At 41.6% G+C, this 72,089-nt stretch overlaps 7 protein-coding genes across 7 annotated transcripts in view; 6 read left to right on the top strand and 1 right to left on the bottom strand.

Moving 5' to 3' along the window:
• Positions 1-4,924, top strand: part of LOC307085256 (sodium-dependent neutral amino acid transporter B(0)AT1-like) — a gene marked incomplete at both ends in the record, with an annotated part of 6,158 nt that extends 1,234 nt beyond the window's left edge. Inside the window, 10 exons of the mRNA XM_079749957.1 lie at positions 1-32; positions 256-437; positions 1,523-1,633; positions 2,027-2,139; positions 2,501-2,629; positions 2,942-3,098; positions 3,792-3,996; positions 4,142-4,301; positions 4,474-4,636; positions 4,745-4,924. The exon at positions 1-32 is cut by the window's left edge and continues 106 nt beyond it. Coding sequence (XP_079606083.1) covers positions 1-32; positions 256-437; positions 1,523-1,633; positions 2,027-2,139; positions 2,501-2,629; positions 2,942-3,098; positions 3,792-3,996; positions 4,142-4,301; positions 4,474-4,636; positions 4,745-4,924 — 1,432 coding nt within the window. The remainder of the gene's footprint in view (positions 33-255; positions 438-1,522; positions 1,634-2,026; positions 2,140-2,500; positions 2,630-2,941; positions 3,099-3,791; positions 3,997-4,141; positions 4,302-4,473; positions 4,637-4,744) is intronic.
• A 6,876-nt stretch (positions 4,925-11,800) lies between these two features.
• On the top strand, positions 11,801-17,975 carry LOC307084508 (sodium-dependent neutral amino acid transporter B(0)AT1-like; the record flags this gene model as incomplete). Its single annotated transcript, XM_079748921.1, has 12 exons — positions 11,801-12,014; positions 13,233-13,373; positions 13,476-13,613; positions 13,837-14,018; positions 15,104-15,214; positions 15,608-15,720; positions 15,946-16,074; positions 16,369-16,525; positions 16,808-17,012; positions 17,147-17,306; positions 17,486-17,648; positions 17,787-17,975. The coding sequence occupies 12 exons, from the start codon at positions 11,801-11,803 to the stop codon at positions 17,973-17,975; spliced, it is 1,902 nt and encodes a 633-aa protein (XP_079605047.1).
• Positions 17,976-23,919: 5,944 nt separating this feature from the next.
• Positions 23,920-29,725, top strand: LOC307084509 (sodium-dependent neutral amino acid transporter B(0)AT1-like; the record flags this gene model as incomplete). Its single annotated transcript, XM_079748922.1, has 12 exons — positions 23,920-24,118; positions 24,781-24,921; positions 25,277-25,414; positions 25,726-25,907; positions 26,621-26,731; positions 27,225-27,337; positions 27,599-27,727; positions 28,159-28,315; positions 28,396-28,600; positions 28,729-28,888; positions 29,042-29,204; positions 29,540-29,725. The coding sequence occupies 12 exons, from the start codon at positions 23,920-23,922 to the stop codon at positions 29,723-29,725; spliced, it is 1,884 nt and encodes a 627-aa protein (XP_079605048.1).
• A 590-nt stretch (positions 29,726-30,315) lies between these two features.
• On the top strand, positions 30,316-38,378 carry LOC307084510 (inactive sodium-dependent neutral amino acid transporter B(0)AT3-like; the record flags this gene model as incomplete). The annotated part of the gene is made up of 13 exons (XM_079748923.1): positions 30,316-30,442; positions 30,876-31,016; positions 32,558-32,695; positions 33,000-33,181; positions 33,661-33,771; positions 34,174-34,286; positions 34,953-35,081; positions 36,474-36,630; positions 36,922-37,126; positions 37,395-37,554; positions 37,636-37,798; positions 37,891-38,072; positions 38,336-38,378. 13 exons carry the CDS (start codon positions 30,316-30,318, stop codon positions 38,376-38,378), a joined length of 1,851 nt encoding a protein of 616 aa, XP_079605049.1.
• Positions 38,379-39,575: 1,197 nt separating this feature from the next.
• On the top strand, positions 39,576-45,923 carry LOC307084686 (sodium-dependent neutral amino acid transporter B(0)AT3-like; the record flags this gene model as incomplete). Its single annotated transcript, XM_079749158.1, has 12 exons — positions 39,576-39,720; positions 40,623-40,763; positions 41,103-41,240; positions 41,395-41,580; positions 41,738-41,844; positions 41,938-42,050; positions 42,157-42,285; positions 42,360-42,516; positions 42,605-42,809; positions 45,041-45,200; positions 45,374-45,536; positions 45,729-45,923. 12 exons carry the CDS (start codon positions 39,576-39,578, stop codon positions 45,921-45,923), a joined length of 1,839 nt encoding a protein of 612 aa, XP_079605284.1.
• A 7,761-nt stretch (positions 45,924-53,684) lies between these two features.
• On the top strand, positions 53,685-59,048 carry LOC307084562 (inactive sodium-dependent neutral amino acid transporter B(0)AT3-like; the record flags this gene model as incomplete). Its single annotated transcript, XM_079748992.1, has 12 exons — positions 53,685-53,829; positions 54,752-54,892; positions 55,232-55,369; positions 55,558-55,743; positions 55,901-56,007; positions 56,108-56,220; positions 56,374-56,502; positions 56,577-56,733; positions 56,822-57,026; positions 58,210-58,369; positions 58,552-58,714; positions 58,902-59,048. 12 exons carry the CDS (start codon positions 53,685-53,687, stop codon positions 59,046-59,048), a joined length of 1,791 nt encoding a protein of 596 aa, XP_079605118.1.
• A 12,696-nt stretch (positions 59,049-71,744) lies between these two features.
• Positions 71,745-72,089, bottom strand: part of tert (telomerase reverse transcriptase) — a gene marked incomplete at both ends in the record, with an annotated part of 10,381 nt that continues 10,036 nt past the window's right edge. Inside the window, one exon of the mRNA XM_079749939.1 lies at positions 71,745-71,848. Within this exon, the coding sequence (XP_079606065.1) occupies positions 71,745-71,848 (104 nt within the window). The remainder of the gene's footprint in view (positions 71,849-72,089) is intronic.

Below are 72,089 nucleotides of genomic sequence, written 5' to 3'. Positions count from 1 at the left end.
GAGTCAGTGCCCCCTCACTGCCAACGGAACAAGTAGGTGCTCCTCTATGATGACGGTCAACAAGAAGTCTGATCAGGGCTGCAGCATGATCATCGCTCACAGCCACATCCACTCGTACCCCATGTCCCTCATTTCAATGTAGATGAAAAGATAAAAGGTAACATGGTAGTATATTTATTTTTATTTCTGAAACACATAAAATCAAACTTCTAGATGAAGCTGTAAAACCTCTGTCTCCCTCCATATCTGATGCAGGCGTGGTGTCAGAGTGCGCCCGCAGCAGCACAGTGGACTACTTCTGGTACCGGGAGACTCTGAACACCTCCACAGCCATCGAAGAGTCCGGAGGTCTGCAGTGGTGGATGGTTCTGTCACTGGTGGCTGCCTGGACCCTACTCTACGTCTGCTGCATCCGGGGCATTGAGACCACTGGCAAGGTTAGCATTTAAACAGCACAGTTTACATTAAAATAAGGCTGTCCTCATTCGCTCCGTTCCATTTCGATTGGTAAGCTACCCCAGAATGCTTTGAATGCATGAGTACACAGTATTGCAAGATAAGACAATAAAGTGTTGAATGAATTGACTGATAGGGCCTATTATATTATGACTGATTATAAACTCGTCATGGAGCATTGTTTTTTATTAAATTTAGGAGCTGATAGGAAAAAGTAGTCTTTGATTTAATTGGATTTCATTTGGTTTAATTATTTTATGGTCCAGTTATTCTGCTGATGTGACATGTTGTGTTTGCGTGTGTGTGTGTGTGGGGGGGATGAGTAAGTGAGTGAGGGAGTGTCTCTCTCTCCTTCTTTGTCTCTTTCTTATGAATCTGTGTGAGCTTAAGCAGTGAGGATTTACCTTAGGATTTTGGTCGGTGTGTACCTACCTAGAGGAGCTCATTTCAGGCTATCTCATAAATGGCTGGGAACAGTAATAGATATTCCGGGAAATATGCCCGGGAATTTGCATCCTGAAGAAGTAGTAACATTTGAAGATCAATGCCCATGGCCTGTGTTGTGAAAGAATGGAGTAATATTGTCAAGAGAGAAACATTAAGTATAACGTCCATCTGATGCGAACCAATCAATACCATGACTCCACTGAGGACTAATTTGAATCTGTTACTTATCTTAAAGCGGCAATACTTTTCAGGTGATTCAATAAGAATATCAATACAGCTTATATTGTTTGCAAACAAGCTCCTTTATTTAGAAATGGCTGGAAACTAGACAGATTCCGAAATAAGAGAGCACCCCTCAGTCCTCCAGTTGTATGGCGGTTGGCATTCATAAGTGTTGCATTACCGCCATCTGCTGGACTGTCTCTTGGTGCATCTATTCCAGCATTGCTATGCCATGTGTGAAAGGGCTAAAGACGGAAATGTTCCAGAACGGACCTGTATTTGTGGATAGCGAAAATATCTTGCATTGCCTGAACGGTTATCCCGGTAATTTACCGGGAAAAGAAGAATTCCTAAGCATTGCTGTATCCCTACATGTTTATCTCTTGCTTATTCGCAGGCCGTCTATATCACCTCCACTCTGCCGTACGTGGTACTTACTATCTTCCTCATTAGAGGACTGACTCTCAAAGGCTCGGTGGATGGGATCAAGTTCCTCTTCACCCCTGATGTAAGCACCGCTTTCTAAACTCAAATCACAAGGGTTTGCAAGATCAGGCCTTGGATCCAATAGTTAACCTATGCTTTAGCAGAACTACTGGGGTGAGATGGCACAGAGCATAGGCCTGAGTTACACCTTGTTTCCTGTTTTTCCATGATTGATCGACACAAATAAAAAGCAAAAGAAAGTGAAATGCTGTTCAATTAGATTTTAGCTCGTCTGCCATCAGACTTTAGAGAATAAATCAAAAGTTTGATTTGTGAGAACACCCAAGACAAATATTAAGACTAGAACTATCCCTACACTCATCACAGTACCTGCTGTAACATAAAAACAGAGATGGTTATCTGACGTCATTCAGAGAGGAATATTACATACTTTTATACGACTACTCTCTGTAAGGTGAACGAGCTGATGAACCCCACTACATGGCTGGATGCAGGTGCCCAGGTCTTTTACTCCTTCTCCCTGGCCTTTGGAGGCCTCATCTCCTTCTCGAGCTACAACTCTGTGCAGTAAGTACGTCAGAATACAACTCCCTTTCACTAAGTTCCTGCAGCAAGCTACAATATAGTCGTAATATAGCTACAGTAAGTCACCACATCAAACAAAAATCTCATTAAGTAATGTCCCTCCTCAAACTGCAACTCCCATTCAGTAATTTACAATATCTTACTAAAACATTGTGGTACATCAAACTACAACTCCCATTCACTAAGTTCCACAATTAACCTACAACTCCCATGCAGTTAATAATTAACAAATAAACTAGAGCTCCCATTCTGCTAATCACCACATTATACAACCAGAGGAAAAGCCTGTCTGGTAATCGCTCCCCTAACAAGCGTTGTTTTTTATGTTTATCTCTGCCGATAGTAACAATTGTGAACAGGATGCCGTTATCATCTCAATTATCAACGGCTGCACCTCTGTATTTTCTGCGACGGTCATCTACTCCATCATTGGCTTCAGAGCCACAGAGAAGTTTGACGACTGTATAGAGCGGTGAGTTGAGGATGCACTGCGTTAAGACATGGAGCAAAATATTTGATGACGTCCTCCAGCTTAGGAATTGTTGTAAATGTAGTACATTTATTTGGTCTTGTTTTTAAAATTTTACATTCATATTTTAGAATGTGTGGTTTTGCAGGCTATTGAATGGTCTTCTCCGACATGATATTTATCCCACAATCATATCATATTGATTTTGTGTGTTTTATTTGTTATTATGTTTAATTATTATTGTCAATGCAATTTCCCCCGATGATCAATACAATTACTACCGATCTGACCAGCATGGCCTGTTTTGTATTTCAGCAACATCTTGGAGCTGACAAATGCCTTTAATTACCCTGAGAACTCTATCACTGACACCAACTACAAAGAAGTGCTGGACCTCTTAAACAGCACCAATCCCAGCATCATTCAAGGCCTGCCTCTTCAAACCTGTGACTTGCAAAGATTACTTAGCGAGGTCAGTAAAATATAATACAGAACAAACATTCAACGTTAATGTAGTTACGAGAAGGGCAGGGTTCTATTTTATATATCTGTATGAAAACAAAACCGTTCTTTTTTTTTCTGTTTAAATGTGATTGAAGCTAGGGTAGGTCATTTGGGGAAACCAGCCAGAGTAAGCTTGATTTTAAAAGTAACAAACCTAAAACATCCCATCCCTCCCTTCAGGCATCACTCCAAAGCCACTCCCTCAAAACCCTTGACTAGCTTGCTAGCTTTGGCCTAGCAGTGTGGAAGACTAATGTAATGTGCAATGAGTGAATGGACAGAATGCGCACAGGTAGCCAGGTAAATTGCCTACCCAAGCTTTAAAATAAGTTGCAGTGTTGCCATGGCATAATCTGTCCTAAAAATAGATTACTTTCTTTATTTAATCATAGCACTGCGCTGAACCTTAGCTTTAGGACAACATGAAATGTGCTGCAATTGAAGTATTTCATGACAAAGACAAAAGATTATATCATCCTTCTCTAGTCTACTATTGATTGTCTTGACCTTGGGTTGACCTTGGAATCCAATTAAAGCATTTATAAACAATCTAGGTCACACTAATCAACAATGATTCACCACACAGTAGCAAAGGATAGCCTGAACTAACAGATATGATGGTAAATGACTTGAGGCGGATGGTGCTGTGTTCACTCTCCAGGGGGTCGAAGGAACCGGATTGGCCTTCATCGTGTTCACCGAGGCCATCATAAAGATGCCCTTTTCCCCCCTGTGGGCGGTGCTCTTCTTCGTCATGCTCTTCTGCCTGGGGCTCTCCACCATGTTCGGAAACATCGAAGGGGTCGTGGTGCCGCTGCAGGACCTGAACATCCTGCCCAAGAAATGGCCCAAAGAAATTTTCACAGGTGTTACTCATGTCTAGGGAGGACAATAGCTGTCAGTTACGAGCAATTAACTCTCGATGACAGAGAACTCTAGAAACCTTTTACGAACGAAGTGACGACTTCTCATCATGTTATGTTGTTGTTGCCGTTTGTTTTTTTCTCTCAGGTATAACCTGTTCTGTATCCCTTGGCCTTGGACTCATATTTGCAATGCGCTCTGGGAGCTACTGGCTGGCTCTTTTTGACAGTTTTGCAGGATCCATCCCCCTCCTGGTCATTGCCTTCTGCGAGATGTTTTCCGTCATGTATATCTATGGTGTAGACAGGTAGGAATCAAATATCCAGCTGTGTTGTAAAAAACAGTAATGATCTTTGTTTTGTGTTTTACAAGCTACAGACTGCATGTGTCAAAGCTGTCTCCAACAAGCAAGGTGTTCCACACTGATCTGATATCTCTTCGTCTCCCCTCCTCCACCTCCCCTCTACCATCACCGGCAGGTTTAACGATGACATTGAATTTATGATCGGCCACAAGCCCAACCTCTTTTGGCAGATCACGTGGCGCTATGTCAGTCCACTGATCATGGCCTTCATCTTTGTTTTTTACTTTGTGACGCAAGTGACCAAAAACCTCACCTACCTGGTGTGGGACGAAGCTACGGTCAGTATTCTCTAATACCTGAATTTCTCTTTTTCTGAGGTTAGTTTATTTATGGGACATTATTGAGGTATACAATGATGCATAGCTGACTTTCATTTGAATCCACAGCCGGACTTCCCGACACTGGCTGCACGTCAGTTTCCTGACTGGATATATAGCATAATCTTCATCTTGGCTGGAATACCCTGTTTAGTTATCCCAGTGTTCGCCATCTGCAAACTCATCAGGAACAAGTGCTGCAAGGGGAAGGATCGGGACTCAGTTCCAACAATTTCGGGCAAAATATAAATGAGTGAGAAATGAGGAAAATTTAGAATCCAAACTATTTTTTGGGATTCTTTTAAGCATGGATCGATGGGCCATGGACTTATTATTGCTCATCTTTTATATATATTATTATTTAATATGTTAATCGAAAGAAAACATGAATCCTATTTAATATTCACCACACAGCATTCAGCGGTTATTATGTACATGTGCTATGAGAAGCTTATGACAAAGTCAGTATCGTAACGTAAAAAATTGAAATTATTACAAATATTTGTATTGCAATTGTTTTGTATCTATCAGAATATCCCGAAATAAAAGCACACATATTTTTAGCTCTTTCAAAATAAATGAAATCTGTCTATTTTTTTGTATGCAATTTGTTGTATTGTTACATTAACAATTAGTCTAATCATAAAATAGAAATTATTCTGAAATGAGTAAGATGAATTGTGACAGCAATTGGACGTGGCATCATCTTGCAACAGGACTATGTCATTCACTTTAGCATTTCTCCTGTCCTTGTTCCATTTACTTCTCTGTTGCAGACTCAGCAGATACTCCTTTCTCCACCTGTTCCAGAACTCATTTGACAAGAACTGAACTCTCTTCCACCTCTTCTGCAGATAGAGATCTTCTCTTATGAACTCTCCAGGTGGCGGTTCAATGATTGACGATTTCATTGTCAGAATATGATTTGGCGTCAAAGGTTCTGGTCCTGATGGATCATTGAGATGCTCTGTGGTCAACGGTCGACTATTCACTATAGCCATTACTTCATATAGGAAGGTTCTCAGTGAAAAACTGTCTAGTCCTCTTGCAGACTGTTCTAGGATGGATGTAAGGACACTTTGGAACGTTCGTATCTGCCTCTCCCAGACAGCACCCATTTGACTAGAAGCAGGTGGGTTCATGACAAAGTGTCACGACTCAGAGCGGGAATCAATTGCAGATCAAAAAGGATTTATTCCCAAACAGTCCAGCAGGCAAATCAGATTCCAGGTACAAGCAGGGTTCGTAAACAGGCAGGCAGGCAGACAGATACAGACGGACAGGTATGGGCAAGAGATCCAAAACCGATAGGCAGAAGACTTAGTCCAAAACAGGCAGGGTTCAAAACCGGGAAGAACTGTAAACTATAACTTCTCTTTAAAGAGCTTCACGCTAGTCTCACTCACGTGGCAGTCAGGTAGCAAACAGTACATACTGTGACGATCTGACAAAGTGAACAGAAAGGGCAGTGTTTAAATACTCCACCAATCAATACCCAATGAGAGAAAGGTCAACAGAGAAAATGGAGGGAAACAAACAAAGGCAGGAAGTTGCCCAAATAAGGACATGGGTGTTACTCCGGGCACATGACCAACACATGGCTACAAACATAGGCAAAGTCCAGAATTATCACACTCCAACATATAGGGGGAGACAAAAACAACAGTCCATATGAGAATCCTGACAGTACCCCCTCCTCTACCAACGCCTCCTGGCGTTGACCATGGAAGGAGCAGGGTGCTGACGGTGAAAGTCTTTGATGAGCGAGGGGTCAACAATGTTCCGGGCAGGGACCCAGCTCCTCTCATCGGGGCCGTAGCCCTCCCAGTCCACCAGGTACTGGTGGCCCCGACCCCGACGGCGGACGTCGAGCAGGCGGCGAACTGTGTAAACCTCAGACCCGTCAACGAGTCTGGGGGGTGGGGGGGGTTTGGGGTCGGGGTTGGGACCCAGATACCTACCACGGAAGAGCTTGACATGGGACACATGGAAGGTGGGGTGGATGCGGCGGAGGGCAGGAGGGAGGTTCAAGCGAACCGCAGAGGGATTGACCACCTTGGAGATGGTGTAGGGGCCGATGAAGCGTGGGTTCAATTTTGGGGAAGTCACCTTCAGAGGAAGGTCACGCGTGGAAAGCCACACCCGCTGCCCCTGGGTGTAGTGGGGAGCCCTGCTGCGGCGACGGTCTGCCTGACTCTTCGTCTTGGTCTGTGTGCGAAGAATGGCGGCCCGGGTCCGCCTCCACGTTCTGCGACAGCGTCTGATGAACGTCTGTGCTGAGGGAACCCCAACCTCCTCCTCCTGGGCCGGGAACAATGAAGGCTGGTAGCCGAGGCAGCACTGGAACGTGACAGACCAGTTGAAGCAGATGGCAAGGAGTTTATGGAGTACTCCACCCATGGCAGCTGAAGGCTCCAGACTGTAGGGTCCTGTGACGTCAGGCACCGCAATGCTGTCTCCATCTGCTGGTTGGCTCGCTCCGTCTGGCCATTTGACTGGGGATGAAAACCTGAGGACAGACTGACTTTAGCACCGAGAAGGTTGCAAAAAGCACGCCAAAAATTAGAGGTGAACTGGGGACCGCTGTCTGAGACCACATCCACTGGAAGCCCGTGTAGCCTGAAGACATGCTGCACAAGTCAGTCCGCTGTCTCTTTGGCAGAGGGTAACTTGGGTAAGGGGACCAAGTGCACGGATTTGGAAAAGCGGTCAACAATAGCGAGGATTGTTGTGTTACCGTGAGAAGGTGGCAAACCAGTGACAAAGTCCAGGGCAATGTGGGACCAGGGTCTCCTGGGTACTGGTAGGGGTTGCAGTAAGCTGGCAGGTGGTTGGAGTGATGGTTTATTCCGGGCACATACAGAACAGGCCTCCACAAACTCACGCACACTCCCCTCCATAGCAAGCCACCAGAAGCGTTGCTTGATTAACGCAGTGGTACGTCTTACACCCGGGTGGCAGGCCAGCTTGGATGAGTGACCCCATTGCAGGACCTGGGGGCGGACGGATTGTGGTACAAAAAGACGGTTAGGAGGGCAAGCCCTGGGGCCGGACTCACCAGACAGGGCTGTGCGGACAATGGTCTCAATATCCCATCTAGCAGCTCCTATGAGGCACTGTGGAGACAGGACGGTGCTAGGTGCAGGAGAAGGATCCAAATCTGGGAACTGACGAGACAGAGCATCCGGTTTACCATTCTTGGAGCCAGGTCGGTAGGACAGACAAAAGTTAAAACGGGAGAAAAACAGAGACCAACGAGATTGCCTGGGGTTTAAACGTTTAGCCGAACGCAGATACTCCAGATTCTTATGATCCGTCCAAATTAAAAATGGCTCCTTAGCTCCCTCCAGCCAGTGACGCCACTCTTCTAGGGCCAATTTTTCTGCCAATAGCTCTCTGTCCCCAATGTCGTAATTGCGTTCAGTGGGAGTGAGTTTGTGGGAGTAGAATGCACAGGGGTGGATCTTCTGATCTGCCCCAGACTTCTGAGAGAGAATAGCACCCACCCCAACATCTGAGGCATCCACCTCAACGATAAATTGATGGTCAGGGTCAGGTTGGCTCAAGATCGGGGCCGATGTGAAACGACTCTTCAGGTCGTTGAACGCTGCTTCGGCAGCTGGTGTCCAAGAGAATTTCCCCCTGGGGGAGGTTAGAGCGGTTAGGGGAGCAGTCACTGAACCATAGTTACGGATGAACCGTGGGTCGGCTTAGCTCAGGAGGTAGAGCAGTTGTCTTGTAACCGAAAGGTTGCTAGTTCGATCTCCAGCTCCTCCTAGCTGAGTGTTGATGTGTCCCTGAGCAAGACACAACTGCTCCTGATGAGCTGGCTGTCGCCTTGCATGGTTGACTCTGCTGTCAATGTGTGTATTAACCGATGTAAGTTGCTTTGGATAAAAGCGTCTGCCAAATGCCCTAATTGTAATTGAACTGCCGGTAGAAGTTAGCAAATCCCAAGAATCTTTGTAGCTCCTGCCTAGACGTTGGACGCTCCCAGTCGGTGACTGCTTTTACCTTCGGACCATCCATCTTGGACCCCTCCTGCTGTGATGACATACACCATGAAGGAAACAGTCTCTTTGTGAAATTCACATTTCTCCGCTTTAACGAACAGTTGGTTCTCCAAAAGGCGCTGCAGGACACTACGAACGTGCTGGGAGTGCTGGGAAACCGACAGAGAAAAAATTAAAATGTCATCTAGGTAAACAAAAATAAACTTGTTAAACATATCCCTCAGGACATCATTAATCAGACCCTGGAACACAGCTGGGCAGTTGGTGAGACCAAAAGGCATGACTAAATACTCATAGTGACCTGAAGGAGTATTAAATGCAGTCTTCCATTCATCCCCCTCCTTTACTCGGACCAGATGGTAAGCACTGCGGAGATCCAACTTGCTGAAAATCTTGGCCCCCTGCAACAGCTCTAAAGCTGAGGACATCAAAGGCAGAGGGTAGCGGTTCTTCACCGTGATGTCGTTTAGACCCCTATAGTCTATACAAGGACGCAGGGCGCCGTCCTTCTTCCCTACGAAGAAAAACCCAGCACAAGCAGGCGAGGAAGAGGGGCGGATGATACCGGCAGCTAGTGATTCACCGATGTATTTGTTCATAGCTGCGGTTTCGGGGGGAGACAAGGAATAGAGACGGCCCCTAGGAGGTGACGTACCAGGTAGAAGATCGATGGCCAGGTCATAGGGTCGGTGTGGTGGCAGGGAGGTTGCACGGGCTTTACTGAACACGGCCTTGAGATCCAGATACTCAGGTGGTACATCAGACAGATCCATGGAATCAGGGGCGTAGGAATGAGTTAAACATTGGGGGGGACACATATCGGAAACCTGACAGATCCGTTAATGGTTTGAAATACAGAAATATGTCATAAATTAACTACACTGAAAAAATTCACAAATATATTTCATTCAACTAAAAAGATACATTTGTAAATGTAAAGGAAAACATATTTTGAATGGCAGTAATGAACTGATAAATATCAAATCAATTCTTTAATTGCACGCTCAATCATCCAGTTTTTTAGAATAAGAAGCGGTGACAAGACGCTGTGTTGCGCTTTCAAAATAAGATAAAATATTTTTCTCCCCCTGGTATAATTTTTAGGTGGGACAAATGCGCCTGTCTCCAATATTGGAGGGGACATGTCCCCTCCGTCCCCCCCCCGGTTCCTACGCCCTTGATCGCCATTACCCTTACTGTTACAATTATATATTACAGATTTCAACATAACTTATACAGAAACTTATGCTGCTACTCTTCGATTTTATTTTATTTTCCATCTCTTTTAAAGGTCCCATGGCATGCTACTTTATGGATGTTTTAATATAGATATGAGTAGGCCCAAAACACAGTATTTGAAGACGTTCCCGAAATTCAGCCTTGGTGCAGAATTACAGCCACTACGAGCCAGTCGCATATTGAGCTTTCCCCAAATGCGCATTTTCGGTGTCTGTAGCTTTAATGCAAATGAGGAGGAGAGAGGCGGGTAGAGAAGGAGGGTGGGGGTGTGGCCCTGAGCAGCTTGCAGCCACGGTACCATGCGCTCTGTTTACAGTGGATGTATCGCAATGTCGAGGTGCACACAGCCTTTAGCCGTGTTCTGTAAATATTCTAGAACACACGGGAGTCCTGGAGCTCTATATCTAAATAATATCATATAATACATAGATATCTATATCATATAATACATATGATCACAGCCAAAAGCTGTGTGCGCCTCCAGACGATATTATGAATCACAAACGAAAATTCTCTGGGCGGGAATTTAATATAAGTAATGTCTTTATCTCTTAGCACTTCAATGTCTACTTTTAGTGTTGTCTTATCTGATGTCGACTTTTAGGGTTAACTGTTAAATGTTGTCTAATCTGTTGTGCGTGTGCACTTTATCTGTTCACCGTGGGATAGTGAGTAACATCTTCACGATTGCTTAGATAGATGGATAGATAATTTATTGTCCCCTTGGGGAAATTGTTCTCAGTGAATAGACAGATACACATGACCGTTAACCACAACAACAACATAAAAACAAACAAACAATAAAAAATAAACAACCACTGACAAGACAAGACCCCAAAATCATATTTCCCAAGTAGTACAAGGACACATCTAAGGTTGTTGGCATTTTAAACCAACAATTAAAACCTTATTTTTAGATGTTTGTTCTAAAAGCTGATGGATTGTGGAATGGATGACTGTTTTGTCTGAATTGCTTTGACTTTGACTTTGCTGAGCTCCACTATGTTGTGTATATATTTTTTCAGTTTCGTCAATATTCCGTTTTTACATCTTTATTTATTTTTTATTCATATTACTAAAAAATACTTCTGCTTTTATAAGTTTATTTCTTCTGGGATTGATATAGTACATAATATCTTATCTTGATACAACCTCCATGGCTATTTTAGATTCAGGTTCCAAATGACAGCTGCAAAAACAAGTTTGCTTTACCTTTCCTTTTCTTTTAGCAACAACTGTGAACAAGACGCTGTGCTGTCTATCGACACCGGCTGTACATCGTCTACGCCGCCACGGTCATCTACTCTATCATCGGCTTCCGGGCGACCAGAAAGTTTGATGAGTGTGTCATTGGGTGAGCTAATTACTGAGCTACACTGTTTAAATCCCAAAACACACTACTACTAACTAAATTAAAATATACTTCAGTCCAATAGGAAGCAATTAATGAATGCAGTCTTCTTACATTAGTTTAAGAAATATGATAGTTTCATTTTTAGCCTAAATTTGCGTGTGTGAGCAAGTAGGCTCATAAGTCAAGCCAAGTCAAGCCAAGTCAACTAATGCATAAGCCATTATAAGAACTGCAGTCACCCCTTTCCCTGAAAACGTGCTGACACATAATGACCTGCGATGTGGAAACAGATAACAGCCACAGTATGCCAGAGCTTACAATTAATGTTTCATTGCACATGGAGAGAACACCCTCCAAGGTTAATTACGCCTTTTGAAGACACCCACTTCCTTTATCTGATATTTATCCGTAACACTGATCACACGGACCAGTGTATCCCAAAAGAAAACGACTGGTTGAAGACCCGAGGACCAAACAGACGCAAAAAGGATAACGAGAGCGTAGGATCGAATTTCCGCCATGAGATTCAAGTGGCCCAAGATGAAGCTACCAAACCCTGGTCTGGACGACCGAATCCCCTCTCATCAGGAGCTGGAGCGGATGGAGAAGGAGGAGGCTGCAGACAGGCCCAAATGGGACAACAAAGCCCAGTATCTGCTCACCTGCGTGGGCTTCTGCGTGGGGCTCGGCAACGTCTGGAGGTTCCCTTATCTCTGTCAGAGCCACGGTGGAGGTAGGCTGGGCTGGACCGAATTGTTGGCTGCTTTCTGCCTCCCAATCCCTCCGTTCGCTTTAAGCCTTTTATGCAATCTTAGAGTGAATGTTGATTTGTATATTCTGATGTTTTCATTGATGTAAGATATCAAGACATCGTTTATTTATAGTCATTGTATCCGATTTCATTCAGATGTACTTAACTTGGAACCGTTATTCCATTTGGACTCACTTGACCTGACATTCTTGGATGTTTGATTAACTTGATTTTTTTGGCAACCAGCCACATCATACAATTAAATGCAGCTTCCGTTTTTTTACAAAGAAAAAATAACACACAAGATAGCTGAGAAGTTACTTGGTAATCATTTGCATCTTGTAGTTAAAAAAGAGTTGGTATAGCTGGACCCTGTCATTATATTGATCTTTATAGTCTTTCCTGAGGATAAAAACTATGCAAACTAAAACAACAATAAGACTACAGTTACCACAGTCATATATAGAATAAATGTGTGGACAATTTAATGAGGATTAATGTGATCACTAATTATTTTTTTTAATGAAGACAATGTCACCTTTTCCATTGTCTTGCCCCCCTTTAATTGTTTTTCTTAAATATCCAACGTGGTTTTTAATAGTCCTAATAAAATTGATTTATAAACACCTATCAATCGATTAAAAATACAACAAATTAATCGCACAATTTGCTGTGATTAATCACGGTTAATAATTTCACCTTTTAAATTAAAATACTATAGTTTCATCCTGCAGATGTTCATCCTGCTGCCCTCTCACCTTCATACAAAGTGTGTATTCTTGACACGATGGTTCCTCATCAGGGTAGATCATAACAGGTGTCTCCCGATCTCTCAGTCCATTGTCTTCTGCAGTAGTGTTTAGGCGGCAGTTTCAAGCTATCCAATTAGCCAAAGCATAAGTTACCTTCTTACTGAAAGGTTTCGATATTTGGCGAGCATCATACTCTTCTGATTCAGATTTGTGAAGCCCTGTAGTTTCGGAAGGGTGTTTTGCTTTGAGGTGATTTTTGAGTGATATTTGAGAGAAGACAAATGAGTGATATGGTAATTTAATTGGGCATTGCAAACTATGCAGATTACTTTGGTATCATTTTGACAGCCCTAATTAACAAGTATAGCTGTATAACAACCCCAGTTAAAAGTTTAATTAAAAAACAAAATTAAGTCTACATGCCCTTGACCCTACGTGGTGCTTACAGGAGCCTTCGTGATCCCCTTCCTCATCCTCTTGGTTCTGGAGGGGATCCCACTGCTACACCTGGAGTTTGCCATCGGCCAGCGCATGCGGAAGGGCAGTGTCGGGGTCTGGAGGTCCATCAACCCTTACCTCACCGGCATCGGTGGGTAGAACAACACAACAACAGAGGACACCCGAGAACAAGATCAAGGACATTGGTTGGAATATAACCGTCCCTTTTGCGTTTGTGTCTGTGACATATCAGGTATCGCATCAGGGTTGGCGTCGTTCTTGGTGGGCATGTACTACAACACCATCATGGCCTGGATCATGTGGTACCTCTTCAACTCCTTCCAGGACCCCCTGCCGTGGAGTCAGTGCCCCCTCACTGCCAACGGAACAAGTAGGTGCTCCTCTATGATGACGGTCAACAAGAAGTCTGATCAGGGCTGCAGCATGATCATCGCTCACAGCCACATCCACTCGTACCCCATGTCCCTCATTTCAATGTAGATGAAAAGATAAAAGGTAACATGGTAGTATATTTATTTTTATTTCTGAAACACATAAAATCAAACTTCTAGATGAAGCTGTAAAACCTCTGTCTCCCTCCATATCTGATGCAGGCGTGGTGTCAGAGTGCGCCCGCAGCAGCACAGTGGACTACTTCTGGTACCGGGAGACTCTGAACACCTCCACAGCCATCGAAGAGTCCGGAGGTCTGCAGTGGTGGATGGTTCTGTCACTGGTGGCTGCCTGGACCCTACTCTACGTCTGCTGCATCCGGGGCATTGAGACCACTGGCAAGGTTAGCATTTAAACAGCACAGTTTACATTAAAATAAGGCTGTCCTCATTCGCTCCGTTCCATTTCGATTGGTAAGCTACCCCAGAATGCTTTGAATGCATGAGTACACAGTATTGCAAGATAAGACAATAAAGTGTTGAATGAATTGACTGATAGGGCCTATTATATTATGACTGATTATAAACTCGTCATGGAGCATTGCTTTTTATTAAATTTAGGAGCTGATAGGAAAAAGTAGTCTTTGATTTAATTGGATTTCATTTGGTTTAATTATTTTATGGTCCAGTTATTCTGCTGATGTGACATGTTGTGTTTGCGTGTGTGTGTGTGTGGGGGGGATGAGTAAGTGAGTGAGGGAGTGTCTCTCTCTCCTTCTTTGTCTCTTTCTTATGAATCTGTGTGAGCTTAAGCAGTGAGGATTTACCTTAGGATTTTGGTCGGTGTGTACCTACCTAGAGGAGCTCATTTCAGGCTATCTCATAAATGGCTGGGAACAGTAATAGATATTCCGGGAAATATGCCCGGGAATTTGCATCCTGAAGAAGTAGTAACATTTGAAGATCAATGCCCATGGCCTGTGTTGTGAAAGAATGGAGTAATATTGTCAAGAGAGAAACATTAAGTATAACGTCCATCTGATGCGAACCAATCAATACCATGACTCCACTGAGGACTAATTTGAATCTGTTACTTATCTTAAAGCGGCAATACTTTTCAGGTGATTCAATAAGAATATCAATACAGCTTATATTGTTTGCAAACAAGCTCCTTTATTTAGAAATGGCTGGAAACTAGACAGATTCCGAAATAAGAGAGCACCCCTCAGTCCTCCAGTTGTATGGCGGTTGGCATTCATAAGTGTTGCATTACCGCCATCTGCTGGACTGTCTCTTGGTGCATCTATTCCAGCATTGCTATGCCATGTGTGAAAGGGCTAAAGACGGAAATGTTCCAGAACGGACCTGTATTTGTGGATAGCGAAAATATCTTGCATTGCCTGAACGGTTATCCCGGTAATTTACCGGGAAAAGAAGAATTCCTAAGCATTGCTGTATCCCTACATGTTTATCTCTTGCTTATTCGCAGGCCGTCTATATCACCTCCACTCTGCCGTACGTGGTACTTACTATCTTCCTCATTAGAGGACTGACTCTCAAAGGCTCGGTGGATGGGATCAAGTTCCTCTTCACCCCTGATGTAAGCACCGCTTTCTAAACTCAAATCACAAGGGTTTGCAAGATCAGGCCTTGGATCCAATAGTTAACCTATGCTTTAGCAGAACTACTGGGGTGAGATGGCACAGAGCATAGGCCTGAGTTACACCTTGTTTCCTGTTTTTCCATGATTGATCGACACAAATAAAAAGCAAAAGAAAGTGAAATGCTGTTCAATTAGATTTTAGCTCGTCTGCCATCAGACTTTAGAGAATAAATCAAAAGTTTGATTTGTGAGAACACCCAAGACAAATATTAAGACTAGAACTATCCCTACACTCATCACAGTACCTGCTGTAACATAAAAACAGAGATGGTTATCTGACGTCATTCAGAGAGGAATATTACATACTTTTATACGACTACTCTCTGTAAGGTGAACGAGCTGATGAACCCCACTACATGGTTGGATGCAGGTGCCCAGGTCTTTTACTCCTTCTCCCTGGCCTTTGGAGGCCTCATCTCCTTCTCGAGCTACAACTCTGTGCAGTAAGTACACAGAATACAACTCCTTTTCAGTTTGCCACTGCACAAAACTACAAATCCAATTCACTAAGTTCCAAAATTAAACTAAAACTCCCATGCAGTCAATTACCACATAAAACTAGAGCTCCCATTCTGCTGATCACCACATTGAACAAACACAGAGGAAAAGCCTGTCTGGTAATCGCTCCCCTAACGAGCGTTGTTTCTTATGTTTATCTCTGCCGATAGTAACAATTGTGAACAGGATGCCGTTATCATCTCCATTATCAACGGCTGCACCTCTGTATTCTCTGCGACGGTCATCTACTCCATCATTGGCTTCAGAGCCACAGAGAAGTTTGACGACTGTGTGGACCGGTGAGTTGAGGATATGCTCTGGGATCAGACGTGCAGCAAAATATTTCCACCACCTTAGAAATTGTATATATTGTGAGTAAATTAATTTAGTTGTTATTCAATTTTACAATCATATTTTAGAATGGGTGCTTTTGCAGGGTATTGGAAGGTGGCTTCTGTTACGACCCTCTAGTCTAAGGGATATAGGGGGTAACATAAAGCTAACCCAAATAGTACATACACTGGATTTCACAAGCAAACAAAAAGCAGACTACTACTGGCAATCTGACCGGCATGGCCTGTTTTGTATTTCAGCAACATCTTGGAGCTGACAAATGCCTTCAATTACCCTGAGAACTCTATCACTGACACCAACTACAAAGAAGTGCTGGACCTCTTAAACAGCACCAATCCCAACATCATTCAAGGCCTGCCTCTTCAAACCTGTGACTTGCAAAGATTACTTAGCGAGGTCAGTAATATACAATACAGAACGTCAATATAGTTAGGAGAAGGTCAGGATCTGTCAGGATCTAAAAATAACTTAAACAAATTTGACAAAATAATGCCTCTAAAATAAAATGCCTCGCTGGATTTGAAATAAGTCACAGTGTCGCCCTGTTGGAATTATCTGTCCCAAGAATAATTTAAATTCTACATTTCTTTCAACGATTCACTTCGGCAAAGAATAGCCAGAACTACGAGATTTGATTGTAAATGACTTGAGGCGGATGGTGCTGTGTTCAATCTCCAGGGGGTCGAAGGAACCGGATTGGCCTTCATCGTGTTCACCGAGGCCATCATAAAGATGCCCTTTTCCCCCCTGTGGGCGGTGCTCTTCTTCGTCATGCTCTTCTGCCTGGGGCTCTCCACCATGTTCGGATGTATCGAAGGGATTGTGGTGCCACTGCAGGACCTCAACATCCTGCCAAAGAAATGGCCCAAAGAAATATTTACAGGTGTTACTCATGTCTATGGAGGACACTAGCAGTGGGTTGCGAGAAATTAACTCTTGCTCACTGTTTAGTCTTGAAATGTATTTTCGCAATATGCAGCGACTTCTCATCATGTTATGTTGTGCTTTTTCTCTCAGGTATAACCTGTTTTGTATCCCTTGGCCTTGGACTCATATTTACAATGCGCTCTGGGAGCTACTGGTTGGCACTTTTCGACAGTTTTGCAGGATCCATCCCCCTCCTGGTCATTGCCTTCTGCGAGATGTTTTCCGTCATGTATATCTACGGCATCGACAGGTCGGAATCTGGCTATTGAAATATTCAGCCTTGTTCTAAAATAAAGTAACAATCTTTGTTGTTTTTTTTGCAAGCTAAAGGCTGCATATGTCATAAAGCTGTCTCCAACAAGCACGGTGTGCCACATTGATCTGATAGCCTATCTCTTTCACTCTCCTCCACCTCCCCTCTACCCTCAGGTTTAACGAAGACATTGAGTTTATGATCGGCCACAAGCCCAACCTCTTTTGGCAGATCACCTGGCGTTATGTCAGCCCACTGATCATGGCCTTCATCTTTGTTTTTTACTTTGTGACGCAAGTGACCAAAAACCTAACCTACCTGGTGTGGGACGAAGATGCGGTCAGTATTCCCTCAATAAAAGGAAGTGTTGATGTTAGTGTATTTATTCGACATTGAGATAGATAAAACGGGATGATGTTTTCATACACCTGTGGCAGATTTATTTTTCTACTTCCTAACTTTCCTTTGAATCCACAGCCCGACTTCCCGACACTGGCTGAGCGTCAGTTTCCTGACTGGGTATATAGCATAATCTTCATCTTGGCTGGAATACCATGTTTAGTTATCCCAGGGTACGCCATCTGCAAACTCATCAGGAACAAGTGCTGTAAGGGATCGGGACGCAGACAAAATTCAAACAATTTCGAGCAAAATACAAATGAGTGACAAATGAGTGAAACTCAGAATCCAAATTTTTCCCTGGGATTCTTTTAAGCATGGATTGATGGGGAAAATCTGTGGACTGTTTTTATTATTGTTAATCTTTTATACATATTATCTTTCATATTTTCATTGAAAGAAAACATGAATAACCCTTTTCCTATTATAATCCCAATGTTACAAGTTTTAAATGTTGTATACAGCATTCAAAGTGTCTAACATACATGTGCTATAAGAAGCTTATTATATGCAATAGACTTGTTTACTTAAATTATTTGTATTGCTATTTGTTTTGTATCTATTATCAGAACATTCTCAAAAAAATGTACACACAAATTTTGAATTATTGGGTTTGAGGAGTGCAAGGTTCAGCAAAATCGATCACGACTGACCTTATGGGTCCAAAAGGCAAGAGATTCAGGACGTCAAATAAGGCCCAGATTTCAGATTATTTTCGAAATTGGGTCACGGTACATGACTGTAAAGGATTTCAATATAGCGCCCCCTGTTGTCACAGCCGGACAGAATCTTTTGAAGACCTCCGTACTTCCGGTTTCCATATGATAATTTAATTTGACAACTCTCAGTTGTTCAGATTTGGAGTGATTCGATAAGAATATCAATACAGCTTATACAGTGATCTTAACTTTTTTTTCCCTATTCACTTCCCATGCTAAATAATAATATAATAAATATGAATTTAAAAAATATATGATTTTTTTTTAATCATAGGAATAGCGCACGGTATGTGTGCAATTATTTTGAATGGCCATGGTTTTTATACCTGCAACAGTGTAGGAGGAGGAGATACCGAAAATTAGGGGGAAAAATAATAAGACAGGTCATAACAATAGTGTGGCTTGCTTTGCAACTACACTAATTATTATTTGAATAATTAGCCTAATCATGAAATACTAGTTATTCATTAATGAGTTTGCTGACATGTCATGGGTCTGTTTAAATTATTAAGCTCTTCTGAGGCTGATAACCGCTTATCCATGATAAACCGCGCTGTTCGCCCGGTTCCTCATAGGTTACTATTTAAAATCTGCGGACTGTTTTTATTATTGTCAATCTTTTATACATATTATCTTTCATATTTTCATTGAAAGAAAACATGAATAACCCTTTTCCTATTATAATCCCAATGTTACAAGTTTTAAATGTTATATACAGCATTCAAAGTGTCTAACATACATGTGCTATAAGAAGCTTATTATATGCAATAGACTTGTTTGCTTAAATTATTTGTATTGCTATTTGTTTTGTATCTATTATCAGAACATTCTCAAAAAATTGTACACACAAATTTTGAATTATTGGGTTTGAGGCGTGCAAGGTTCAGCAAAATCGATCACGACTGACCTTATGGGTCCACAAGGCAAGAGATTCAGGACGTCAAATAAGGCCCAGATTTCAGATTATTTTCGAAATTGGGTCACGGTACATGACTGTAAAGGATTTCAATATAGCGCCCCCTGTTGTCACAGCGGGACAGAATCTTTTGAAGACCTCCGTACTTCCGGTTTCCATATGATAATTTAATTTGACAGGTCTCAGTTGTTCAGATTTGGAGTGATTCGATAAGAATATCAATACAGCTTATACAGTGATTTTAACTTTTTTTTCCCCATTCACTTCCCATGCTAAATAATAATATAATAAATATGAATTTAAAAAAAATGATTTTTTTTTAATCATAGGAATAGCGCACGGTATGTGTGCAATTATTTTGAATGGCCATGGTTTTTATACCTGCAACAGTGTAGGAGGAGGAGATACCGAAAATTAGGGGGAAAAATAATAAGACAGGTCATAACAATAGTGTGGCTTGCTTTGCAACTACACTAATTATTATTTGAATAATTAGCCTAATCATGAAATACTAGTTATTCATTAATGAGTTTGCTGACATGTCATGGGTCTGTTTAAATTATTAAGCTCTTCTGAGGCTGATAACCGCTTATCAATGATAAACCGCGCTGTTCGCCCGGTTCCTCATAGGTTACTATTTAAAATCTGCGGACTGTTTTTATTATTGTTAATCTTTTATACATATTATCTTTCATATTTCATTGAAAGAGAACATGAATAACCCTTTTCCTATTGTAATCCCAATGTTACAAGTTTTAAATGTTATATACAGCGTTCAAAGTGTCTAACATACATGTGCTATAAGAAGCTTATTATATGCAATAGACTTGTTTACTTAAATTATTTGTATTGCTATTTGTTTTGTATCTATTATCAGAACATTCTCAAAAAAATGTACATACAAATTTTGAATTATTGGGTTCAAGGCGTGCAAGGTTCAGCAAAATCGATCACGACTAGGGTGACCAGATGTCCCGCTTTGTGCGGGACAGTCCCGCATTTCCATGACTTTGAACGCGTCCCGCAAATTGAGACGTTGTCCCGCTGTGAGTACCAAATGTGTTCGGCTGCGAGATCGGTTCGGGGTCCTGCGCTTACAGATGACGTATCGACACTTGACGTATCGACACAAGCCAACGGACAAAACCCGGAAGGGTTGTTTATGAACGGTGCTCAATCAGTTTTGGTTTTGAATTCATTGAACGGAGCCCGTTCTCTCACAAAGCCATTGGAAATAAGTCTATAAGCGCTGATGAATGCATATTTTCATTTTCACATATGTTAAAGTAAGGATTGCCATTGTTAAAGTTAGATATTAAGACAGTATTTTCTGTAATGACAAAAGTACAGAATTAATATTTTCTATATACATTTTCTAGTTTCTATTTACTGAAAATGAAGAGCTTGGACAGTCATATGATTGATGAGATTTTATTTGCTCATACAAAACAGAATAAATAAGACATTACATACAACTGAGGAACAGCTAAATGTAAATCCATAATAAAACGGCATGCTTAGATCCCATGTTGAATTGAGGATGAATTCATGAATGTGTTCATATTAGATATTCATCCTAGTCCTTGAATATTGATTTTTTTTTAATGATTTTCCAGATGTTCACTGACTTGTGTCCTTGCCTATACAACTAATAACAATATAAAATGTAACATTTTCCTCGTTTCCACTAGGGGTATCTTTGCTCTACAATTTAACAAACATCTGTAAAATAGTAAAAAATTCAAGGTAGGCCTATAAGAATGTATATAATTCATGAATATATCCTCAATTGGCCGTGGGATCAAAACATGCAGTTTTTTATGGATTTACATTGAGCTGTATGTGTGTATGTGAATTGCAGTGTATGTGTTTGGATACACACACGGGCACACACACTGACATATTTGTATATTATTATATATTTTTTTATTCATGTGGCCTGCAGTGGCGATATCGCACAGGTGTATTCCCACAGGCTCTGAAAACAACAGTCATCAAGCCATATCTCCATTCCTCTCGACGGGAAGGGGGGGGGGTTCGAAATGCCATCTGAAAGAAGCAGAGGTGTGCAGATGTATTTATCTTGAGACCTTCAACTTCATACAATTAGTCTCGTCAGGGATTTGTATCCATATTTACAATTTAAATGTACCTATGATCTTGGACGGCAGATGTCATCACAGTACCCCCCGTCGTAGCTGTTGGAATATATTCCTTCCAGTTTGCCTCTTTTCCCAGTACCAATATATCCTAAAACAGAAAAAAAGAACAACTTCTGGCATTCTGGAATTTATGTTATCACCTCCCGTTCCAGTAGTCCGTCTGTTTATAAGGAGGAATGGGTGTTTTGTCAAGCAAGTAGAGAGTGGCTAAGTGATACTTGAGTTATATTACGGCAACCCGATGCCGTTGCCATAAAACGTTGCTGCTTAAAGTCCCTATTATCGAAGGTAAGAACCTCTGCAGACTTTGTAGAAGAAATATATTATCTTGGTGGCAAAAAAACAATTAGCTTTTTTTTTTAGCACAGTTTAAAGTATCTGTTCGATGTGAAATTCCAACTCGCAACAATGCGCAAGTCTAATATGGTTTCATAAAACAAAATAAAATGCAAATGTTTTGGGCAGTACTTGGAAGAAAAAAGCAAAGGAATAGTGCCAATACAGAATACTTCCGATAAACTGGCTCATATGTGCATTTGTGTTTGACACACTGTGACTTACCTTTCAGAAAGTAGGTCTTTGAGACCCTCCTAATGTTGGACTTCCTACTCTCTGGGTTTGGGGCGGTTGTTGTTAAGCTGTGGTATGTTTTTAGATTGAGGTAATGCTTGACTTCAGTATAAAACCCTTCCATTTCTGTGAAAATAAATGAAATAAACAAAGACAAAGGCAGTTTTCAGAATTAAGGCCAGAAAACAATTAATTCAATGGTATTAGGTTAAGGGTAATTATCACCTACAAAAGCCCCCCCCCACACACACACAACCTCATACAAATTTAGTTCATTTTTAAAATTTCTATCTTTTATTTATATTGTTTTTGCTTTATTATAAGTTGGCTGTAGTTATTTTGTTTTATTTCTCAAGTATGCTGCTTCAAATAGTTTGTGGCGTGTTTAGTCACATAAAAACGCCTCTTTTATTCATAGATTAGAAAAGAAAAGGAGATCGTTAATACAGTACTTACCTAAAGAGCGGAAAAACATGTCAGCGTTTTAGTATGTGCATGCGCATTTAATGACATCGTTTACAGGAAGTGCGTCATTATTGGGCATCTAGGACCCCCGAACCGATCTGGCAGCCGAACACATTTGGTACTCACACCGCATTGTTATTGACAGTCAGACTCGATTTTTTTTTTTTTGGAAATGCGTGATTTATCATCTAGCATTCATCAAATAGCTGCGTGCGGAGACAGCAGGGCTGTCATCAGGGAGCGGGCGGGGTGTTTGATCATGTCAATGAAACTTGGTCTCGGACGCAGGTTAAGGGCACGCCCACCACCAAGAAGCAATGCAAGGGCGATCCTAGTCAATCGCCTAGGGCGGCAAATGCGTTGAAGGCGCCCTCTGGTGGCGGCCTTAATTAATTATGAAATATAACTAAATAAGCGAAATAAACCACGTTTATCAAATATGTTTCTAAATAGAACGGACAAGGGGGGAACGGGGTCCCAGGTCGCCTCCTCCCCCCCCCCCCCCCCCCCCCCCCCCCCCCACTTTGTCCCGCACAAACGTAGTCTTTGTCCCACTTCTGCCGAATTGGGATCTGGTCACCCTAATCACGACTGACCTTATGGGTCCACAAGGCAAGAGATTCAGGACGTCAAATAAGGCCCAGAGAGCAAGTTTCAGATTATTTTCGAAACTGGGTCACGGTACATGGCTGTAAAGGATTTCTTTATAGCGCCCCCTGTTGTAACAGCGGGACAGAATCTTTTGAAGACCTCCGTACTTCCGGTCTCCATATGATAATTTAATTTGACAACTCTTAGGTGTTCAGATTTGGAGTGATTCAATAAGAATATCAATACAGCTTATGCAGTGAATTTAACTTTTTTTTCCCCATTCACTTTCCATGTTAAATAATAATATAATAAATATGAATTAAAAAAAAAGTATGATTTTTTTTTAATCATAGGAATAGCGCACGGTATGTGTGCAATTATTTTGAATGGCCATGGTTTTATACCTTTTATACCTTTTTATACCTGCAACAGTGTAGGAGGAGGAGATACCGAAAAATAGGGGGAATAATAATAAGACAGGTCATAACAATAGTGTGGCTTGCTTTGCAACTACACAAATTATTATTTGAATAATTAGTTTAATCATGAATACTAGTTATTCATTAATGAGTTTGCTGACTTGTCATGGGGTCTGTTTAAATTATTAAGCTCTTCTGAGGCTGATAACCGCTTATCCATGATAAACCGCGCTGTTCGCCCGGTTCCTCATAGGTTACTATTCAAGGGGGCTGGGATAGTGCTACTGATCAATGTGCAACTTGGTTTAACTGCATATTTACTATAATTTATAACTGCACAGAGGTGACTTCCTGACAGAACCACTAGCCATGAAACTGGTACTCCCAAATCCTGGCCTGGATGATCGGATTCTCTCGTATGAGGAGCTGGAGCAGCTGGAGAAGAAGGAGGTCGGGGACAGACCCAAATGGGACAACAAGGCGCAGTATATTCTCACCTGTGTAGGATTCTGCATTGGTCTCGGCAACGTGTGGCGCTTCCCGTACTTGTGTCAAAGTCATGGAGGAGGTAAGCTTGGACATGACATGTCTGAGATCCAAACATAGAGATCCAAGTGCTGAACTTTTTTAACCTCTGAGGTATCCGATGGTTTTATGTGAGCGTTTGGGCGTTTTTCTTTAATGATTTGGCCCACATATTTATCTGAGGTGGGAGAAAAGCCTATAATTAGGGTAATCATTTATTTTGTTCAAGAGATTTCTGGTAATGCCTAACCCATTGCATCCCTCTTTGTAGAAGTTTGAATTAATCAGATACCACAACCAAGGACGTCTTTCGATGTCCTACACCTGACGATTGAGTTAGCCTACGTTATGTAGTACATTAGTTTACCGTATGCACCTATGCCTAAACCTTTGGCCAAATTTAGCACCATATTTCAATTCCAAGGCCTGAACACGTGTGCTCTCTTGTGGCCAAAAAATGTATTACAGAACAATTCAGTTGAGAAGATTAGCTGATTTTATTATTCCACTTATTCCACCAAAGTTCATTAAAGTAAATTAAAGTAAACTAGCAGAAATATGGAGTTAATATGGAAGATGGTATTATTATCAGGGGGCGAAATTTCAACAAGCACACAATAAATTTGGTTTTTCAAGTTTGTGATTTGTTGGACAGTGTAGGCTTACTGCATTAAAAAAACACTCACATACCCTGTGGTGTTTTAGGGGCTTTCATGATTCCCTTCCTCATCCTCCTGGTGCTGGAGGGAACGCCGCTCCTGCTGTTGGAGTTCGCCATCGGCCAGCGCCTCCGGAAGGGCCCTATCGGCGTCTGGACCTCCATCAACCCTTACCTCACTGGAATCGGTACGGGACCGGCCAGCGCTCCCATGTATAATGTACCCATATTGTCATTAGGAAGCCTTGCTAGCCGCTTTCCAGTACCCCGCTTTCCTGTCTGTCTTCACTGTCCGGTCCATTAAGGTCTGAAATATGGGTAGAATCTCTCTTCTAGGGTTAACAAAGAAAAACTCCAGATGCCTTAAACCTGCATTACGGACGTTTTCTACTTTATTCAACCACATCTGAACTGGAAAGTTCAGATTGGCGTCAGCAATAAAACGTGCCGATCCATGCGTCAACCCATCCAGGGAATAGGGGATCTTTTTCGATACCGGTCTATCATTTTATTGTGGTCCTCTCCCCCCCACCCGACGTACAGGTATTGCGTCTATGCTGGTGTCCTTCATGATTGGACTGTACTACAACACCATCATGGCCTGGATCATCTGGTACTTCTGCAACTCCTTCCAGGACCCCTTGCCGTGGAATGACTGCCCCCTGAATGAGAACGGCACAGGTGGGCCTACTGCAAACTACACACACACACACACACACACACACACACACACACACACACACACACACACACACACACACACACACACACACACGTGTGCATATGGACACAAACATGTACATTTTAATTCAGATTTCTTTTTTAAATGGATTTTAATTGAATATATTCCATCGTCATTCAAAAAATCCGCTACATTCATAACCTGTTTTGACACAATCACACTATGCACACAAACAATGCATATTCAAGCACGTACACGCACACAAAATCAATCAGCTGAAGAGCGTGTCCCCAACCTGATCCAACTGCAGGCCTGGTCCAAGAGTGTGAGCGGAGTTCCCCGGTGGACTACTTCTGGTACCGCGTCACCCTGAACAGTACTCCCACCATAACGGAGTCCGGCGGCATCCACTGGCCAATTGTGCTCTGTCTGTTGGCCGCCTGGACAGTGCTCTGTGTCTGCTGCATCAAGGGCATCCAATCCACTGGCAAGGTCGGCCATTTTGTTTCCCAGCCAGAATTCCAAACAAATGAACGCACATAGAGTGTTGTGAAAAATGACTAGACTCAGTAGCCATCTAGGCTTTGTCTTTGTAGAGTGCAATTTTGTTTTCTGTTTGTTTATTTGACGAGTAAGTGAGTTATTAAGTGAGTTGGTTGATTTGTTATTTTTCAGCAATAGTACCGTATTTCCCGCACTATAACACGCACCGGATTATAAGGCGCACCTTCAATGAATGACCTATTTTAGAACTTTTTTCATAAATAGGGCGCACCGGATTATAAGGCGCATAGCATAGAAGATACTGTGAGTGTGATACTGTGAGATACTGGGACTGTGAGTAAGCGCAGTAAAATGCTGTGTGCACTGACTACGATAGCCGTAATGCTGCAAGCGGTGTGGCTTTATCGTAGTCGTAGTGAAACATTTTATTATTATTATTAAATTGTTTTTATTGGTTTTTCATACTGAAACATTTTGACAGAGCGCCGTTTACAACCAGTATGGATCAACCAATTAACCAATTGATCAATATATAAGGCGCTCCGGATTATAAGGCGCACTGTCGTTTTTTGAGAAAATTACCGGCTTTTAAGTGCGCCTTATAGTGCGGAAAATACGGTATATATGAGCACTGTTGTTACTCCTCACTGTCCGTTCCAAATGGCCTTATGTCTGTCATTTCCATTCTCATGTCACATCAGGCAGTGTATATCACTTCCACCCTGCCGTACCTCGTCCTCACCATCTTCCTCATCCGTGGTCTGACCCTGAAAGGAGCCGTGAGTGGAATCAAGTTCCTGTTCACACCGGATGTGAGTACCGAATGGGAAAGAACACCTTTTGTTTCTGTGTTTTGGGATGTGGCGCTTGTATCACAATAAATCCTTCTTTGTATGCTTGAATATTTCCCTGTTAAGCAAGTGCCATTCTCAAAGATAACCGCTTCGTTCTCTTTAGAGACACCTTTGATGTGAGCAATATCTGTTCCCTTAGATCCCATCAGGGAAGCCACTGACACCAAGTTCGTAAAAATTCATAAAACTGCAAATGCAATGGCTTTCATCAGTAGGCCACAGGCTCATCACTATTGTTTGATCACATTCGGTGATAGAAAGTGACCCAACAGATATTTATTTTCATGAAATTCTTTTAATACAACTTTATATATGGACAAACGCTGAATGATGATTTTAACAATGTTTTCATTTTATGTGGTTAAAGTCGAGGGAGGGAAGGATTTGGAGACAATGGGTATGTGTGACTGGGGGATTAGGGTTGCAATATGAGTCATGTGACAACTCGCAGGTGAACGAGCTGATGAACCCCACCACCTGGATGGACGCGGGGGCTCAGGTGTTCTACTCCTTCGGGCTGGCATGGGGGGGTCTGATCTCCTTCTCCAGCTACAACCCTATTCAGTAAGAAGTAAACAGCTCCTTCACCAGGCTTTCACTATGTTGTCAGATTTGTACATATTCAGTTTTTTACATTTGTATCTATTTTGTATTCATATTACTGTACTTTACTTCTGCTGTGACAAGTTTATTTCTTTGGGATGGATATATTACATAATATCTTATCTTATCTTGTCTTGATATGACCTCCAAATCCATTTTAGATCCCGGTTCCAAATGACAGCTGCAATAAACAAGTTTGCTTTTCCTTTCCTTCTCTTTTAGCAACAACTGTGAACAAGACGCTGTTATTCTGTCTATTGTCACCGGCTGTACATCCGTCTACGCCGCCACGGTCATCTACTCTATCATCGGCTTCCGGGCGACCAGGAAGTTTGACGAGTGTGTCAGTGGGTGAGCTGATTACTGAGCTACGCTACTGTTGTATAAAGCCCAAAACACTATACAGAAAACGATCAGAAAATAAATAATATAAAAGAATAAAATGTTTTGGAATTTTCACATCCAAATAGACTTCAGTCTGATATGAAGCAATTGAAAAAAACAGTCTGCTTACATTTGTGCTCTGTTCAAACAATATGATTCACTTTCCCTTTTGGGTCACGCTGCAATTATTAACCTAAATTTGCACACTGTCTGCTTTGAGCTTAAGTTATACACGCGTCATTGTTTTACATTATACCCTGTTATGTAAAACCTTTTACAGTACACCTTTTACAGCCCTCAATGAGGGAAATGCAATGCAATGTAATGAAAGTGAAAATGAGCATACTCATTGTGAAAATAATATAATAAAAAACATTTGTACAATACGTCTTTCTTAGTAACATCATGGCACTGTTGAACGCTTTCGAGCTAAAAGAAGGCAGTGTGACCGAGGACAACTACCACTTGGTCTTTGACCATTTCAACGCCAGTCAACCCCACGCTGTCCAGGGTTTAAACCTCACCACCTGTGACATGCAGAGACTGCTCAGCGAGGTGACCATGGCAAACGGACACCAAGCAAGAAGTATTAATCCCTATTGCGGTGGAAGTTGGCTGAAGTTCTCTTTCACCAGGGCGTGGAGGGGACAGGTCTGGCCTTCATCGTGTTCACTGAGGCCATCACCAAGATGCCCATCTCTCCCATCTGGTCCGTCCTCTTCTTCATCATGCTCCTCTGCCTGGGGCTGTCCACCATGTTCGGGAACATCGAAGGGGTCGTTCAGCCTTTGAAGGACCTCGGGGTCTTCCCTAAGAAATGGCCCCATGCACTTTCCACCGGTAATGGAGCGTTGGCTTCTTCTCTTGACGGCCTTTGCAGGTCTGATTCTAACAAAATGGTACTGATGTGTGTGTGTGTGTGTGTGTCTGTGTCTGTGTGTGTGTGTGTGTGTGTGTGTGTGTTTCAGGGGTCCTCTGCGTGGTGGCCTTTGTCATTGCCCTCCTGTTCGCACAGGGCTCAGGGAATTATTGGCTCGCTCTTTTTGACAACTTTGCCGGCTCTCTGCCCCTGCTCACCATTGCCTTCTTTGAGATGATAGCCGTTGTCTATATCTACGGCATAGATAGGTCAGTGCCTCAGGCTCCTTCCCACATTATCACATTCAACAACACCAACATGTGGCCCTCCGTATTCTTGACATGGCTTGATGTTTTACAAAATGGATGGACATTGAAACATCTTGGTTTTCAAATGATTGACACATAACCTCTCGGCTTCAGGTTCAACAAGGACCTGGAGTTCATGGTTGGACATAAGCCCAATATCTACTGGCAGGTGACGTGGAGGTTCATCAGCCCCCTGATAGTCCTCGTCATCTTCCTCTTTTACCTGGTGACCAAAATCCAAGAGGAGCTCACCTACTTGGTCTGGGACCCTGAATATGTAAGCAAGCAGAGTGGCCTCTTCTGTCCTCAGTTAATTCAACTCTATTCTTGACTCTTTCAACTGTTGTGTCATGTCAGTATATCTACTTATTCATCTAAATTAATATACATCCTTCTGTCAATCTGTTTTCATCAATCCCCCTCCCTTCACCCATCCGTCCATCAATGTATCTATCGATATATTAATCTATCTATCTATCTATCTCAATCTATCCCCACTCATCAATTCAGGATCTATTCATTTATCCATCTTTATAAAGATGTCTATCTATAATAATCCCAATAGCTGAGTAGCGTGTGTGTTCTGATGCCGCAATGTGCTCGGCCCTGCAGGAGAACTTCCCCACTCTGGCCTCGATACCGTACCCTTCCTGGGTGAACGCCGTCATCGTGGTCCTGGCGGGGATCCCCAGTCTCTGCCTCCCATTCTTCGCCATCGGACGGTTGATCTACGTCCGCTGCAGGAAAGACAAAGACCAGAACACGCCAAAGAACGTGCTGTATAGCATTAATATCTAGCCATAATGTGATACTGGTGAATAAAATACATATTTTAATAAAAACGTTCTCCGTTTCGTGGTCATCTCATGCAAGCCGGGGATGGGTCAGGATGTTTTAGAGGGGTAGTGCCCCATGGGGCAGGATTGTGAAGGATTTTGCAAGATAAGAAATAATTTGCATTTTGTCATCCTTTAGCATTGAAACACTGCAATCAATATGTATTCCAATGTCAATCATGATTCTCACTGACTAAAATCAAACAAATAAAGGGCCATACAGTCAGTGTCAACAAAGTCGATTGGACAAGAGGAATTCAGGGACAAATTTCCAAAGAATTTGAGTGAAGGTATATGGGCCTTGGACGTGTTCCCTAAGCACACCAATAAAACCTAGAAAAAAAATAACCTTATCACCTATCTCTTATACAGCTAGCCTCATAACAGAGTCTATCTTTTTGGTGCACTGAAGCCGTAGGCTTAGCTCGGTTATCCATTAAACCAAGTCCTGGTGCGCCTTTCCCACCCCGGTACATTTCCACTGTGTGGATTTAGGCATTTCAAGTCCCAAGCCCCCACTGCATCTTTGTCTGTCTAGCAGGAAGGTCTGAAATGGCTAAACCCAAGGAGAGACCAGTGTGGGCAAACAAGGCCCAATATCTGCTGTCCTGTATTGGATTTGCAGTAGGGGTGGGAAACGTGTGGCGCTTTCCGTACCTGTGTCAAATCCACGGAGGAGGTAAGCAGCAGTTTACCTTTAACTACAATAGAACTTAGTATTTTCTTTTCAGCAGTTTGGCATTTTAAAAATGGCTAATGGGTTGGCTCATTGAACTGTTTTCTTAATGTGTTACACTCGTTGTCCTCGCAGTCCTATGTGTGTCCTATGAAGGATGAAGGATTTAGAATGAGTATAGGCTGCATAGGTTTTAAACTCCAACGGATGCAGAGTCAAGATGTCCTTCTGAAGCAGATTTTTTTTTTGTATCTTTTGCAACAAAAACTTCAATACAAAGTTTATAGAATAGACCCAAACCACTATCTGCAATGTAAATTGAAATATATTTGTATCAACCCGTATTTCATAAACAATCACAATTAGCGTAGGATCATACACCATCTAAACATGTTGTATGAACCAACCAGCCTTAATCCCCCGTCCCTCTCTCCAGGTGCATTCCTCATCCCCTACCTGATAGCCTTGGTATTTGAGGGCCTTCCCCTGCTATACCTGGAGCTGGCCATCGGACAGAGGCTGCGCATGGGCAGCATCGGCGTCTGGACCTCCATCTCCCCTTTCCTGGGTGGAGTCGGTAGGTTGGTTAATGAGGAACCTTATGTTACCATAGCGGTTTGTGTGTGTGCTGCTCGCATATTTTGGTGGTTTGTGGGTTTATGTTTAATAACCAACGTCAGGCCAACGTCACTATGCTATTTGTGTAAATAGCATCATATAGGCCTACTGCGGAAGGTCATTAGTAGGCCTACCTGATAGGTTAACGTAACACAAGATGATGCTTTGTTGGTTGTGGCCAATAAGCGACTTGAATCAAGGCAGTCAAACATACTAAAGAAAGGATGGCTACATCATGATGATGAGCAACAACCGAAAGGAAAATGTTGCATGTAGCATGTTCAGCCTAAATTACTGATGTGGACATCAATAACTGACCTGGTCGTCTGTGAACATGCTTTAAACTTGTTACGATGGTCTTCCATAGAGTGACAGGCACACTATGCACACACTACACGCATAGTCCACACTCGTTACGTAAATCAGCGTTGTGGTTTAGAAGAAGCCAATTTAAACTTTGGGCGGGGGACAGCACTTCTGAGGCCTACCACACGTTGAAGCACACCATACAGTTAGTTTGGTCATTTCCCTATGGGAATATAGACCGTGCCTCACCCAGGCGTCATTACAATTCAAATCGGCTTTTGTTCCACCTGGAATTATCAGGAGTGAGTCTCCTTCCATAACATGAACCCTCAACTCAGGCTCTTGTGGGATGTTTCTGAAATTGGGCCATTCAATTTAATTATTCATAAGCATATATTTTAGCTTGTAATATATTTACATAAAATAAAATAAACAAATGGATTTTAACCTCCCTTTTTCTTAACATTGCCGGTAGGAAAACATAAGGAAAGTTGCAGTGGAATGTCTCTTGATAGACTTGGTTGAATGTTTTTGTACCATTTGTTTTTTGACACAAATGTTTATTAACACAACCTACTGTTCCTTCTCCCTCAACATTTCGCTATTCTCTGTACACAATAAATTAAATGAATTATATCACAGACTTCACCTATTTAAAATCATTGCAACTTGTTTAGATTATTTTTGTTGCGTTAACGTGTACTTTTTTCTTGCGTCACGCAGCCAAAATTGTGCGTATACATCAGTAATTGATGCATGGTGCTCCCTTGCGTTGCTGTTTGATCATCGACAGAAACTCTTCATGAATATGTATGACTGCCTTGATCCAAGGTCGCTTATTTGCCACAACCAGAAAGTGAAGTTAACTTTTCAATTGCTTGTTGCATTAACACGTCCACATGTGCAACATTTCTAAGACATTATATGCTCTAATGGGCTTATATATACACACATGTTTACTGCTTAAAGCTGTAGAGTTTCAAAACCTTCTCAAGACAAGTCAGGTTGTTCGCTCTACTCCAAGACATCCCTGAAGAGCATTTGTCATTAGCCGTGGTCATATTTAGCCAACATATTTCACTTTTTCCAGTTTTGCCACTTAGCCATCAGGTTGCACCAGAGTTCAATCTGATGAATGGAAACCTCTTTTTTTCGATTGCTTTTACTTTTTTTTAACAATAGTAATCTGCGCAGGTATTTCCTCGATGCTGGTTTCTTTCTTGGTGTCTCTGTTCTACAACACCATCGTGGCCTGGGTACTCTGGTACTTCTTCCACTCCTTCCAGGAGCCCCTGCCCTGGAGCCAATGTCCCCTCAACCAGAACCTCACAGGTATGCAGGGGAGGTGGGGATATAGAGCCATTTCGATTCTCATCCATCTGATATATAGGGAGGATAAGTAGACAGGATCTACTAATATTTTTTTATAAGTTTCAGAATAGTTTGATTCCCAGTCAACATTGGAATAAAGCCCTGTTGCTAGTACAGCGTTGACACAAAAGACCACTAAACTGTAGTGAGTCTTTTGGAAGAGACCAAAACAACATTTTGAGACAGATATCCTAACACACATGGGTGAATAGATCTACTGATCTGAAGTATGAACCTTATGAATGTGTTCTGCTTCAATCAACAGCCTACAACCAGGAGTGTGTGGACAGCACGCCATCAAACTACTTCTGGTACCGCCAGACCCTGAACATCACCCCGAACGTGGAGACCAGCGGCTCTCTGCAGTGGTGGATGATCATTTGCCTGGCTACTGCCTGGTTTGTGGTCTACGTCTGCTTCATCAGGGGCATCGAGACCATCGGGAAGGTGGGCGCAGATGGTTGTGTCTGTTATGCTGTATTTATTTCAATTGATTTCATAGCACTAGATTCTGCTGATGATGCATTTACTGGTTAGTTCAGTTTTTAAAAATCTTAGAAACATTAGTGGATGCACTTTCGCACTGTCTACTTTTTGACCGTAAATGTTTTTTTTAATGCACCAACTGCCTGACACGTATGTCATAGTAACAGAAACTGAGATACTCAACATGGATATTTTTAGATGGCTAAGAAATTGATGCATTAGAAGGAATGAAAACTTCCATGTTTGGAACAAACCGAATGAACAAACAAACATTTAAGAGCCTATCTCTTCACTTTTTTCACAAAGATATTGAAGCTCAGATCAACTTTCAAATTTCTTTACCAATAAGACGCCATTTTGTCATGATGCTTGGTGGATTCATTATAAACTCAATTGTGAAATGATAATGCCATTTACTTCTATACACCGTGTTCTCCCAGGCCGTGTACGTAACGGTCACCCTGCCGTACGTGGTTCTGACCATATTCCTGGTGCGCGCCCTCACTCTGCCAGGGGCAGCAGACGGCCTGAAGTACCTCTTCACCCCAGAGGTAGCCGCTCTCGTCTCTTATCTCATCAAATCACAATGGGCCGTATTCCTCTAGCAGCCATATTTGTTCTAAACTTTAGCTGGGTATTGAACAAAGCTGGCCGCCATGTGAATGAGGCCCATTCGAACGATGTGAGATGACCCACTGCTCTAGATCTGCACTTCCCATTCAAATTGTTTGTTTTTGTCATCGCTATTTGCCAATGTTAAGTTGTGAGCAGATAAGGTGTATGCATGCCGTAACCTTTATATTTTGTTCTCCATTTATCTGTATATATAATGGGCATTTTTTTCAACTTCTTACTGTACCCGCCTAGACGATTGTTAAGAGAATAAGAATGAGCAGTATGAGGTATTCAGCGTGTCTGAGCTTCTCCATATGGCTTGGTGTTTCTCTCATCAGTGGGAGATATTGATGAATCCCCAGGTGTGGCTGGATGCCGCCACCCAGATCTTCTTCTCTCTCTCTGTGGCCTTTGGAGGTCTGATCGTCTTCTCCAGCTACAACCCTTCAGAGTCAGTGATCCTACTTTAAGCAAAACACAACCTTTATGATTTCTCTCAGGAAATATGTCTGCTAGTGACCCATGTCCTACTTTTTGGTAGACAACATATAATTGGGACCTTTATAATGTAGTCTTCCTTCCATCATTTAGTTTTTATTTAACCTTAGATAACAGAAGATAAGTAGATAGTGTTGGTAAGGTTTAAGAGCCCTTATTTGAGTGTTATTTATAGAAATCGTATATTTATATCATTCTAAGAAATTGCATAGCTATCCATCAACTATGAGTGAGTGGAATGTGCAGTGAGAATTTATCTCTGTTCTATATATTTGCTGCTGATTTCCTCCAAGGATTGTCTATTTGTTCTCCAAAACCTTTGTCTTATTAAATTGAGATTTTTTTATTGTGACAAGGCTCCCAGTTTAAGCTATGACAAGCAATTATGTGTTCAAAACCACTGAAAACCCTCTTTGAATATACAATCCCATGTTTCTCACATGCTACTTCTCTGAAAGCTAGCAATGCAGGAATCCACTGTCGACCTACACACTAGATACAATCCTTTTAATTCTCGTTTATGTTATATTGTGAAAAATGGTATATGCATGGGCTAAAAAATGACTGATCTTAAGTCTAATCTCCTCTTGCCTGGTGTGTGTGTTTCCTATTGCATCAGTAACGACTGTGAGAAGGACGCTGTGGTGGTTGGTCTGGTGAACAGCGCCACCTCCCTCTACGCCTCCATCTCTGTGTTCTCCATCCTGGGATTCAAAGCCAACAACAACTATGTCAGCTGTCTACAAAGGTATGCACTGCATACTGTAGTAGCATTAGCCCAACCCTATGGTCTTATATAATTGGGTCCTTAGTGGAGATGGTTTTGTTTGTTCATATGTTTGTTCGAGCAACTGGTGTGGCCATCTCTGTGTGAGATATTGCATTGAGGTTAAAAATGAAGTTTCTACAATTCAGTGGCATCCAACTGAATGCTCCTCCCCACCCTTTCCTACAACAGAGAAGCTAAGCTGGCTGTACTACTTACAACCACACAATGGTTGTAAGCAGTCAGGCTTTAGTTAGGTAAGGTAAACATGTCTTACCCAGGTGGCAATCATTAACTTTATTTCAATTGTCTATTGTCTTGTTACCAGTCGATATTAACCAACAGGATGAGAGTACCCAGCCGTGGGATCTTCCTTGATCCCAAACCCAAACCCAATTCCTAGAGATTAAATACTAACAGTCATTCAGCTTAAACGTCAGTTTCTAAATCAATAGAGGAAGGATAACCTGGAGGAATCCAAAGGGAAATAGGATATGTGTAAAGAACAGATTCAGTGTCATAGAGCATATTGAAATAACAGCTTTTTCGACATCATACAATACAATTTATGAATCTATCACTGAACCTTACCACTTAACAATTAGCTACTCAATTCTCTCCTAGACAATGGTCTCATTTTGGTAATATCCACTGGCACCTTACCCAATAAAGTCCTTCTTCTATGTCGCTCTAAAGGGAAGGGTGAAGTGGGGAGGAATTAAATTGGTTGCAATCTGCAACCTCACTGCTAGATGGAACTAAATTCTACAAACTGCCCCTTTTAATATAGCCAATACAAAAAGGGCCTGAATGCAACCTTGGTCTTATCTTGGAAAAACGAGTAGAGAGAAGATCAGGTCGCCTTGCTATCATCTTGGGAGCATGTTTACACAGCGTAGATGGACTAGGGCCATGCCCTTGTCATTCAGGCCACATCATGTCATGGATACGCCTCAACAAACAGGGATGCGTATGATCATCGATAATATATTAGGGCTGTGCAATTAATCTAATTTTGATGATCTAAATTTTTTTGGTCAAAAGATCTCCAAACTAACAAAATCGAGCTGAAACTATTTTTATTTAAGTAAATATTTTTTATTTATTAAATGTTTTATAGAAATACATTTTTGTATGTTATTTTCGATTTTCGATTTTCTTTTGAACATTTTGTGTATTTTTTTAAGGGGGAAATTTCAAAGTTCTCATTTAAGACGTTTTTTTTTGGAAAGAAATGCTGAATAAATGCATTATGTTTTCAAGCTCAAAAATAATCGTTTGAATAATCGTGATTTCAAAATTGACCAAGATTATCGTGATTATAATTTTTTCTATAATCGAGCAGCCCTAAAATATATCGCTCTTTCCTCATAGCAACATCTTGGCTCTGACCGACCGCTTTGAGATTGGAGACCAGAACATGACCCTGGACAACTACGAACAGATGCTTGGATATCTGAACAGCACATGGCCCGAGGAGGTGGCCCAGCTGAACCTGAGGCCCTGTGACCTCCAAACATTCCTTGACCAGGTACTGACTGACGGGTATCCATGAGCCCGTTGGGGATTTGATTGCATTCCATTAAGTCATTCAACAGATACTTACTTAGGTATGCGTTGCAAACGAATATTGGAGACTTCCACAGAAAAAGCAAATGGTAACATTAGTGGAGTTGAATGTTTTTCTCAGGCATCAGACACGGGGGAGGGAGGGGGGGAGAACATTCCACTTCTTATGCTTTGCTCTCTTCCATTTAATTCGCTTCACTTGCGGTGAAACTGGGCAACTAGGTTTCATTATGTGTCTGTCCTCCTTTCTCAGAGTGCGTCTGGCACCGGCCTGGCGTTCATTGTCTTCACCGAGGCGGTGATAGAGATGCCGGGCTCCCAGGTCTGGGCCGTGCTGTTCTTCGTCATGCTCTTCAGCCTGGGCCTCTCCACCATGTTTGGAAACTTGGAAGGAGTTCTAAACCCCCTGGTGGAGCTAAACTTGGTCCCAAAGTGGATGCCCAGGTGGCTTTTCACTGGTAGGTATAGGCCAGCTCCTGGAACCTTTCCAGGGGGGGGGGGGGGGGTTAGTTAATGTGCATAAGGAGTTCATAGTTTAAGTTTCCAAACAGATCGATTTTGATTTAATTCATTACAAACATTCAAACCAATATCAAATTCATAGGATAGGCAGGATTTCTTTTTCAACAATTAGCAAACCATTGTTGTCACTCAACAACATTCAACTCACTTGTTACTCCAGCTACATTTCATTATCTGTTCATCTGTCAACCGTGTGTGTTTTAGGCGTAGTTTGTTTGGTGGCGTTCCTGATGTCTCTGATCTTCACCCTGGGCTCCGGGAACTACTGGTTGGAGATCTTTAACGGCTATGTGGGCTCCATTCCGTTCCTCATCATTTCCTTCTTCGAGATCGTCGGCGTGGTGTACGTGTACGGACTTAAGCGGTAAGCTTGCCTCTCAGGTAGCACTCAGGTGGATTTATTTTTCTGTGTGAAAAAAAGATGACTCTCACTTTGAATGTACAGCTTCAGTGAAGACATCCACACCATGACAGGCAGAAGGCCCAACATCTTCTGGAGGGCCTGTTGGCTCATCATCAGCCCGCTGTACCTCCTGATTGTGTTTGTGGCGTACGTCGCCGTGCAGGCAGATAAACACCCCAACTACCCCGCATGGGACCCCAGCCACGTAAGGGCGGCTGCACACGTTCAGTCGGTCCGAGACAGAATCCAAAGTCAGACGTGGCTATTACTCATGGGATAGGTTTTTTCGCCCCTCAGGTGGATTTCCCCCAGACGAACATGACGCCGTACCCGGACTGGGTGTTCGCCATCATCGTTCTCCTCTCTGTGCTGCCAGTGGCCCCCATCCCACTGGTGGCGCTGTACACGCTGATCTGCTGTGGGTTGAAAGGTCGAAGGTGTCTACCCTCAGAGCCTCGGCCCAGCCCCTGCGTCGCTGAGTAAGTAATAAGTTATGACAAGCAATTATTTGATGTGTTCAAAACAACGATGAAAATCCTTCTCTTTGAAAATGTACAATCCCATGTTTATCACATATCCTAGAATACACTGTCGACCGTCACCTAGACACTAGATACAATCCTATTAGTTCCTGTTTGTGTTATATTGTGAAATATGGTGTTTTGTGTATACATGGGCTAAAAAATGATTGTTCTTATGTCTTATCTGATTTCACCTGGTGTTTTTTTCTCTATTGCATCAGTAACGACTGTGAGAGGGACGCTGTGGTGGTTGGTGCGGGTTGAGTCGGGGGAGGATACCCTCGGAGCCTTGGCCCCGCCCGTGCGCATCCGAGGACAGCGCTTGTGTCAAATTAGGATGAGGATGCTGAAGAGGCTGTCCCTGAAAAGACTTTTGTTTGAAACCTCTGGAGCATGCGTTGTGTGCGATGTTACATGCACAACTGCTCTTTACAAATGGTATTTCCGGAGTAGTAACCACTTTCCTAAGCCTCAAGTAATGGCTAATACAACGCTAATGACAAACTCGAATCTAATGTTTTGACTAATTAACTCTGCGTTGGCCTTGAAAGGTGTTTTTTATTCCTAAACATTTCCCGGATGGAACTAGTGAAATGTGAAGAATGTCTGATGTCAGCTACAGTGAAATTGGTTAATGTTTGACAATCATATACAGGTTTTTGTTTTTATGTGATAGAAGAAAAAAAAACATTTGTAGATTATTGATGGTTAATTATATATTATGTATTGTAACTACTGTCCTTTGTTCGGAATTCAACAAAGATGAACTCACTACAAAGCCATGAAAAATATTATTATTATTTATTGCTTTATTCTGGGGTTATTGTTCCCAGAGTAACTACAACCTTTGATTTCCGATGATATATTTATCATTCCATATAAAACAATTTTACGACAGAGTCAAACTATATGTCACATGATCATGTTTTTAAACCAATGTGCCCAAGTGCTTTGGATTCAGGCAGCACACAGGCAGCATCACCTGGTTAACCATTAACTTAGGGCTTGGTTCCGCCCCAAACAAACACTGTCATAGGCATTAGTTCATCCTGTCATGTCGTGCCACCTTTTACTTGAAAGCCTGTTAAACAAATAACTAGCACTCATCGTACCTATAACCCCCCCCCCCACACACACACACACACACCCACACCCACCCCTGCCCTGCACACAAGGGCTTGTGCATTTAAATCTGAGAGTATTTGAACACACCCCACTTAGAGAGAGACAGAGAGAGATAAATAGAGAGAGTGAGTCAAAAGAGGAGAGAGGGCATAACCAACAGGACATCATACTTTGCCTTTAGTCGACAGACCCTGCAACTGGATTGTGAGTCCAACTTAATACCAGGCCAGACTCCCCAAAATATAACCAAGGGGTTGTCTTGGATATCAGCCTTGAAAGTTCTCCATCACTGGATTTGGGATCTAACCTTGTTGTTTGAAGAGCTGTCTCTGCAACATGGGGAAAACAGTGGACTCCAATGGGAAGGAGGAGAGACCTAAATGGGACAACAAGGTCCAGTATCTCCTGACCTGCGTTGGCTTTGCTGTGGGACTGGGGAATGTATGGCGTTTTCCCTATCTGTGCCAAATCTATGGTGGTGGTAAGGTGCTACTTTATATATATATATATATATTTATCCTCTATGAATACTTGAATGAATGAATATGTGATAGTGTGCATCTGTAATGTCCAACTTGGTGTGGGGGATGTTGGATACAATAATTATATGCTGTGGTTTTATGCAACTACCTGAATAAATTCATGCTTATTAATTTACAAAAAGAGTCATTTGAGATCACGGTCAGAAAATAACACCTGTCACCAGCCATTGGTTGATAGGTTTGACCATATGAATGGTAGAAAGATTCAAGGTTAAATATTCAACAATCACTTGGCTGGTCATTCTTTCTAGAAAATTAAGAAAAAAGCCTAAACTCTGAAAACTAAATTTTTGTCCCTGATCGAGATAGATATATAAAAAATGTTTTTACTTTTGAATAAAATATTGTTTGCCCATTTGAAATGTCAATTTTCGTTTCCTTTCGGTGAGTTTGCATCATATTCTCCATTATTTAAAATAAAGGATGAGCATTATTCATCTAATATACATCTCGGAGATCATTAAAGTCTAATTAGCTCTCATATTTAAGTAAATATATGTTTGACTATCCTATAGGGAACCATTAGTCACATCCTTGTATCTTCTGATAAGGTACCTTCAGCTCTTAGTCAAATCCAATGTAAAGGGTTCAACTAATGGCTGGATGACAGCTTGTCCACCGTCACAGTCTTTACAGAAAATGGGGACGAAGAAGCTCTGTGTGGGTGTATGTATTTTGATTGTTTTGGAGCCTCTAGTTGGGAGTCGAGTTTAGAAATCAGGCCTAACAGACGACAGATTTTTAACAATTAGTTTGTCTGGCGAAGAGCACAGACATCATGGACAAAGTCCCCGATTGTTTCTACATTCCTGCCTGACGTCTCAAGAATTTCCCCACCCAGGTGCATTCCTCATCCCCTACCTGATAGCCTTGGTATTTGAGGGCCTTCCCCTGCTATACCTGGAGATGGCCATCGGACAGAGGCTGCGCATGGGCAGCATCGGCGTCTGGACCTCCATCTCCCCTTTCCTGGGTGGAGTCGGTAGGTCGCCTTAAGATCGATTTGAAGACAGCGTCTGATACCTGATAACATTAACATTGAGTCATTTGAATGGGCATGCACGTTTTGAGACATGATTTGAGTAGCTACAAAAAAGTGATGTGTCCTAGTAAAAAAACAAACATCTGGAAGAAGTGCAGCAACAGCCACATTTAACATACAAATGAGGCTTCCTGCTGATAAAGAGCAGTAAGGGTTCAGAAACATGGTGTATTAAACAATGGAGTTGACAATCGATCACAATTAGGAGGACCTTAAATGAGAATCTACATTAATCACAAAAAAATCAAGAATCTGGTCACTGCTACTCATGTTGCCCAGGCATAGCCAGCATGGTGGTGTCGTTCCTGGTGAGCCTGTTCTACAACACCATCCTGGCCTGGGTGCTGTGGTACTTCTTCCACTCTTTCCAGGATCCCCTGCCCTGGAGTCAGTGCCCGCTTAATGACAACTCTACAGGTAACAGGAAGTACATCTGCATGTCTTGTTTTCAGGGCAGGATTGCTAGAAGTTTTACTGTACTTTATCACATAATAGTTATCTGTTAACAAATAAGCAACGATAACATTTTGAGGCAAATACCCTTTCTTGAACCGGTGATCTCCTTGAACAGCCTACAACCAGGAGTGTGTGGACAGCACGCCGGTAAACTACTTCTGGTACCGCCAGACCCTGAACATAACCCCGGACATCGAGACCAGCGGCTCTCTGCAGTGGACGATGGTCATCTGCTTGGCCACCGCCTGGTGTGTGGTCTACATCTGCTTCATCAGGGGCATCGAGACCATAGGAAAGGTTGGTGCACCGGGTTGACTTTGGTTGTCTTTGATTTTGTAAGGATATACAAGGAGGGATATTTTACCACAGGGTAAATGCAGGAGTTTGGCCTAACGTACCATTGTTTCAATGACTATCTAATATCCACACTTGAGTGATTGTTTTTGTCTTCAAGGCAGTATATGTGACAGCTACCTTCCCCTACCTGGTGCTGACTATTTTCCTGATACAAAGCCTCACCCTGCCTGGATCCACTGATGGCCTGATCTACCTCTTCACTCCCGATGTAAGTTATTACAACTTTAAGGCGGACCTCCTTTCTCACATTTGTGAGCAGGTTTGATGTGATTTTGTATGTGTTGTTTTGTTCTTCCTCCAGTGGAACATGCTGAAGAATCCCCAGGTGTGGCTGGACGCCGCCACTCAAATCTTCTTCTCGCTCTCATTGGCTTTCGGAGGTCTCATCGCCTTCTCCAGCTACAATCCTGAGAAGTTTGTCTTTCTAATGCTTACCTTTCTACCATATGCAGGTCTGTCATTAAGCAATGACAGACGATGAAGTGTTAATAATCTGTGTTCTCTCCCGGATGCACATCAGGAATAACTGTGAGCGAGATGCTGTTTTGGTGGGTGTGATCAACAGTATTACATCTATTTATGCAGCCATTCCCATCTTCTCCATTCTGGGCTTCAAGGCCACCAACAACTACAACTCCTGCCGCATGAGGTAATTCAAGTTTACTGTTTCAATTTTCTTTAAATTGTCTCTAGATATAATACACATTTGTATTTCATCTGCAGCAACATCTTATCTCTGACCAACTACTTGGAGATCGGAGATCAGAACATGACCTTGGACAACTACGAACAGATGCTTGAACATCTGACCAGCACACGGCCGAACGAGGTTGCAGCGGTGGATCTGAGGTCCTGCGTACTTCAAAAGTTCCTTGACCAGGTACTAAGGGAACGATCAATAGATAGATAATTCTGATAATAATATTCAATGATTGAATATATACATACTTTCCATCCTCTTTTCTCAGAGTGCGTCTGGTACCGGCCTGGCGTTCATTGTGTTCACCGAAGCGGTGATAGAGATGCCGGGCTCTCAGGTCTGGGCCGTGCTGTTCTTTGTCATGCTCTTCAGCCTGGGCCTGTCCTCCATGTTTGGAAACATGGAGGGCATTCTTACGCCTATTCGAGACCTAAAACTGGTGCCAACGTGGATCCCCAGCGAACTTGTCACAGGTTTGCAGTGCAGCACTGCTATTTGATGTTCCTCAACACATTGGAAAAAAGACAGAGATGTCACTCCGAGTATCACTCCGAAAGTTTTGACATTTTCAATGACGTTTTCAGAAACTTAATTTGTTTGGCTTGACTTATTCAGCTGATCTGATATTTGATACGACCATAGTTCAGTGAAATTCATTTTGATTTAATTTTGAAAACTAGGAAAAGCAAGAGTAAAAAACAAGTAATGGGTATAAGGCAAGCCCCAACCACAGCGACTTCTACCAGCATCCAATGCGGAAGGGACAAACATTGCAGTAGCACCGGGTGGCCACTACGAGGTGGTACCAAAAGTGAGCAATTCTTCGTTGACTCACTTGTTAAACAGGCCGTTTTCAGTCTTGAACCTATTTACAGCCTGGTCCAAAAAAACATTCTAGTCAGTATGTTTAGTTCATATCTCCATGACAACACTGCGGGGGGTGAATTTTTTTTTAGTAGGCTAGTTTTTATTTTATTGGAGGTTAAAATGTATGAATAATTAGGGGCGCAACCTCTTGAGTGACAGCTAGCCGCTGCCCCTCAACTCACCTCGGAGGCTAGTTTTCAGGATTAGCATGCTATCTCCGTCCTCTTGACCTCGACTGCGTTCATTCCTATTGTTCATTCCGGTGCCAAGATGCCTTGCTCTGCGGTCAACTGTACCAACTGATCGTTTAAAAACTAATGAGCTACGAGCTAATTCAGTGTACGTCACCTAGATGGGCGTATCTCCCTCCCCCAGACGTCACATCACTGCCCTTTTTTGGTTAGAGGAAATGAGGCGGAGTCAAACTATGACAAGATGGCGACGCTCATAAGCCAAGAGAATTACATGCAGTTGGAATAACTGAGGTCTGCCCGGATGCTACATCCATTTTATATACTATCTATGGTATAAGGCTGTGTACCTCATAACTATTTCCATGGTTCAACTCTACCGTAGAGTATAATCCTTAGTTATTGGAAACATTTGAGAGGTTTTAAACAAATCTTTCACGTATCAAACATTACTAATTCTCAGTCAAGGCGAAATATCACCATTTATACCATGGTCTTGGGGAATACTCGATTATGATTGGCTGCAGGGTGTGCTTAACCCCTGATATACGGACACCTGCTAAGTAGTTCCAGTCAAATTGTTTGTTCAGCTTTCAAAACGAGGGCTGGTAAATTGTGAAAAACGAATTCAACTGTAATCAGACAACGCGGTTATATGTTATAGACCCTAGAGTATCTGTGGTATAAAGGCTTGGACGAAATTCGAATTATAAATATGTACAATGTATAACGTTAGCTCTCTGGCTCATAGCTGAGCGGACTAGAATACCTCCCGTTGCCTAGTCGTAGCTAAGGTCTGTCCTATTTACTGGAGGAGTGAACAACGTTTCCATTTCATAAGAACCTTACGGGAGAACCTTTATATTTGGATTGTAAAATGCATGAAAATATGAATGAATAGTCTTAATTTCTTTTCTTTGGCAAGTGACCATGGTATAAGCGGGATAATGAAAATAAATTAAGACCTTTCATTCATATTTTCATGCGTTCTACAATCCAAATATAAAGTTTTTTAAAAGGCATAACTTTGCTTCCCTGCTAACGCCAGAGGGTTTGACTAATACCTGGAACAATCATTACCCTCCCGTAAGGTTCTTATGCAACAGAAACGTTGTTCACTCCTCCAGTAAATAGGACGAACCTTACCTACAACTTGGCAACGGGAAGTAATCTAGTCCGCTCAGCTCTGCGCCAGAGAGCTAACGTTATGCATTGTACATATTTATCATTTGAAATTCGTCCCAGAACGACACCATAGGGTCGGCATATAACCGCATTTTCTGATTACAGTTTAAGGCATTTTTCAATTTACCAGCTCTCGTTTTGAAGGCTGAACAGACAATTTGACTTGAACTACTTAGCAGGTGTCCGTGTCCGTATATCAGGGGTTAATGCACACCCTGCAGCCAATCAGAATCGAGTATTCCACCAGACCATGGTATAATTCCTAATAATGTACACCTCGTCGGGCATTATCCCTTACTTATTGGTTGTAAGTAACAGTAAATTGATAACCAGCAAAGTGCGTTGAAGAAAAGAGGGAAGAGCATAGGACGGTAGTTTATTATCGAATCTGCCTGACTTTGTAGCGCATGGAGTATCCGTGCCGGACTTAATTACACCATATTTTCTCTCAACTCTCAAAGCTGGTGTTTGCTTGATCTCCTTCCTGGTGGCCCTGGTGTTCACCCTGGGCTCAGGGAACTACTGGCTGGAGATCTTCAACAGTTACGTGGGCTCAGTGCCACTGCTCATCATCGCCTTCTTCGAGCTGATCGGAGTCATCTATTTCTACGGGATGCAAAAGTAACAATTACCTTCTAGTATAAATCGTGATTGTCATTATTTGAGTGTGTTTTTGGTGGTAGATATGAAGTCGTCATTTTTGCATTAATATATTCCCTAAACGTAGTTCCTGCCCCATGTTGGATACAGTTAAACCTAAATTAATCACATTCATGTTCTATGTCTATGGGCAGGTTTAGTGACGACATCCTCTTCATGACTGGGAAAAGACCCAACATCTTCTGGAGGGTTTGCTGGAGGTTTATCAGTCCACTGTACCTGCTGGTGGTGTTTCTGGCCTATGTGGTTATTCAGGCCCAGCAGCACCCACAATATCCTGCATGGAACCCTGACTATGTGAGTGAACCGATCAGAGACGAAAGACATGACATGAAAAGTTGCTTCGAAAGTGGTTTGAGGATCGTCTCTTTTATAACATTTTATAACGTAATAAGGTAATGTTGTACGTTTATTTTACAATGTCGTTGTAAAATATCATTGTAAAAGCAACTCATGGGAATTAAATTCATTGGCTTGTTTTTATCCCAGGTCCATTTCCCAGAGACAGAGGCAAAGGATTACCCAGGCTGGGTGTTTGCCATTATAGTCATCCTCTCTGTGTTTCCGGTGATCTCAATCCCCCTGGTCGCCATTTACAGACTCATTCGCTGTGGACTCAACAGAAAGTCCTCCAAACGCTTTGGCACCAATCCCTACATCAACAGTTATGATATCGAAACATAACAGCAGCAGGAATTATGAGAACTTCTGCCTATGACATGAAATGCATGTCTTGAGGTGTTTAGCATTGCTTCTTTGGATGTGTGGACTTCTTCAATATAGTCTCATATATTCAACTGTGACGGCTCTATGAGGTGGAATTGGGGTTGGCCTATAGTGCAGAAGATAACTACTTTTGAATTTCAGCAGAAATAGTTTACAAGTAGGTCTACAATGTTGCATTTTCACGTTTGTTTGTCCCACTACTGCTTTCTATACAATGTTTTTTTTTATGCACCATTCAAGAGCTGAAATCATGTTTTGAAATAATAATAGTTTTTGAATATCAAAAACACAACTAGACAGGAACCTTTTTATGCAAATCTTGCCATTCTCTTGTCTCATAGTTAAGTTACATACTCATAATTATAACTTACTGATAAAGCAACTTACTAAATATTCTACCTGCTGTGAATCAGTAAAATAGCATTACCACTGGATATCGCAGTCCTTTCATAAAAATGTACTTCCTTGTTGGAGAACGTAATTCAAATCTTTAGAGGGGGCATGCACAATTAATCGAAGAGAAATTGAATTGAGTCTTGTTTACTTCAAGGGTATTGAATCTAGAATTATATTCTAATAGTGATAATTTATATGTGTGTGTATATGTGTGTTGAATTATTGATTGGGTTTGGCGATGGCAAAGTTTTTCCTTGCAGAGGTTGGATAATAGGCGACAAGATTAATAGTGTTTTAAAACTATGCATTTATTAATATATTATTATGTAATAACTTAACAACTAACATCTGTTCTATTTATTTGGAATAATGAAAAAAGTTTTAGAGACTCGATGTGATTGGTTGATGCAGCAGAGTTACTGTGTGCCATATGTTGATGTTAATAAAACCACACTAACTAGTATCACCAACCAAGAACAACAACAAGACTTCCTGGAAAACCCTGAATTGAAAAGCCAATATAAAAGGTGCCTGAATTTGTGTAGTTCAAAAAATTGTATCAAATCAAGATCATGCTCATTTTACAGAAAGGATTAAAAGTGAGCTGAAACAGAAATAATTAACCTTTCATACAGCTTCCTGATATCTTTCACCAATGGAAGTTATATCGACCAAGTTATGCTTTGTTCCTTCCCGTCATGGACACAGGTTATTTGTGAGGTTGGCTCATCAAACCTCTTATCCTAGGGAGTGGTTGTAAACACATAGTTGATTGCCGGCATGGGCTCTACAAAGAGACGTGAAATGCAATAAGAAAAAACAAGGGTTGAAAAAGGAACTAAACCTCTAAAGGGTGAACATAAAACAGGAACACAATATTTAAAAAATATATCTAAGTAGATGTAGTGGTTTCCAGCCTTTGAAAGGGAATTGTATGTCTGATAAGTATTGAAAATTATTATTGTCTGAGCCTGGCCAGTCGGATGTTCGCCAGCTGCCTCTACAGACACCGCTTCCCTGTGAACCAGAGGGACAGCGGAGGAGGTCACGTGACAGTGGACTGGAGGGAAATGATAGAAAAATCAGGCAGGGATTCATGCCAACTAATAACTGGAACATCCTCGATCCAAAAGTTAAAGGAAATTATTTAGTAATTGAGAAGGAGCAACCACCCAGAGGTTGGTACTTCTGTTGCTGTGCAATAAAATTTAACCTATATTAATACACCTCTTTTTATACCCAGAAGCTATGACAACTTAAGGAGTGAAATCAGGTGACTCGGAGTGCATGGTTGGAGCAGAAACCAGGATGATTTTTTTTCTGAACATCATTATGATCCCAACTCCTGTTATGTGGCTCCCCCATATAGGAGACATGTTGGGCCCTATCATGCATCCGGCGCAATTGACTTAATCACTGGCGCATGTGTCGTTGCTAGTTTGCAACTGGCGCAGAGCGTTCTTTTCCCTCCTGCGCCACGCGTCGGTAAATTAGGGAATGATCTTGCGCCCCAAGGGGCGGTTCGGCGGAAGGAGGAGGCGTGTTCTGGCGCAAACGTTCCCTGGTGCTATTTTGCAGTTTCAGAAATCACTTGCGCCACATACCAGGAAATACCTGGTTTAAAGTGGCGCGTTGTTCAGATGCTATTTTAAGGGCGCATACATAATTTTGCTTGTGTACCTTGCGCATACACTTTGCTTCTCTCATCTACCTAGCCACACATTCCTGGTAAATTATTTGGGAAAGAACAGCTGATACAGCGGTAATAAGCCATACTTTTAAACCAATGCATCTGCAAACACCGTACAGCAAACACATATTTTCTTGACACAGACATCGTGCACATGCCCATAACTTTTAGATTGATGAGTATTTGATCGTGAGAAAACATTGTTTTACTGTGAGTGTTAAAAAGAATGAATGAATGCGGGCGCGCGTGTGTGTATGTGTAAAATAATTAATGAATGCGGGCGCGCGTGTGTGCGTCCATCTGTTTAAACACACGCAAACTAAACACGTAACGCATAATACAGTCCATGGCAATATTAACGGGGGGCACATGCATATTAGGAACACAAGTCGATAACGATAATGCAGTCAATGCTGATAAGAAACAATGTTTATAATGTATTGTGTAAATCATTAAATAGAACCACAGTTACCACATATCATATGTGTGTTAAGTTTTCTTTAGCGAAATTTATTTGAGGACTCAGTAGTTCTGAAGTTGTGGAAAAAAACCTTATTCCATGTGTGAATTAGGCCATATTATTTGGCAATAAACTGAGCCATTTGAAGTTTGAAATGCATGTGCATCTGTCTCATCAGAGACTGCAGACGCGCTGTCAAAATATCAACTCTTCAGATTCAAATGCGCTCACGGCTCTTAAAGGGGATGGGAGCTGGCACTCTCATTGGTTTATTGCACGTTACGCCCAAACCACACCTACGGGTAATTAGGCAACTCTAGACCAACCCTTTTTAGATTTGCGCCGGGCGTAAGTCATTTTTGCGCAGGTAAAATAGCGACATGGCCATAGAACGGCCCACAAAGCTACTTGCGCTTGGCGCTTCTCACTTGCGTTTCAGACCGTTAAAATAGGGCCCGTTAGGTCAATATTCTGCATCAGCAGACACTTTAAAGTTGAGGTATCCTTAATGGAATGGCCTATGACTGAGACCTTTGATAGGTCAGCTTCCAGCCACAATCAGCTAAGGCAGTACGAATGAAGATACTTACTCAATTAGACGTTATGAAGACACTATACATACACTCTAAAACTGAAGTTCATTTAACTCAAAATGTATTTTTTTGCTTTGCAACCACACTAATGAGTGGAGGAATACATGATGACGAAACAAAACAAAATCCCAACAATAAAGCAATAAACACAGGTCATGACAAGAGTCATTCGAGGAAACCGCACGTCATTCCATCATTCATTGACCATAAGTAAAACTGAATCGTTTGCATTCCTTAAACGTCGATTTAGATTTTGTGCTGTTGGAAATCAATTACTCACAAGCCCAAGCCCAAGCTAGAAGCAGTCAGTTAGCAGTAATGGGGGTTGAAGGTTGACTGTGAGAGTGTCTGGTGGTCTAACAGTTCATCCATGCATGAAGCAACACCAGCTTGTATAAATTGACATAGACGGCCTCCACAGAGTTGCTCTGCAGGGGAGAGACATTGTTAAGCTCGGTGAAGGTGACCCCTTCAGGTAGAAGTGACTTGAACGAGGAGGCTAATGGTAGTGAAGTACAACCTGTTCTCAGCAGCACCACAAAGATGGGCAATCTTGAAGAGCCATGTCATTCTGATGCTGAAATCCTGAATTGAATCGAGGTGGGAGAGACGTTTTTTCTTAATTTTTCTACATTCTACATTATTTCTAGAAACTGTCCTCCCTAATCCTAACCGATCCTTACTCATACATCTTGTACTTGTTTCTCACTTGTAATGAACCAAAGACACAATTGGATATTGAATATAGACAGGAATAATGATTTGTAACTCCTGACCAAGCAGATTTTTTTTAAATTAAACTAAAAGGAATAGGTTTAAAGTATCAACACCACTTCATACAGTCTATGCTTGAACCACGTCCAAACGTCACTTCGAAGGGATGGTAAAGGGAAAAAAATCTATAAAAACAAACTTATAGTTGATGTAAAATAAAGCGATTCCCTCAGTTACATTGTCCTATTGCCATGTTATAATTGACAAAAAAAGACTACATATCCACAGCCTTGTTATTAAAGAAAGGCTAAATAGGCTAAATAGATGTATTCAGCCAACTCTAGAAATGCATTCTTTTGCAAGAGTCGTCTGCAATTTAGCCATTTAGCCAGCCAGTGGTTGATTATGCAGCACCCTGCTCATGCCACTTGCACTGCCAAGGTCAGTTCAACCAATAACTAACACTAATAAGACCAACAAAATCCCCCCCCTCCCCTTGTATACATGGGTTTGTGTATTTAAATCCGAAAACCTCTGAGCACAACCCACTTAGAGAGAGAGGGGAGAGGGGGATAGTGGTAGAGAGAGACAGTGAGCAAACAGAGGAGAGAGGGACAAACCTACTGAACATCATTGAAGCTACTTTGCCTTTGGTTGACAGTAGAGCCTCTACTGGACTGGGAGTCGGAAAAAAATCCAGGTAGACTCCCCAAAAATAAAACGCAGGGTTGTGTTGGATATATGCATTGAGTGATCTCCATCACTGGATTTGGGACTATCTCAACGTTATATTTTGAAAACCTGTCATTGCAACATGGTAAAAACGGTGGATGGGAAGGGGGAGAGACCTAAATGGGACAACAAAGTTCAGTATCTCCTGTCCTTCATTGGATTTTCTGTTCGACTGGGGAATGTATGGCGTTTTCCCTATCTGTGCCAAATCTATGGTGGTGGTAAGGTGCTACTATTTATATATATATTTATCCTCTATGAATACTTTGTGATAGTGCATCTTTCATGTCCAACTTGGTATGGGGGATGTTGGATGTTGGGAATAATTCATGCAGCAGTGCATTTTGTACTTATTGAGGGTGATGGTTTATAAATGAGTACATGAAACGAAATTCTCCAAATCCATCATTAATAACACCATGACAAATATTTTATGGGGCTATTCCACGTAAGGCGGCCGCACACGTTTAGCCGGTCCAAGACAGAATCCAAAGTCAGACGTGGCTATTACTCATGGTATAGCTTTTTTTCCCCCCTCAGGTGGATTTCCCCCAGACGAACGTGACGCCGTACCCGGACTGGGTGTTTGCCATCATCATTCTGCTCTCTGTGCTGCCCGTCACCCCATCCAACTGGTGGCGCTAGACACGCTGATCTGCTGCGGGTTGAAAGGTCAAAGGAGTCTACCCTTAGAGCCTCGGCCCAGCCCCTGCATCGCTGAGTAAGTAATAAGTTATGACAAGCAATTATTTGATGTGTTCAAAACAGCAATGAAAATCCTTCTCTTTGAAAATGTACAATCCCATGTTTATCACATGCACATCACATTTCCCAGAATCCATCCACTGTAACTACAACCTTTGATTTCCTTGATCGATGACTGATTTATCATTCCATATGAAAGAATTTTACGACAGAGCCAAACTATATGTCACATCATCATGTTTTAAACCAACTAGAGTTTTTGCGCGTGCTCAACCTCTAGTTGTAATTAAACCCATAGCAATATTGTGGAAACCCCCAGTCGATAATGTAACAAATTTCTGAGCGCATAATATCATTCACCACAAATGACCCTTAAAAGCAGTGCCAATATTTAAATATTTTTTAACCATTCAGCGAATGAACGGCAACAGGCTGATTATCATTTAGGGGGCCACTCAATGACATGCAGAAGCGTCATCAACACGCCCACTGAAGTGGTGTGAGAAATACAGACTTTCTACTCCTCATTCACATATAAGGTAATTTACATTTACTACGGAGAAAATACTACCTCAGGTTAGTATTATTCAGGAGATTTTCAGGGTACAAATGTCAGGATATATTGTTTACACATACGGCCCATCAGGAGAATATCAGGACTTACATGTGTGTCTGAAAGCAGCTAGTGTGTGAGCTTTTGATTACATTATAAAATTAGTCAATTTATGGTAACATGGGTAATTGTTCATTGGAAAGTGTAGTATACTATGCATGCAAATCATTTAATAAATAGCTTTTACTGTTATTCAGGGCTGAAAAGTGCATTGACATTTTAAAATGCAAGGCCACTACTATTGGTTAGTTGAAAATAATAATCATCATTGAGATTAAACATCTCTTCCAGTGTCCTGGCCAAGACAGGCAGCAGTAGCCTACAGTCACACATAGCATACACACAAAACATAAGAAAACTAAAACAAGGGGGGAAGGGGGACATCAATATCGCAAGAAATTTCGGGCGGCTCAAGGAGTGGAGTAATATTAAGTTTGAGCAACAAAGTGTAAAGACATTTCGGGAGGCACAAGGAGGCGAGTTATATTACATTTGAGCAACAAAGTGTAGTCTTGTGGTGGACTCTTGATGAAGAGAAACTTCTTTTTCGGACACGTCGGCCAGCAAATTATTTTATTTATTATTAGAGCATGATCATGGGAAAGTACTGGCAGCAAGGTTACCAAGGACACATTCAGTGAGAAAATGGGTTATCAAGATTATTTTAGGGAAACGTTTGCATTGGCGGGAGAGGCCAAGTTAACTGCAATACACTATGGGAGAAGTGGACAATGTCTGCGAGTCTGCAAGCATGGCTGCAAGAAGGTTAAAGGAATCTGCATAACAAAGAAGTCAGTCGATTGGCCTGGCTAGGCTAGGATTGGCCTAGGATTGATATTTCCACGACAACTCTGTAGACCTAATTCACCATACTCTGTTATTGACATGTTTTCGTTGCCTGATAGGGACACTGTGACTTGTCTTAAGATCACTTGACTTGTGTGTTGATTTGCCGGTCGGTGCAATGTTTTAACGTTTTTTCATGACAAAATGAACGACCTGCCGTTGCTTGTAGAGGTGAGAAATTGTCTCTTCCCCTCTTTTATCGCGATTTCTACAGTCTATATGCAGAACTTCTTACCTGGGAGAGTTTGTCGACGGCGGAGCCGTTATGTTTAAAAACATAACGTTACCTCGGCGAGTGTGTCACTGCCTTTGTCTTGACGTGCGGTGTGTGCGCCTGCGTGTGTGTCTGCGCGTGTGTGCGGTGTGTATGTGCGTGCTTGCTGTGTATGGATGCGTTCGCACATGCTGTGTGTGTTTGAGCTGCAGTCTGCTTGGCACATGCGCACATGACTAACTTGAGTTACTGGTGCGACAGGCCTGCTATTATAGCAGTAAGATGTGCCCAAGTGCCTTGGATCCAGGCAGCACACAGGCATTATCACCATGATCAACGATTAACTAAGGGATTGTGCCGCTCCAAACCAAAAAACACTCTCATAGGCATTAGATCATCCTGTCCACTCTAACTAGCACTCATCGTACCTATAACCCCACCACCAGCACCACCACCACCACCTCTAACCCTGCATACAAGGGCTTGTGCATTTAAATCCGAGAACAGACCACACTTAGACAGAGAGAGAGAGAGAGATAAAGAGAGTGAGTCAAAAGAGGAGCCAGGGCATAACCAACTGGACATCATACTTTGCCTTCAGTCGACAGACCCTGCAACTGGATTGTGAGTCCAACTTAATACCAGGCCAGACTCCCCAAAATATAACCAAGGGGTTGTCTTGGATATCAGCCTTGAAAGTTCTCCATCACTGGATTTGGGATCTAACCTTGTTGTTTGAAGAGCTGTCTCTGCAACATGGGGAAAACAGTGGACTCCAATGGGAAGGAGGAGAGACCTAAATGGGACAACAAGGTCCAGTATCTCCTGACCTGCGTTGGCTTTGCTGTGGGACTGGGGAATGTATGGCGTTTTCCCTATCTGTGCCAAATCTATGGTGGTGGTAAGGTGCTACTTTATATATATATATATATATATATATATATATATATATATATATCCTCTATGAATACTTGAATGAATGAATATGTGATAGTGTGCATCTGTAATGTCCAACTTGGTGTGGGGGATGTTGGATACAATAATTATAGGCTGTGGTTTTATGCAACTACCTGAATAAATTCATGCTTATTAATTTACAAAAAGAGTCATTTGAGATCACGGTCAGAAAATAACACCTGTCACCAGCCATTGGTTGATAGGTTTGACCATATGAATGGTAGAAAGATTCAAGGTTAAATATTCAACAATCACTTGGCTGGTCATTCTTTCTAGAAAATTAAGGAAAAAGACTAAACTCTGAAAACTAAATTTGTGTCCCTGATCGAGATAGATATATAAAAAATGTTTTTACTTTTGAATAAAATATTGTTTGTCCATTTGAAATGTCAATTTCCGTTTCCTTTCGGTGAGTTTGCATCATATTCTCCATTATTTAAAATAAAGGATGAGCATTATTCATCTAATATACATCTCGGAGATCATTAAAGTCTAATTAGCTCTCATATTTAAGTAAATATATGTTTGACTATCCTATAGTGAACCATTAGTCACATCCTTGTATCTTCTGATAAGGTACCTTCAGCTCTTAGTCAAATCCAATGTAAAGGGTTCAACTAATGGCTGGATGACAGCTTGTCCACCGTCACAGTCTTTACAGAAAATGGGGACGAAGAAGCTCTGTGTGGGTGTATGTATTTTGATTGTTTTGGAGCCTCTAGTTGGGAGTCGAGTTTAGAAATCAGGCCTAACAGACGACAGATTTTTAACAATTAGTTTGTCTGGCGAAGAGCACAGACATCATGGACAAAGTCCCCGATTGTTTCTACATTCCTGCCTGACGTCTCAAGAATTTCCCCACCCAGGTGCATTCCTCATCCCCTACCTGATAGCCTTGGTATTTGAGGGCCTTCCCCTGCTATACCTGGAGATGGCCATCGGACAGAGGCTGCGCATGGGCAGCATCGGCGTCTGGACCTCCATCTCCCCTTTCCTGGGTGGAGTCGGTAGGTCGCCTTAAGATCGATTTGAAGACAGCGTCTGATACCTGATAACATTAACATTGAGTCATTTGAATGGGCATGCACGTTTTGAGACATGATTTGAGTAGCTACAAAAAAGTGATGTGTCCTAGTAAAAAAACAAACATCTGGAAGAAGTGCAGCAACAGCCACATTTAACATACAAATGAGGCTTCCTGCTGATAAAGAGCAGTAAGGGTTCAGAAACATGGTGTATTAAACAATGGAGTTGACAATCGATCACAATTAGGAGGACCTTAAATGAGAATCTACATTAATCACAAAAAAATCAAGAATCTGGTCACTGCTACTCATGTTGCCCAGGCATAGCCAGCATGGTGGTGTCGTTCCTGTTGAGCCTGTTCTACAACACCATCCTGGCCTGGGTGCTGTGGTACTTCTTCCACTCTTTCCAGGATCCCCTGCCCTGGAGTCAGTGCCCGCTTAATGACAACTCTACAGGTAAGAGGAAGTACATCTGCATGTCTTGGTCAGGCTTGGGGTCTGGGTTAGGTTTCCAAGGTTTTTCAGGGCAGGATTGCTAGAAGTTTTACTGTACTTTATCACATAATAGTTATCTGTTAACAAATAAGCAACGATAACATTTTGAGGCAAATACCCTTTCTTGAACCGGTGATCTCCTTGAACAGCCTACAACCAGGAGTGTGTGGACAGCACGCCGGTAAACTACTTCTGGTACCGCCAGACCCTGAACACAACCCCGGACATCGAGACCAGCGGCTCTCTGCAGTGGACGATGGTCATCTGCTTGGCCACCGCCTGGTGTGTGGTCTACATCTGCTTCATCAGGGGCATCGAGACCATAGGAAAGGTTGGTGCACCGGGTTGACTTTGGTTGTCTTTGATTTTGTAAGGATATACAAGGAGGGATATTTTACCACAGGGTAAATGCAGGAGTTTGGCCTAACGTACCATTGTTTCAACGACTATCTAATATCCACACTTGAGTGATTGTTTTTGTCTTCAAGGCAGTATATGTGACAGTTACCTTCCCCTACCTGGTGCTGACTATTTTCCTGATACAAAGCCTCACTCTGCCTGGATCCACTGATGGCCTGATCTACCTCTTCACTCCCGATGTAAGTTATAAGTTATTAGAACTTTTAGGCGGACCTCCTTTCTCACATTTGTGAGCAGGTTTGATGTGATTTTGTATGCGTTGTTTTGTTCTTCCTCCAGTGGAACATGCTGAAGAATCCCCAGGTGTGGCTGGACGCCGCCACTCAAATCTTCTTCTCGCTCTCATTGGCTTCCGGAGGTCTCATCGCCTTCTCCAGCTACAATCCTGAGAAGTTGGTTCCCTGTTCTTAGTGCTAACCTTGCTAATGCTAACCATGCTAAAGCTGAGCTTTCTAATGCTTACCATTCTACCATATGCAGGTCTGTCATTAAGCAATGACAGATGAAGTGTTAATAATCTGTGTTCTCTCCCGGATGCACATCAGGAATAACTGTGAGCGAGATGCTGTTTTGGTGGGTGTGATCAACAGTATTACATCTATTTATGCAGCCATTCCCATCTTCTCCATTCTGGGCTTCAAGGCCACCAACAACTACAACTCCTGCCGCATGAGGTAATTCAAGTTTACTGTTTCAATTTTCTTTAAATTGTCTCTAGATATAATACACATTTGTATTTCATCTGCAGCAACATCTTATCTCTGACCAACTACTTGGAGATCGGAGATCAGAACATGACCTTGGACAACTACGAACAGATGCTTGAACATCTGACCAGCACACGGCCGAACGAGGTTGCAGCGGTGGATCTGAGGTCCTGCGTACTTCAAAAGTTCCTTGACCAGGTACTAAGGGAACGATCAATAGATAGATAATTCTGATAATAATATTCAATGATTGAATATATACATACTTTCCATCCTCTTTTCTCAGAGTGCGTCTGGTACCGGCCTGGCGTTCATTGTGTTCACCGAAGCGGTGATAGAGATGCCGGGCTCTCAGGTCTGGGCCGTGCTGTTCTTTGTCATGCTCTTCAGCCTGGGCCTGTCCTCCATGTTTGGAAGCATAGAGGTCATTCTTACGTCTATTCGGGACCTAAAACTGGTGCCAACGTGGATCCCCAGTGAGCTGGTCACAGGTGTGCAGTGCACCACTGCTATTTGATGTTCCTCAAGAAAATAATAATAATAAATCATTGAACTTATATAGCGCTTTTTTTTTTGGAAACTCAAATCACTTACAGTGAAGGGGACCTTACTAACCACACCCAGTGTGTAGCACCCACTTGGGTGATGCAAGGCAGCCGATCGGCGTCAGAACGCTCACCACACACAAGCTTGAGGTGGAGAGTGAGGGAATTAATGAATAAGCCAATTATACTGGGGGATGATTAGGGGGCCAGATTGAATGAGCCTGGTTGGGCAGATTTAACCAGGACACCGGAGAATACCCTAATCTTTGCGATCAGTGCCCTGGGATCTTTTATGACCTTAGTGAAAACAAGACCTCGGTTTTACGTCTCCTCCGAAGGACGGCGCCTTCCACAGCACAGAGTCCCCGTCACTGCACTGGGGCATTGGAGATTGATGTTTTTGGCCAGAGGGAAGAGTGCCACCTATTGGCCAACACCCGACACCACTTCCAGCAGCAACTCAGTGTTCCCAGTTGGTCTCCCATCAAGTACTAACCAAGCCCACAGCTGCTTAGCTTCAGAGATTCAGCTAAGGCAGGGTCGCCATTGGTCATGCTTCTGACCAGAGCAAGTGTATTTTTCTGAAAAAATACCCTTAAAACCATGGCATGCCTCCGAGATGTCGCTCCGAGTGTCACTCCGAAAGTTTTGCCTGTGAAATTTTCAATGACGTTTCCAGAAACTTCATTTGTTAGTTTTTACTTATTCAGCTGATCCGATATTTGATACAAGCAGTTGATTGAAATTAATTTTGATTTAATTTAGAAAACTAGGAAAAGCAAGAGTACAAAACTAGCAATGGGTATTAGGGTGCGTGGCTCATTACTATTCCCATGGTGCAGTTCACTTCTACCCTAGGGTATAAACCTTATTTTAGACATTGGAGAATTAAGATTTGTTATTTTTGTTCTAATCGTTCATGAATCAAACATTACAAATTCTCAGTCAAGGTAAAATATTAACATGTATTGGTTGTAAGTAACAGTAAATTAAAGACTAGCAAAGTGCGTTGGAGGAAAGAGGGAAAGAGCATAGGATCGTAGTTTATTATCGAATCTGCCTGACTTTGTAGCGCATGGAGTATCCGTGCCGGACTTAATTACACCATATTTTCTCTCAACTCTCAAAGCTGGTGTTTGCTTGGTGTCCTTTCTGGTGGCCCTGGTGTTCACCCTGGGCTCAGGGAACTACTGGCTGGAGATCTTCAACAACTATGTGGGCTCAGTGCCACTGCTCATCATCGCCTTCTTCGAGCTGATCGGAGTCATCTATTTTTACGGGATGCAAAAGTAACCATTTCCTTCTAGCATGGATCGCGATTGTCATTATTTGAGTGTGTTTCTGGTGGTAGATATGAAGTCGTCATTGTTGCATTAATATATTCCCTAAACGTAGTTCCTGCCCCATGTTAGATACAGTTAAACCTAAAGGAACTCTATTAATCACATTCATGTTCTACGTCTATGGGCAGGATTAGTGACGACATCCTCTTCATGACTGCGAAAAGACCCAACATCTTCTGGAGGGTTTGCTGGAGGTTTATCAGTCCACTGTACCTGCTGGTGGTGTTTCTGGCCTACGTGGTTATTCAGGCCCAGAAGCACCCACAATATCCTGCATGGAACCCTGACTATGTGAGTGAACCGATAGGCGAAATACATGACAAAAACAGTTGCTTCAAGTGGTTTGAGGATCATCTCTTTTATAACATTTTATAATGTAATAAGGTAATGTTGTACGTTTATTTTACAATGTCATTGTAAAATGTCATTGTAAAAGCAACTTATGGGAATTTGATTTATTGGCTTGTTTCTATCCCAGGTCCATTTCCCAGAGACAGAAGCAAAGGATTACCCAGGCTGGGTGTTTGCCATTATAGTCATCCTCTCTGTGTTTCCTGTGATCTCCATCCCTCTGGTCGCCATTTACAGACTCATTCGCTGTGGACTCAACAGAAAGTTTTCTTAACGCTTTGGCACCAATCCCTACATCAACAACAGTTATGATATCGAAACATAATAACAGCAGCAGGAATTATGAGAACTTCCGCCTATGACATGAAATGAATGTCTTGAGGTGGCCAATCAGCATTCCTTCTTTGGATGTGTGGACTTCTTCAATATAGTCTCATTAATTCAGCTGTGACGGCTCTATGAGGTGGAATTGGGGTTGGCATATAGTGATAACCACTTTTGAATTTCAGCGGAAATAGTAGGTCTGCAATGTTGAATTTTCACACTTGTTTGTCCCACTACTGCTTTCTATACATTTTTTTTAATGCACGATTCAAGAGCTGAAATTATTTTTTGAAATAATAATAACAGGAGATTTTGGATATAAAAAACGCGATCATACAGGGACCTTTTTAAGCAAATCTTGCCATTCTCTTCTCATAATTAAGTTACATACTTATAATTATAATTTACTGATAAAACAACTTACTAAATAATCTACCTGCTGTGAATCTGTAAAATAGCATTACCACTGAAAAATTCAGTTTTTTCATAAAAATGGACTTCCTTGTTTGAGAAAGTAATTTAAGACTAGACAGGGGGCAGGCACAATTAATCGAAGAGTAATTTAATTGAATCTTGTTTTCTTAAAGGGGACATATCATACCACCAGGTGTGAGTGTGATTATCCATTACAAGCAGGTTTGAAAATGTGCAGCATTGTGACATAACAGGTGGGCGTGTCCATCTAGATGTGTGCTGGATAAATCAGTCTACCAGCCTACCCAGTAGACTAGCAAACACTGCTCACCTATCCGTCACACATCTAGGTGGACACGCCCACCTGTGATGTCACAATGCTGCACATTTTGAAAACGGCTTGTAATGGCTAATCACACTCACACCTGGTGGTATGATATGTCCCCTTTAAAGGGTATTCAATCTAGGATGATAGTCTAATAGTGATAATTTATATGTGTGTGTATATGTGTGTTGAGTTATGGATTGGTTTAGCGATGGCTACATTTTTCCTTGCAGAGGTTGGATGATAGGAGACGAGATTAATAGTGTTTTAACAATACGCATTTTTTTATATATTATTATATAATAACAACTGTGCATATTTATTTGGAAAAAAAAAACTCAACACTGAATGTGATTGGATGATGCAGCAGAGTTACTGTGTGCCATTCTTTGATGATAATGAAACAAAACAAACTAGTGTCACCAACCAAGAGAAACGACAACAATTCCTGGAAAGCCCTACATTTTAAAGCCAATATAAAAGGTGTCTGAGTTGGTGTGGGTCAAAAAAAATTATAAAAATAAAGATCATGCTCATTTTACAGAAAGGATTAAAAGTGTGCTGAATCCAAATTAATTAACCATTCATGCAGCGTCCTTATATCTTTCACAAATGGAGATTATATCGACCAAGCTATGCTTTGATTCGTCCCATCATGGACGCGTGTTATTTGTGAGGTTGACTCATCAAACATCTGATCCTAGTGAGTGGTTGTAAACAGAGTTTATTGCTGTCATGGGCTCTACCAGGAGATGTGAAATGCAATAAGACAAAACAATGGTTAAAGGTGACATATTATACCACCAGGTGTGAGTGTGATTAGCCTAAACCTAACCGCTAATCACACTCACACATGGTATAATATGTCACCTTTGAAAAAGTAACTACACCTCAAAAAGTTGAACGCATAATATGACAACAATATTTAAAATATATGTCTGAGTAGATGTAGTGGTTTTTAGCCTTTGAGAGGGATTTCTTTTGAACCTTTGATAAGTATTGAAAACTATAATTGTCTGACCGTGGCCAGTCGGATATCCCCAAGCTGCCTCTCCAGATACCGCTTCCCTGTGAACCAGAGGGACAGCGGAGGAGGTCACGTGATGGAGGGAAATGATTGAAACATAGGCAGGGATTCATGCAAACCAATAACTGGAACATGCCTGATCCAAAAGTTAAAGGAAATTCTTTTGTAATTGAGGAGGAGCAACCACCCAGAGGTTGCCAGGTCCTTCTGTTGCTGTACAATAACATTTAACTTAAATAAATACACAGGTTTCGATTCACAGAAGTTATACCAACTAAGAAATTGAAATAAAGAGTGAATTCAGATGACTCAGAGTGCATAGGTGGAGCAGAAACCGGAAAGATTTTTATTTTCTGAACCTTGAACCATATTATGTTCCCAACTCCTATTGTGTGGCTCTTCCATAAAGGAGACATATTACAAATAAAAATAAACATGATAACAATTTTGCATCCACACCAATGAGTGGAAGAATACAGAATGACTAAACAAAACAAAAACCCAACAATAAAGCAATAAACACAGGTCAGGACCAGAGTCATTCGAGAAGACTGCAGGACATTCCATCATTCATTGAATATAAGTGAAACTATTAACAAAAACTTTTGGCAACACGTCAAAAATCAATTATAAAGAGTTCAACGGAAATAATGAAACAGATGTCAGGAGGTTGTCAGCCTTTAATCTATATATGAGGACACGTATTGATATAATCAAAATGAAAATACTGCCAAGACTACTATATCTGTTTCAATCTATCCCACAGATGATCCCAGAGGCACAATTCAGGTGGTGGGACAAATTGATCTCCATGTTTATTTGGGCCGGCAAGAGACCAAGGATCAGGTATAAAACACTTCAAATAAATAAAGAGGAGGGTGGTGTGTCACTGCCTAACTTGAGGCAATATTTCTATGCAGCCCAAATAAGATTCGTAATATGCGTAAGCTGCCCGCAATATGAAGCCAGATGGAAAGACATAGAAGTCAACAAAGACACCTTTCCAATCCAAGCAGTGTTGGGGGACATAGGGAATAAAAGGCGCCAAGAAAGCAACAATGATATCAAACAGATCCTGGGTATTTGGAACAAGATGGTAAAAAATACAGAGGAGGGAGGCGCAATATGGAGGGTGACGCAAAGATTTTGACTTGGCCTGCCCTGGATCACAATTTTAAACCAGGAAATAATGATATTGGTTTCAGACAGTGGTGGGACAAGGGTATAACAGCTATATGTACACTCACACATGGTGAGCACTTCAAAAGTTTTGAACAATTACAAAAGGAATTTGATCTAGAAAATAAAGATTTTTTCAGATATTTGCAAATTAGAGATTACTATGATAAATAAAGTTAAACCAGAACTATCTGTAGAGAGTAATGCATTGGTTGAAATCGTAGTTGAAGCTTATAAAAAAAAGAGTAATACAATGATTTCCAAAATATATCAGGGCCTACAGAAAGAAAATGTAGGTAACACATGATATGTTAAAGCAAAATGGGATAAGGTGCTTTACTTCTGTATTTTTAAAGGATGTCATCCCAGGAGAAGATTTGTATCTGTATAAAATATTGCTGATGGCCTGTAAGAAACAATCACTAAGAACTGGTATCAACCAGACACTTCAAACCTCAAATAATGGATGGACATAGTAAAACAGATCAATGCAATGGAAAAAATGACTTTAAGATCCAGAGGAGCGATCAAGTAAATGGAAGAAATGGACTACCTTCATTAAAGAAATAGATGACGCTACACAATCAGGATAAGCTTCAAGCAATCAAAGAAAATGTGTATAAAACTACATTTATACTAGTGTGCCCCCTTCCTATTGTTCATGTTATTGTACTTGTAATGTGTGTATGTCTTTAAAAATGTGAAAAGACTTTTTTTAAATACAGAATAGAAGTAAAACTGAATCGTTTGCATTCCTTAAACCTGGATTTAGATTTTGTGATGTTGGAAATCAGTTCCTCACAAGCCCAAACTAGTGTATATATAGAAGCAGTCAGTTAGCAGTAATGGGTGTTGAAGGTTCACTGTGAGAGTGTCTGGTGGTCTAACAGTTCATCCATGCATGATGCATCACCAGCTTGTATAAATTGACGTAGACGGCCTCCACAGAGTTGATCTGCAGGGGAGGGACATTGTTAAGCTCTTTGATGGTGACCTCTTGTGGTAGAAGTGGAACTGTGAATCAGGGCTTGGGTCATTTTGCCTTATATTGCCTTCGAAATTAGGAAGGGGGTTGGAAATGCCCCAATAAAATAAATGATTAACTTATGTATACAGACACATTAACTTATGTCTGTATTTGCAAAACCCAGTTAATATCTTTAATGTAATTAGATCATTGAATGTTTGTCTATCATGCTACATAGACAAATATATTTCGCCACATTTTCATGAACCATGGCAGAACCAATGTTCAGGTTAGGAAAACAGCTCACATGCCCAAAAAGAAGAGCAGAAACAAGCCAGCAGAGGCTGATTTGCTGATAGACATGTAAATTGTCGACAACTTAGTACGAGTCCTTACAACTAGAAAGGGGAACATAATAAATATAAACTTTATTATTAAGACGCTGCAATGGATAGGGGAGCTGTGTCTTGTGAGCAAATCAACTTCAATCAACAAAATCATGCAAAGAATGAGGCAGTACGGACATTGTTGAATGATGAACCCTGATAAAAGATATGATTGGACTGTCAACCGCACAACTCTTAGCAGCACCACAAAGGAGGGTAATCTTGAAGAGCCTTGTGAATCACGACAATGAAATCCTGGAGTGTTTTCTACATTCTAAATTTTTTCTAATCCTAACCAATCCTTATTCATACATCCTGTACATGTTCGTTGTAACTTGTGATGATACAAATGTACATTTTTTTACATGAAAATAAAAGGAAAAGGGTAAAGTGTCAAGGCTACTTTATACAATCTATGCCTCAACCACGTCCAAACGTCACTTCGAAGCGATGTCAGAGGGAAAAAAACATATGTGCATGAGAATTATTAGTTAATGTCGAATAAGACATCCCCTCTGTAACATCGTCCTATTGCCATACATGTAATAATGGACAAAAAAGGCTATCTATCCACTGCCTTGTTATTATACCTAGGCTAAATAGATTAGATAGCCACTAAACCTCCAGAAAGGCATATATATACAGTAGGGTGGAGCTTAAACTAATACATTTTTTTTCCTTTTTTTTTTTTAAGTCTTACCCCCCTAATCTGTGCGGCATAATAAAAAAACACTCTATGCAAAGTTTGAACAATAAATTCTTATGTTTAGGGGTAGCTCAAGTGCCTCAAAGATTACGAAATTTATAAAAATGAAACGAATTACACAACTTTTAGGAGTATTTCTATAAATTTATTTTAAACAACACTATTTATTTTGAACACAGTAATAGTGAATTCTTGTTCAGTTTCTGACAACTAATATCAGTGTCCAGCAAACTCTAGATCTATTGTTTTCATGGCAGCCCGGACAGAGTCTGTTTCCTGCTATCAGGATACAATCTGCGATGGTCCTCAACAACTTGCAGCAGGAATTGCAGCTGCGTTTCATCACAGGTTAGTAATCCACTGTACTCCTGAATGAGTGCCACTCCACGTTCAGCTTGGTCATTGACAACATTAAGAGACTTGACTGCTTCTGTAGCCTGCTTGTAATCATCTCTGTCCTGCCACAAGTCCGGATCAACCGCGAGAAATCCATCTGGAAGTTCCATGATTCTGATCAGTTTCATTGACTTTGCTGTGACAAAGTCTTCTAAGTTCTTGTCATTGAATGAATCCAGATGAACAGTGATTGGCTTGGAATGATCGTGCTCTTGGTTTTCTTCATTCTGCATGGCACTAACCATCCGTCTCTTGGTTGACGAACTGACCCGACTGTCGAAGAAAGCCAAGCCAACAAGTTCCTGTGACAAGTACCATAAGTGTTTGGAAAACTTGCGTGATGTTGACTTTGAAATGGCTGAATGGATTGATGAGTATTCAAGCAGTGACTTAAGTAGCAGCAGGTCATTGGAAGGAGCACCTGATGCCTGAGGAGCAGAGATCCAGGCTTTCAGGTAGACACGTACTGCGAACACACACACATCACGTAACCCTCTCTCTTCTGCGGGAGTCAGTTTGAACTGAGCCTTGAACATCCAGATCTTGAGACTGTATAGAACTTTGGACATCCAACGGGCGTGGTGCATTGCACCAGGTGACATGAATCGCACTCCTCGTGCAGGAGCAGCACTGAGAAACACAACCACGAGTTCCAAGAATTCTTTATAGTCATCTCTTGGTAGACTCTGTTCAAGATGCTTGTTGGCGTAATCAATGGTGCTTTGCTTATTGTCTTCCACAAGACCTGCCACATCATCGGCTGCAATCCCCGGTTCATACTTTGCTGCGTCAATAAATTCCCATTATTCCTGGAACCGTTTGAAGAGTGGAACCCCGGGAGAAGATGTGGCTCCCATACATACTTGGAACACTGCACCAATTATCAGTTCCATAATGTGGTGCCTACAAGCCAGTGACAAGAGCTCTTTCTTAAGCTTCTTCTCTAGAAGGACACAGGCACCAGCAATCCGACCAGTGTTTGAGCTGGTGGTGTCAAAGCACATAGCTCGGATGCTGTCTGCTAAGCCCCAGTCTTGAATGGCTCCGAAGACAGCAGCAGCCTGAGCCTTGCCTGTTCCGGATGGAAGCTTGGCAACTGTAAGTAGCTGAGAAATTCCTTTCCCTGAAAACAATACTGGCAGACGATCAACCTTCTTTTTTCCAATTAGATCCGGAATCAGTTTGTCATCCCAATGAACAACAAGGGGAACGTTACCCTGAAACTTGGCCTTTATGTTTGCAGCTCTCTGGCCTCTGTGTTGTACTCTGTTTCGGCGAATTGAGTCTCTGCTTAGAGCAAGTTCATCAATGTTCTGCCCCAAGCTTTTGGCAGTTTGTGCTATGATAAAAGCAGCCTTGCGGTCTGACACTTTTGTGCGATCTAGAGCAGCTGCGAGTTCTGGAGTAATACAGTTAAAAAAAGACAGTTTTTCGCCCCCTCTTTCTTTTTGGTGTATGCATTGTGATGTCCATCTCTTCACCATATTCTGCTAAGCTGGTTTCAGAATCAAATGAATTCAGCTCAGCGGTAGATGCTGCTGACTGTTTTATTTGTTCCATTTGATGACGCCTGGCAAGCATTTGCTCCTCTCTTTCTAACTTTTTTTTCTCTTTAGCAGCAAGCTTTTTATCTAATCCAGCCATTGACCCCCTTCTTCCTTTCTCTCGCTGGGCTAACAAGAAATCCTTGTCTTCTTGTAATACTGACGTCTTGGTCAGAGCATCAGCATGAGCGACATCAAAAAGATCTTCGAGCCTGGAAACAAAAGCTGACTCTCTCGCGAGTTGAGTTGGTGACGTTCGCGCTTTGTTCTTTTTCAGAAGTCGCCACTCTTCAAAAGTCAACTCAAGCTTAGTTTGGCAGTTTTGATGATCTCTCATTGGGATTCTAGCTTTGCGCCAAAACTTTGCTATTTCCATGATGGTAACAGCTGATGATTGTCTTATAGTCTTCTTTAGTTCGAGATGGTGATGTAGGAAGAATCCCAGAGCCATACGCAATGACGGCAACTTGCTGCCATTTAACTCGGTCACAGAGTCACCAAGGAGATACAGTTCGGTCTGAGATCTTGTTGGTTTTGCCACAGTTGACATTTTCAATGATGAATGAATCTGAAAGAGATATTTATAAATGGCATTGGTTAGACCACTTGGAATAATGAATTTTAATACTGTTAAAATTTAGTTATTATTTTGTCCCATCTATACAGGTCCTTGCAGCGCTTAAAAAATTAATTGTATACTGTCCTGGCAGATACGTCACTTGTATTGTATTGTGAGACAGAAAGCTAACAGAAAGACTTAGTTGACTTGACTCAAGGTTGAGTATGTCTACTGAAATCTTGTTTTTTTGTAAAACTGCAACTAAACAATATGTTACAGTCAAATAAAATATACAACAACATGGTTTGTATTTCTCTTTCTAATATTTTCTTCTTTACAGGTTATCAACAAAAGGTACTAACTCTGTTTACAGGTTTGTAGTTAAGGTAGGTATCCAAGTTAACCATACAACATATTTCAGTAGTATTAAATTACAGGTAAGTAGAGTAAATTAGGTATTTAAATGCAGCAATGGCAACAAACCCACCAAATAATTCACTATCTAACATAAATTAGGCTTCACAATGTGAACTTAGCCTTTATAATCATAGCTAAACAGTTAGCTTCCCGATTAGCATTTAGCATAGTTAGTTCGTTTTTCACTACTGAACATAAATGCTTTGAACCCTATTTTAATGCACAAAACATTATAAACAACTTAGAACAAGTTATGAACAACCATACTCACTGATAGAGCTTCTCCAAGGATTGGACAAACATCTCTGTGGTGGAGTAAAGAAACGAGAGAAAAAAAAAAAAAAAAAGGCTGCAGCTTTTGGGTATGAGAAACTTCACGGTCATTGAGCTACCTCTAAATATTGTTCAATTGTGCTCATATTTTGCCAGATTTATTTTTTTATATATAGGAACAAAATGAGAGGGTAAGAAGATCATATTTCAAAAGTTCATAAATAAGCTCCACCCTAATATACAGTGGGGCAAAAAAGTATTTAGTCAGCCACCAATTGTGCAAGTTCTCCCACTTAAAAAGACGAGAGAGGCCTGTAATTTTCATCATAGGTAAACCTCAGCTATGAGAGACAAAATGAAAAAAAAAAATCCAGGAAATCACATTGTGATTTTTTAAGAATTTATTTGCAAATTATGGTGGAAAATAAGTATTTGGTCAATAACAAAAGGTCATCTCAATACTTTGTTATATGCCCTTTGTTGGCAATGACAGAGGTCAAACGTTTTCTGTAAGTCTTTACAAGGTTTTCACACACTGCTGCTGGTATTTTGGCCCATTCCTCCATGCAGATCTCCTCTAGAGCAGTGATGTTTTTGGGCCTTCGCTGGGCAACACAGACTTTCAACTCCCTCCAAAGATTTTCTATGGGGTTGAGATCTGGAGACTGGCTAGGCCACTCCAGGACCTTGAAGTGCTTCTTACGAAGCCACTCCTTCGTTGCCCGGGCGGTGTGTTTGGGGTCATTGTCATGCTGAAAGACCCAGCCACGTTTCATCTTCAGTGCCCTTGCTGATGGAAGGAGGTTTTCACTCAAAATCTCCCGATACATGGCCCCATTCATTCTTTCCGTCACACGGATCAGACGTCCTGGTCCCTTGGCATAAAAACAGCCCCAAAGCATGATGTTTCCACCCCCATGCTTCACTGTAGGTATGGTGTTCTTTGGATGCAACTCAGCATTCTTTCTCCTCCAAACACGACAAGTTGAGTTTTTACCAAAAAGTTATATTTTGGTTTCATCTGACCATATGACATTCTCCCAATCCTGTTCTGGATCATCCAAATGCTCTCTAGCAAACTTCAAACGGGCCCGGACATGCACTGGCATTAGCAGGGGGACACGTCTGGCACTGCAGGATTTGAGTCCCTGGCGGCGTAGTGTGCTAGTGATGGTAGCCTTTGTTACTTTGGTCCCAGCTCTCTGGAGGTCATTCACTAGGTCCCCCCGTGTGGTTCTGGGATTTTTGTTCACCGTTCTTGTGATCATTTTGACCCCACAGGGTGAGATCTTGCGTGGAGCCCCAGATCGAGGGAGATTATCAGTGGTCTTTTATGTATTCCATTTCCTAATAATTGCTCCCACAGTTGATTTCTTCACACCAAGCTGCTTACCTATTGCAGATTCAGACTTCCCAGCCTGGTGCAGGTCTACAATTGTGCTTCTGGTGTCCTTTGACAGCTCTTTGGTCTTGGCCATAGTGGAGTTTGGAGTGTGACTGTTTGAGGTTGTGGACAGGTGTCTTTTAAATTGATAAGGAGTTCAAACAGGTGCCATTAATACAGGTAACGAGTGGAGGACAGAGGAGCATCTTAAAGAAGAAGTTACAGGTCTGTGACAGCCAGAAATCTTGCTGGTTTGTAGGTGACCAAATACTTATTTTCCACCATAATTTGCAAATAAATTCTTAAAAAATCAGACAATGTGATTTTCTGGATTTATTTTTCATTTTTTCTCTCATAGCTGAGGTTTACCTATGATGAAAATTACAGGCCACTCTCATCTTTTTAAGTGGGAGAACTTGCACAATTGGTGGCTGACTAAATACTTTTTTGCCCCACTGTGTATATATATATAAATATATATATATATATATTCCCACTATGTTATATCAATAACTATAGTCATTAACTATCCACTTTGGGCAGCTTTAGTGACGACATCCTCTACATGACTGGGAAAAGACCCAACATCTTCTGGAGGGTTTGTTGGAGGTTTATCAGTCCACTGTACCTGCTGTTGGTGTTTCTGGCCTATGTGGTTATTCAGACCCAGCAGCAACCACAATATCCTGCATGGAACCCTGACTATGTGAGTGAACCGCCACAGACATAAAAAAGGTTGCTTGTAATTCATTTGACATTGTTCTTGTAAAAGATAGTGCTATTGGAATTTGAAAGAAGAAAAATACCCATATCAGATCTGAAAACATAGCATAAATCCTATTGAAGAAGACACTAGGATTATATTTTACTACTCTAGGGTTGTACATCACAATGTAAAAATGTAAAATAGTCACATAACAGGGGGATGTATCCACGACACACCTATTCCAATATCCACAAAATGTAGAAAAAGTAGATTAAGACACAGCTTAAACCTCAAGTCTTGGAAAGACTTTAGGCATAACATAAGAAAGCAAATTACGTATTTCTGGTTTTCATCACTTTACACATAGCCTTTCTTATGTCTTTTCCAAGGTCCATTTCCCAGAGACAGAAGCAAAGGATTACCCAGGATGGGTGTTTGCCATTATAGTCATCCTCTCTGTGTTGCCGGTGATCTCCATCCCCCTGGTTGTCTTTTACAGACTGATTTGCTGTGGACTTGACAGGAAGTCTACCAAGTGCAGTGGCAGCAATCCCTACATCAACAGCAGTTATGAGATAGAAACATAAAAACGGTAGCCTACCGACTTTGAATGACTGGAAATGGGTGTCTTGATGTGGCCGATTAGCATGGCTTCTGTTGATGTGTGACTATGACAATTTATGGCTGTTGTAGTTAAATCACATTTTCAACCGTTATCAGCCTATATTATGCTTTCTAATTAGAAATGGCATAGTGATGAAGATAACCACTTGTGCATAATAATGTATCATCTGGACAACATATGGGTTTATGTTGTGTTTATTTTGACTACACTTGCAGCGATTGGAAAAAAGCAGACAGGATTAATAGTAATTTAACAGTATGCCTATATTATGGATTATATAATACCAACATTTGTCTATGTACTTTGGATAATGACCATCCATTTTTTTTATAAACACCCTTGATATGATGACGTAGCAGGGTTACTGAATACCATTGATGATAGAAATATAAGCAAGCTAGTTTAACCAAACAAGGCCAGCACACGTTTACTGGAAAATCCTGAATTTAGAACAACAAAAACAAAAGGTGTCTGAATTGGTGTGGTTCAACAAGAAACACCCACAAACTAGTCGCTTTTCTATGAAAATCGAAGTTTTTAATAAAAAAAATATCTTGTTAAAGTACAAAAGTACAATTGACTAAATGAAGGCTACTTATTACGGTTTTGTGGTATCTGTTATGTAGAACAATGTTCCCGGTGTTTCTTTCATAACACTCGCTCAGCCCTGGAACCATTTTCTGATGCTCAAAATAAACTTAACACAAAAGGTAATGAAATTTGTGTTTGGTTGATTATTTCTCTGTGGTAACAATGCTTTTTGGCAATAAATCTTATACCGTTGGAAAGCCTGTATAGTTCCCTTTCAAATGCTGCCCCATTTGTAAGGAACATGCACTTGTGGGATGAGCAGCAGAGCTGAGTATGTGGGTTGCGGCCATGAAAAATTTGCCAAATCTTCTCTGCCAATGCCAAACTGGTAAAAAAAAATGGTAAAAAAAGAAGAAGGTAAATGGAACGCATTCATGTAGCTCTATTATAACCAGTGGCCACTCAAAGTCCTTTACAATTATTGCCCATTCATCCATTCATACACACATTACACTCATGCGCGGTGTCAACCATGCAAAACACCCAGGTCGTCTCGAGCAATTAGGGTTAGGGGTCTTGCTCAGGGAAACCTCAACACTCACTGGAAACTACTGGTTGCCATGAGTGTTCTACCTCCTAAGCCACTGCCGCCCAGTAGGTTCACAAACATGACACCTTTTTCTCTTATGAAGACGACAGGGCCTAAAAATAGTGTCAAAGAAACAATAGGGAACTTACTTACAGAAAGGATTAAAAGTGTACTTAATTATTGGCGGGTTAGCTTATAGAAAAATATTTCCTTCTGCTTTCTGATAGCTATCACAACTGGTGGTTATAAAGACCAAGTAATGATTTTTTTTGTCCTGTCATGCATGCGTTATTTGTTTTGTTGACTCATTGAACATCTGATCATAGAGAGTGGTTGTTAAAATAGTTTATTGCTGTTGTGGGCTCCACCGACAGATGTTGAAACGCAATAATACAAAATAATGCTTAAAATGGGGAACATTTTTGGGAAACTCCAAAGAACAACAATCTGCTTGGTACTTCTGCCGCTGCGCCACAATATTAAGCAAAAAATAAATACAGAACTATTGATAACCCGAAGCTATATGAAATGAAATCAGATGACTCAGAGTGCATGAGGGGAGCAGAAACCTGGGCAATTTCTTTATTTTCTGGGGGGTGTAGCTGTAGCAGGGGTCATCTAGGGATGGATGGCCAGGAACTCTTGCGGGATCCCGGGCTTGGTGGCCTGTCTGACCCTGGCCAGTCTGATGTCCCCCAGCTGCCTCTCCAGACACCGCTTCCCTGTGAACCAGAGGGACAGGCAGAGGAGGACATTGGACTGGAGGGAAATGATTTTAACATAGGCAGGGATTCATGCCAACCAATAACTGGAACATGCTGGTTCCACAAGTCGGAGGGAAAAAAAGGGTTGGTATGTCTGTTGCTTTTCAAAAATATTAAGCTAAAATAAATAAAAAACTTTGATACCCAGAAGCTATGCTGAGTTAAGAAGTGAAATCAGATAACTCGGATGGCATGGGTG

This window comes from Pollachius pollachius (genome assembly GCF_949987615.1).
Source record: "Pollachius pollachius genome assembly, chromosome: 13".
In the NCBI taxonomy this organism is placed as follows: Eukaryota; Metazoa; Chordata; class Actinopteri; order Gadiformes; family Gadidae; genus Pollachius; species Pollachius pollachius.
The sequence above is the reverse complement of the archived record's forward strand: the minus strand, read 5'-3'. Positions and strand labels throughout refer to the sequence as shown.